The sequence below is a fragment of the Oenanthe melanoleuca genome, chromosome 2 (genome assembly GCF_029582105.1).
Source record: "Oenanthe melanoleuca isolate GR-GAL-2019-014 chromosome 2, OMel1.0, whole genome shotgun sequence".
Lineage (NCBI taxonomy): Eukaryota > Metazoa > Chordata > Aves > Passeriformes > Muscicapidae > Oenanthe > Oenanthe melanoleuca.
Genome location: NC_079335.1, coordinates 118,619,073 through 118,691,161, shown reverse-complemented (window position 1 = coordinate 118,691,161; position 72,089 = coordinate 118,619,073). Strand labels below are relative to the sequence as shown.

Genomic DNA, 72,089 nt, shown 5'->3' with positions numbered 1-72,089 from the left:
AAGAAATCCACAACATTTGAACTGTCAGACCTTTGACATTCAGCCTGTATGTCTGGAAACTGTAGAGATGAGGAAACACAGTGCTGTCCTCTTGCCAGTACTGTGAGTGCAGAATGGGCAAACAATTGCTTTCCCAGGCCTTAGCCTGGCAGGGAAACTGGGGAGACAAGCTCAAGGCACTCCTCTGATCAGGCTTCCTATCTGGCCTCAGGTACATCAGTTTTCCAATTGTAAAATGAAGATGAACATGACTCCCCACTCTTTCAAGTGTTGGGAAAAGATGTATGCATCAGAAGCTCTAGAAAGATTATATGGGTAATCTGAAAGGTTCCAAAAATGTTCAATATGGTGCCTTTTAGAAGCTTAATACTAGGTGAAAATTTAACTTATCTGAAAACATTCCGAAGACTTATTGCCAGTTGCATCTTTTAGAGAAGGAATATACCAAAAATTGAAGGAGCAATAATTAGATTTTCATTGTAATTTAACCCACTGGAGAACAGTAAATGACTTCATGGCACCAATATAATGTTATCAGAGTGACCCAAACCACAGACTCTGATCAAGCTTTTAGCAGACTAAAATTAACACTTAAACTGCCAGTTTTTAAAAGAATACTTTCTGAAACACAATCCTTTAAAACTGTTTTAATTTGGTGATTCAAAACCAGACAAGTTCAAGTCATTAGTATATCTTGAAAATCTCAGACTTGGCTTAAGAGAAGATCACCATATTTTGTTGAATCCATTCAAAGAGCTCCTTATAAACTCTCCTTCAAAAGTGTGGGGTGTGATAGTTAATGTAAGCAATTTCTACAGCATAAATCCTGGGGATAGGTTTCAGCTTAGACACAAATTCTGGTACAGTTAAAGATCTGAAAAGTGAGTACAGAATAGAAGGGCTGGCTCAGTGTTAACCTTGTGCAATTAAATCAATACTGTAATACAGACCCCCGAGCTGAGGCAGCATCACCCTCCCTGAGCAGCCCCACTTACTGCAGGAAAGGATTTAAAATAGAAATGAGGTGCAGTGGTTAACTTGGGTCTCACTTTTGGAAAGGGAGGATGTTACAGACATCAGAGAAAGATCTTATCCTTTCCTTCTAAATGCACTCAGTGAGAAAGACATCTTGTGTTAGCTGTGCCAGCTGTATTTTGACACTGTACTGGTAAAACTCTCATCTTTTTCAATTTTTTGACAAGTTCAGAAGCTCAAGAGTAGGACCAGACCTTCACATTTTATGCAGAGTGCAACAGACTGCCTTTTGGCTCTGGGATTCTAAAATTTTTTCAGCAGTTTTACAAATAATTCTGTGGTTTAGTTTATTGTGATTCAGTTACTGATCAAACAAAATTATTAGGTGGACTCGAAAGGCTTTTTACTAGATAAAACTAATAACCTTAAAAAAAACAAAAAAAAATCAAAGCCAAAATCATGCATCTTCTGTTCCTTATTTTCCATTTTTGAAAAGTATTTTTTCTTTAATGAAAAATTAACCAATTTGTTTCTGTTTAGAAAATGTCAAAAAATATTCTGACAGTTCAGGAGGTCTTTTGTTACCCCTCATTGTTGTTTTTCCTGAAGTCCTCCTGAATTTTTCTTAATCTTATCCAAAAATGTTTAATAAATTGGACAGGGGAAGATTTCTCTGACAAAGAGATTTTGCTAAATAAATCTCCCGACTTAAAGATGTGCCTATCTGTACTCAATGGTCTATTTAAAATATGTATGCATATTCAGTCCAGTCTTTAGAATTATAATCTACTTAATACCACTATTAAGCAAGAAATCACTGTCAAAACTGATCCCATTGTTGGCAGTCTTGCTGAGCAGCTCAAAGGCTGAATGGACTGTGGGGATAATTAGGCATCTGAAATGGGATAATTTCTTATCTGCAAAGCTTTGCTCAGCAGAACAAGACTAGGGAGGATGATGGAAGAAGAGCTTTTTCTTTGGTCACACGAGCCTACCATGATATTTTCCATTTCATTTCATTAAAACATAGAGATGTATTGCATGACAACCTGATAATTTAATTGTCATTATGAAACTATAACAAGATGATCCATGATTTTGAAGATTTGAATCAGAGTTCAGCTCTGATAGGAATGGAAGTCATCATACTGATTTCCAATTTGCCCTGTCAGAATTATTTTTCTAAAGGTTACTAAAAACTCAATATAATGTACTCAAATATTTTCAATATCATTACAGAAATGCAGTGATCTAATAAAACAGTATCAATAAACATTAAGGAATCATATTTTAAACCTCTGTGATTTGTTATCCCTTTTGTTAATTCCACCAGTAGACACCTATAAAATGGGTTTTGAATTCTAAAATTAAGTTTCTATTTTTGCCCAGAGATTCTCTTCTGTCTTTAATCTTATTAAAGAAAATTTGCCTGTTATTATAAGAATTAGTTTATTAAAACTCTTCGTCTCTCTGCTTACACATTCACTTCTGCTGTTTGAGCTGCTACACTCCAGTAAGTCAATGCTGAAGTAAAATCTATTTTTCTTTATAGCTGCCAAAGTGACTGGCTTTTTGTAAGAAACCAATTTCTCATTTGCAATTATATTCCGATTTATCAGAGAACATTCATACTAATTTTTTTTTATTATTGCTCATGGGGATTAATTGTCACTGCTTGAGAAATTAATTTCAATAGCTTTAGGCAAATCTCACCTATTCTAAAAATGAAGCTGAAAGTTCACAAAAATTATTTAACAATTATGTGGCTTCTTCACAATCTCAGTATGCAGCAGAAATATAGGATATTTAAGAGGATATCAAGAATACCAAGTGTTTTCTAAAAAAACACTTGCCTGTCACAAGAGTTCATGAGTTTCATAATCGTGAGACAAACCTTGGAAAGATGAAGTTGTAAAATACATTTTTGTATGTTTTACTTACCCTATGGCTTTACTTTAAGATATGTTCTTCAGATATATTTGGCACCCTTTCCTTTGCTACCATTTGGTTCCTGTGTTTATTAATTAACCACCAAGAAACTACTAGTTGTCTTAACTACTATGTATCTAAAAAACCACTACTAGAAGTATTAGGTCACCATTGCAGTGCCTATGGAAAACCCTTCCAAACCTCACACATATTTTCCTTTCCCCATTTAGTGTTAGGATGCAAGTCTGTCCCTGCTTGCTTTGTCCTGTCATGCCACGGTATTCACTAGATGGGGAGCCCAGGGGGTTGTCTAGGGAGTTCTTCCTGGCATTCCATGGAACTTGGATAAAGTGCTGAAAGATTTTTAGTCACTCCCTTCCCCAAACAAGTTCATGTAGTTTAGTTAGGATGATTGCTTCTTTGCAAGAGAGAAAGGGAGGGAGAAAGAAAGAGAGAGAGGGAGGGAGGGAGGGAGGAAGGAAGGAAGGAAGGAAGGAAGGAAGGAAGGAAGGAAGGAAGGAAGGAAGGAAGGAAGGAAGGAAGGAAGGAAGGAAGGAAGGAAGGAAGGAAGGAAGGAAGGAAGGAAGGAAGGAAGGAAGGAACTACATCTACATCTTGTAGAGCTAAGGAGTTGTTACTGGAATTCTAAATTGTTTTAGTCAAATCTGGACCTTGTGCCAGATTCTGCCTTCTCCTACAGAAGTCTGTGGTATTTTTCTTCTTAATCTTGCATTTCTTGTCGTGTGTTTTGAAGATGAGTGTGATGATCTTCCTGCTACAGGAACCCTACTTTGCTCTTAGGACAAAGCAGAACTCGTTTTAGAAAGAAAGGTGGGATAGAGACACTTCTAACTTCAGGGCTGGTGTTGGGCTGAGCTGCTAATGAGGGAGTACTTAAGAGGAAGTAGCTAGAACATTCAACCAGCACAGGTCAAGCAGATGTAATTTAAGACATCTTAAAACTTTTACATCAGTCTGTGGGAATAAAATACAAATACTAAGAGCTTGCAGCACTTTGTTTTGCTCCATTAACACTGCTAAATGGTAAAACAGTACTCTAAGAGGTAGATTCTGGCTGGTCATCTGACTTAAATTACTTGTGCTTTTCATTAAAAGGTGAGAAAAAGATACTTGTCCAAGAGAGTAGATTTTAGTGCATATATGAACATTGGAAACTGTAGTGAGGCCACTTAGCTTAGGTAAAACACAAAGCAACATACTTTCCAGTACTTAGAAAATATCTGATGTGTGTCTAAACAACTTTACAACCCTATTTAGAACAAACAGCATACAAACAATATGTTAACCCTTGCTTTTCATATGAATTAGGCTGGGAAGTCTTACAGGGATCACATAGCACATGCACTGTTAGGCATCCCTCAGCTGACTGTAATAGTATTTTATGATGTAAAATTAAACCACTATTCAAAGTCTTTAAGCAAGGATATGCAAATTATGCCAGACTGGACATTTCTGAAAATTGTTCTATATTTTTATGTTTTTTCTTGCTCCACAAAGGCATGTGTTTGAAGAGAGAGAGTATTTTTAGCTCTTATTCAGTATTTGGCAAATGCCATCACAGAGAGGGATTTAAACACCTAAAGATTGCCAGCATCCAAGGTGTAAGAAAACTGTGGAAAAGACTCTGTTTGAGGCCCAAGTATCAAGAGCAAAAGTGGAGCCATTATCTTCTGCTCAGTCTCTACATGAGAACCATAATCTATATACTTCAGGAAGCTAAATAAACACTATATTTTTTCATTCCTATTTTAGATATATTCTTATCTAATTTAACAATATATATGTAAGAGGAGTGAAAAAGAAGCCAGCCCTTGCAGTCTATGATCAGTGAACATTTTCAAAAGAAAAAGGCTTACAGTCAAACAAATAGTGTTACTGAAAAATAATTGGAGTGATTTTCCCTTAGGGGCATTGCTTTTAAACCTTATCCAGTTTACCCTGCTCTTGGCATCCTGCTGCTGACATCAAATGGACAATTTAATTGTTAGTACCTAGGTTGTCTCATGGATGTACACATCCCAGGAGAAGGTAACTACATAAAAGCAGCTTGGCAAAACCATCAAGCCATTTAAAAAGTGTCTCCAAACACTTGCTGGCTTTTGCAGTAAAATTCAGGTGCCAGTTGCCACAGCTCCCAAAGAACTTCAGAGCCTGCTTCCCACTTGGATGGCAAAGAGGGTGGCTAGCTCTTTTTTGTCACTGCTGTATTTGAAGCACACTTGCAACAAGACTTTAAAAATTATTTTAGAAGTTGTGTGAATGTGTGAATTAGTCTATACAATTGCAGAGGAACTGGCTGTAAAAGTCAGCATCCCACATTGACACAGCGTGCTCTCTGATGAGATCTATCTAATCATTGACTCTAACAGTAGAAATTTGGGGCACAAGCACCTTGGAAGGATGTGACAGTAGGCCATATTTATAAGAGGTGTAGAAAGAGTGATAATTCTAACTTCTTAAAGTGTTGTTAAGCCCACTGGGTTTGCTGCTTTTTTCTTTTTTTTTCCAAATTTGCAGCTGTCTTGTATAAATAATAGTGTTGTCTACTTTGGAGCTACATGAATGTGTGCTTTCATTTGAATTTGACCTTGAATTGCCTTGAATAAAGTGAAACTTCATGGCAATAAAATAGCAGGAGAACATTCCTTACATAACAGTGCTGGAGCACCCTGTGTCCCTCCAGAGGATTTGTAAAATGAGAACACTATTCCAGCTGCACGAGACAGTTAAAAATCTGGCACCACAGCTGTCTGAAAGAAGTTTTTTTTTCCCAATAGAAGGTGATGACCATAAAAACAATCTATTTTGCAGAAAGATCGTGAAATGTATGTTCGGACTCCAGATTTTCTGCAGCAGAAACTCACAGAATTCAGTGAAGTGGGCAGCTCTGGAAGCTGATTTAATCAGATGACTGAGCCAGATTGTTACTCCTGATCATTTCTACTGCCTATTCTGTGAATCTGGACAAGAGAACAATGAGAGTAGACACTGATAGTGCTCAAACCAATGTATTTGGATCAGTCTGAATTTTCAAGTGGCTGCTGTCTATTAAATATCACAGGAGGAGCCAATGCAAGTAATGGCTGCTACAGTGGCTAGAACACGTGATTTTCAGTTCTTTACTTCATGCCAATCACCTTCACATGTCCTGTGCAGTCAATCGTGAATATTCATGTGTATAGTCCTTGTTTGCAAGAGAAAGTCCATGGTTTTCAAACTGCTGTTGCAGAATCAGATGGTTAATGGTACTAAAATAACAGTCATGATCAAAGGGACTATGGCAGTTGTAAACTCGTGGACATCTGTGACCTTTCAGCATAGATGAAAAGCATCTCTGTGCCCTTTACAGTCCAATTCTGTGGTTGCTTCAAGGAGATCTTGACAACTGCTTTTTGCTCTGACTTTATGCAGTGTTTAGCATAACAGTACTGATCTGCCTGCTTCTGGATCAGCTACTACAAATAGCACAGTAATAAAATCTTTTAAATACATTGGTCTAAATTATCTCCTGACCTTCAACTGTGTCCTATCAGCATCAGACTACAATTCTTCACAGGATTTTTCAATGTTTACATCAATATCCAAGATGTGTCAGAGGCTGAAATAGATTTAATTGTAATAGAAGAGTAATGAAATACAGTGTTATAGTATTATATGATTCCTTCAAAGTAATCTTAATGAGTCTTGATGTCAATATGACAATGAAGTGGAGGAAATTAAAGCAGCCTGTAAACAATACAGAACCAAACAAACCAACCAAAAGCCAAAAATAAGAACCCAATGATCAGAATAAGGAAAGAAACCATCAGAACACTGAAGACTAAGAGACTTTGAATGCCATTACTTTAATTTCAGTAGGTATTTCATAGTGACTTAAAATTTTGAAATTTCCTATGATCCTCTCCTTCATTAATTCAGCTAATTACAAATAGGAGCAAATATAGGCAAAAATAGGCAAAATATAGTCATAATAATGCCAGCTAGAATATGGTTTCTGTATTGTGCTCAGAAGTGATTTGGGTTTTTTTGAGGACAGTACCAGATACAGGGGAATATTTTCAGAGGTGTATATGAAATAAACAAGGCTAGGAAAAGGAATCTATATTTTTTCTATTATTCCAGTCATACATGGAACTATGAGGCTTTTCCCCTAAATGATACACAGGAAAGAGGAAAAAGCTCCAGAATGACAAAGAATCACTCTGGTTTTTATTAGTCTGTGATTTGAGACAATTGCTGACATCAGCATCCATTTCATTTTTTCAAGCTTTGCAAAATTTAGGTGGGCCATAACTAATAACAACAGACAGGAATTCTCTAACTAACTTCAGCAATTATTTTTCTGCCTATTACTCTGTACTGTGCTGGCTTCCTCTTACCATTTGTGTAAGCACTTTTGTGCTCATTATAATCTTAGTCATGTGCTGCCAGCATTTCAATAAGTACCTCCCACAAAAATGTTTCTTTGTACTGTGTACCAAGTGCTGCATCCTGGTACACAGAAAAGGAGAGAGAATGGGGGGAGAGATAATTTAGACTTTTAAGTACCTTTTCTAGAAAAGAGGAAAAAAATCCCTGATGATTTGTGGTATAGGCCATTTAATATAAGTAAGTACAGAGAAATAGTGTGGGATTTGATGGGGTAATTTGCCAGCACTTGTAAGACAACAGTCCTAAAATTGTAATGCTTGGTGACATAAAGCCATCAGAATACAGGTCACTTTGTTTTTATATAGATATTTTCATAGAACAGTGAAAACAATTATTGCTGCACATCATAAAGCCATTCAAACCATCTTTAGCTTATAGACATCTTTTAATATGTCCCTTATGCCTTAATTAGAAAAACAGAGACCTAGCAGCAGTATTCTAAGTTAATGGGTATTCCTGAGGATAAAAATAATTGTATCTGAGAGGAAAAAACTTATGCAAAGCCAGTACCTTATTTGGATACTTGTAGGTGGGTCCAGATTCTCATTTCGATTAAGTAGCCTGGGATGTTATTTTCCTATAATCAATTATATTTGTTTGAAAGAGGCAGTCTGCTAGATAAAACTCATCTGAAATAATACAGTTGCAAGAAGACTGTTCACTTTGGGAATGGTGAAATATCAAATAATATTTCAACTGATAAAAAGTGATCAAAAATCTCACTGCTGCCCATTCTAGAGATGTGCCTGACATTATGTAGAAAAGACATCTGTATTATTTAAGTGTTGTCTTTTCTCAAGATAAACTTCCTGATTTGGTGTTGCACAGTTTTTGGTGTTACTTGCAGCTGACTATTACAAGAAACAGGGGGACTCCTCTATGAGTGTCTTTGTCTGCTAAAGGTATTTCTCATCTTTTATTTTTACTGGCCACACTTACATTGAGAAGGCTAAAATCAAAGAAATACATCAGTCAGGGTTTCTACAAAAATGTCCTGTCTTAGATGTCCATTAGTAAATGAATAAAAGCATCTCATACATAGCTGATCTCACAGTTCATCTCAGGTTTTGGCATGCAGTTGCAATCCAGGCTAGCTCTTCTCTCTAAGGCTTCATCCCACATCTGTGGTGAGGTATCAATGACCCCTCCCTGGAGTGACCACCAGTCAGGTGGAGGGAACTTTCTCCAGTGCAGTGAGATGCATAGATCTCATGTGCAGAGGGTGTCCACAGTTTGGCTAAGTGAAGAATATATGTCTGCTTGGATGAAAAAAAACTTCACACTCTGAATTGCCTGCAAACTCTCCTGCAAGAACCCATGAACCTGGCTGAGCAAAACCACAAGTACAGGTTCATGATAATCCACACAACTATTAAGGTAGCAATGCTCAAGGGATAAGGGCTGAGCAAGAGTTTAGAAAGGTCCTGAAGTTAACCTTTGTGTGACCTTGAAAAAAGTCTTTCCTAACTTCACTTTGCTTCTTGTACATTTTCTCACTTTCCATTATTGGAGATCACTGCCCAGTAGATCTTCAGCTTCAAACCAGCCACTGATGTGGTACAAATAGCTAACAATCATAATCATTCAAGTAACAATAATCTCTCTTTATCCTTTCTCTCCTCTTTCACCTTCCTCTCTTCTAAAGACATACTTTAAAGCAGGCAAAAATAAACTGAAGACAACTTGAAATGTGTGGGGCTTGAAGTGTGTTGATTTGCTGTTAATATCTTGTAGTGGTTTTAATTATTGTGCCTTCCATATCCTGTATTTTGTTATATTTTCCTTCTCTGGTAAAGTAACCTGACTCAAATTTCTGTAGAAACACAATAATCCATCAACACTTTTTTTATATTAACATGCTGATTTTCTGTGCCAGCAGTGTTTACCTTTATGCAACTCAATCTCCAAAGTAAAATCCCACTCGTTAGAAGTCTTTCAAAAGGACAAAAGCCATCTGAGGTTAAAGTCTTTGTCTTAGACAGATACTGTGTTTCTCCTAAATATCTTCACTTCATTCATTACAAATGTATTAAATAGCAAGCAACCAGAAAGCTGTGAGAAAGTGTCTTCAGCCTAGAGTCAAAATTCATATTTTATCTTTTCTGTCTGTTAAGGGACACTACTACCACGTTTCTGTGTTTTCATTTGATTTTTGCCTGGATATATTCAGCTCTCCTGCCTTCAAAGTCATCTCTGGGTAGATTTTTTGGCTGAGGCAGCCTTTGCCCATGTTTCAGGGGCTGGATCCTGAAGCCTATTGCTGAGCACAGAGCCAAACTAAGGGCTGTGCTCAGCCACTGTGGTGCTATTGGGAGAGCACAGCACCCCCTGACCAGGAATCCAGCAACAGGTTTTGTGAAAACCCTGCAAGGACCTGCAGAGCTGGGATGGGGTGGGCATGGGGCAGCAAGAGCTGAGAGAAGCTCACAGATGTGTGATACAGATGGCAGAAAGCCTGGGTAGCTAATCTGTTGGGAGTGGTTACCCAGCTTAGGAGATCCTTGTAGAAAGAAGAAAGTACAGAGGACTGTGCTGGGTCAGGGGAAATGTGTGTCTCATTTCCCAGAACCCAGAGAGGTGGCTGAGAGAGAGCAGCTGAGGTGTGGGGTGCTGTGCAAGTCTAATGAGTGACTGCCAGCTAGGCTGAGGAGAGGACACCTCTGGGGACAGGGGCAAGAGGGTTTGAGGGCATGAGAAAGGCTGGGGAGGCAGGCTTGGAGCATGGGCTGCAAAGAGGTCTGTGCCTCTGTGGGACTGATGTGAGCACTTCCAACCAGGACCTGTGGTGGAAAATTGCACCAGGCAGCCTCCACATGGATCTGCACTGATCACTCATTCTCCTCATCTCAGCTACTCCATCACTTTTGCTTTATGGAGCAATACAGGGTTTCTGTAAGCAAATAAAAAATCGAGGAATGGATAAGGTCCCTTTAGTTTTTCTACAGTAGTTTGTTATGTTTGATATCCTGACATGAAGAGCAAATGGTTTGCCACTGCAGTCATCCTGCTGGCTGGAGGTCCCCAGGTGAAAACACTTGTTTGAGTGCATGAAATGAAGCTTCAGAACTAAAACCTTTCAAGAGGTTTGCAGGCATATGGAATCTATTCAAATTTCTGTTTCCATGAGATGATCCCCTGGTACTAATGACTGAGGTCTATAATTTATTCAGCAAAATGTCCCAACTCCTTCTTCCTGGGGCTTCAGGGCTCTGGGAGTTTTTTATCTTTTTTATTCTTTTAGATTTGATAGTCCTATTTAACCTTCCTGCAAATGGGACCCCAGGGAGAGCTTTTCAGTTACACACAATTAGTTTTATGAGCAGCATTATTAAATCATCCATTGGCTGTTTGGTATTTTTAAATTTCTTTATTAATAGCAATAGAGCCTTTTGTATGAAGAACAGAGGGTGGCATTATATGAAATCATTGCAGACTCTAATAATAACTTTTCCTGCTTGTGAGTAAAACTAAGAAATGAGCTTTCTTGTCTAAAATTTTGTTCAAAATCTGCCACTCTTTTCCCCCACTCATCATTTCTTCTCTTCATGATTTTCCCTCAGAGGTATAAAATGAGGCTACATTGGATCCTGAGAGAAAAGAAAGTTCATGGAGCAGGGCCAGCCCTGGGGAGTCTTGCTAGGTTGGTGTCTCCCTGGCTGAATTTGAGAGCTGTGCTCCCCCATGGCAGGAGCAGCAGGTCAGAGATCCCAGCTCAGCCCAGCTGCTCTTGGGCTCAGAGCTGGAGAAGGGCCACGGCTGTTGCTAAATAAATTGAGGAGCTGTGGCCTGAACTGGGCAGAAGGGAGGCAGGTGCTGGAGAGGAGCCTGCTGGGGTGTGTGAGGACCATGAGACTCCAGTGGTTAGAGTGCAGGAAGGGCTGGCTGAGAGCAGGCTCCTGCCCACTCCAGACCCACAGTCTCACAAGGAAATGCTGAGAAACAGGATTAGTGGAGGACAGCCTCTTTCCCTGCTGCATTTTCAATATTCAGTTTTGTGTTATATGGAGCTCATGGCTGTAGACTTACCACCACAACCACTAGGATTTTTTTTCCTATGCAAATTTGACTAGTTTTCTTTTGCACCCATGCATGATTTTGTCTTCAGCAATATCCCATAACAACACATTCCCCAATTCCTCACTGTATGAAAAGGTACTTTTGTTTATTTTTAAACCCACTGCCTGATAACTTCATTCTTATGAGGCAGACTGAGCAGTCATTGCATATTCACTTCCCCTTGTCACTCCAGATTCCCATTGTTCTCAGGGTATTGTATTTGACAAGGCTGTATTTTAGATCTTGCACTGAGTTTAGCACAAACATAATGTTTAAGGCTCTGAAGTTGTGGAGTGGAGCTGAAAGCACTTCATCTCTGTCTGCTCTCCTGGGACTATTGTGATGCCATCCCTATTCCTGCCAGGCCACATCATTTACATTTTAAAACCTGGGGTTTAGAATGGATATGTAAATTGGCCTTTCAGTTCATACAGTAACTCCTGATGCATAGTGTTAAATTTAAATCCTAACCATAAATTTAGGATTTATGATATAGACTGTGTTCCTGTTCAGCCTATACTGAAAGGATCATAAGATTTTGATTTGAGAAAATAGAAATAAAAATTCAATTAATAAACTAATCAGGATCATTATTTCTTTCTATGAATTGTTCAGAAGCCTGCATCAGTTTTGAATGTCCTTTTCAAATGAGGATTTATCTTGTTGAATTTACATTCAATATTGTCCAACAAAAAAAGGAAAAAGAATGAGAGGCTATTCTTGTGAGAAGGCCTGGTTTCCACTTCAATGTCCACAGACTGCCCTCTTCTCAAGAGTGAGAGAATTCTGTTTCTGGTAGCAATATCAGCAAATCATTTTTGCTTAAGAACACAGTAAAAGGGGTGTGCATTCATCTTTTCAACACACAGGATTTATAAATTAAGAGAAATGTGGATAAAGACATTGCCCATTTCCTGGTATTTATAGAGCTATTATCTTTCACCTCATGAACTCTTCCTCTGCTCTTCTTAGTCTTACAAAACCAAAATAAAATTCACAAGTAATTCCAGTGAACAATATAATTTTGTTTATTTTGTTTAAAAATATATACTGTAAACTAAAAAAATAGATTATATACATATATATGTACATTGGCAAGAAATAGAAAATGGCACTTTTTGTACTGAGAATAATCACAAGTTATTTGAATATCCCATAGTGTCTGTAGATATTTATTGGCAACAAAACTGTCAAGAACAATAGTTATCACTCACACTAGACTAACATTTTCTTTACATATCTACAATTGTTCAAGGGCCTTGCCAGAGAATTTAATGGTTGGTGTCTCACACTAAGGTGTAGAATATCATTTGCTACATTCTGTTCCTGGGCATGGTGGAAAATACAACTCTTTGCTCCCTATTTTATTCCTGTCTTTTTACAGGAAATCTTCCTATCTGTGACACAAACATAATAAAACAGCATAGCTCTATATTCCTATTTAGTACAGCTGTCCATAGCTGAACAAGCTGTTGGATGATGAAAAAGCAAGATCCCTGGATTTAGATGAGAATACAGCATTGCCATCTGCAGTTCTACACAATTGCCTTTGTTATGCAGTAGGTCATTGTCAGCTGGATCACTTACTGAGCCCAGAGATGCTTTAGGAGAAGCTCTTTAGAGTCAGCTCAACACAACAAAATTGAGTTGCTCCTCTGGAGCTGCTTAGTGTTTGTTTTCCCCACAGCTTAGGTTTATAGAAAGGATTTGTAAAAACCAGTCTTTTTCATTAAAAAATTGTCTAATAAACACTTGCCAGCTTCTCCACATTTTTCTGTTCTCAGTAGGAAGAAAGATGGCTGGTGCCTCCTCCTATTTTCTTCCCTAGGCAATTCCACAGAAAACACGTAGCTTGGTCTTGGCATCCAGCCTGCTGCCTGGAGCCTGGCTTGGGGTGTAGCCCTTACTTACATGTTAAAGAAACTTCCTTTTCCTTGCCTAAACCTCTGCTTTCCAAAAAAAGCAAGTGAAACCTAAGAAACTGAACCCTTCCCCAAACCCAACTGGAGGGCTGGAACCTCCAGGGGGGAAGAATTTGCCTTTTCTCTCCAACCTTGACTGTTGTTAATTCAGAAATATGTCACTGCACAGTGTCATTAAATGGCATGAAGCCTCTGCACTGCAAGATGAATGGCTTCTAACTTCACTGAAAAAGACAGCATTTTTAGTATGACTGACAGGGTTTCCTTGCCACTGGCTACCATGACAGGTGTCTGTCCACTGGAATTGTGAAGCAACAGACACACTCATAAACTTAATTTTCTTAAGAAACACCTATTTAGAGGATAGAAGGATGGAGGAAGGTGAGGGAGTTTCCTGCCTACAACTTCAAAGGGCAATGGAACAGGCTGATACAGCTGTTTTCTACACAAAGAAATTAGGAAACCTGGAAACAGAGGGTCATTTAAGGCAAGGACCAGCGGCTGGTATTTTTACTTGTCTCCTCAAAGAAGTTGTTAATCTCATTTCACTTTGAAGAAAGCCAAGAAAGTATGTATGCAGGCTCATGGGAAAGCTGTTCTCTCTTGACAGGGTGGGAGGAAAAGAGAAAAGGTCAAGAACAGAGCATGTTTACCTAAGCCATGTGCTCCAAGCTGTGTGTTGCTGTTCAGTGCAGCTGCTTTCACTCTGAGCTGGCATTTTGTGGTTTTGAATACTAGACCACTAAATAAAATATGGGGTTTTAATACCTTTTTTTTTTTTAAATATATCCAGTGTGGGATGTTAAAGTAAACAGAATATTGCACGAGTGCACATTTCATTCATATGAGCAGAAGCTTATAGCAAAAATGGGAGTGCAATTAGCAATCAAAGCCAGCAGTCAAAGGCCCTGGAATACAGCAGAACCACAGGCAGATATCAATTTCCTTTTAAAGAAATATACTTGGAGGACCAGTTGCATAATTCTGCAAGCTAAGGAGAGCACTGACTCACTGAGTCAATATTTGCTAAATTTGCTGGGCCAAATTCAACTCTTGTTCAAGACAGAAAAAACTTTCAGAGCAGAGAAAGGGCCTGGCCATGAGAGTTACAGGCAACAGCCTCTGGTCTCTGGGCCCTTCTCTTCCTGAGACCATCACCACTGACTACCCTCTCAGGATGGATTTTCCTTCAGCCTCAAACAGTTTGGGCAGCTTGCCCTTTTTATTTTATGTTCAGTAGGCTTGTGCCATTAGGAATTGGAGCTTCTGGTATATGTTTCCACTCTTTTGACTACTATTCATAACAGAAAAATACAGGACTGAGCAAAGAAGTTACTACATGTCCTAATGAAAAACAAAGTGAACACACATTTACTAACAATAAGAAATTAAGATGTGCAAAAAAAAGGATGGAAGCACAGACTCATCTTCAGAAACAGATGTAAGCTGAGTTGCTTAGCTGTTAGAGCCAGGTTAACAAAAGAGGGGGGAAAATGAAAGAAAAAAAGTTTTAAAAGTTGACTTAGAAGGGCTTTAAGCAAGGGAGCATGGCCTGCTGGAATGCATGAAAAGCAGATAGTAAGACAACCTAGTTAAGCTGAAAGATTTGCTTTGTGATCTCCTCTGGTATTTCAGCTCTGAGGGAGCAAAAAATATATTTCCCTAAGGTTTTAAGTCGATCTGGTATATGGCCTCTTGCACCACTACAAAATCCTGTTCAGGTTTCACAGTCTGTTATGTGCAGGGTCTAAGGTAAAAGCAGAAGCTGTCTGGGAAACCTAAAAAAAAAATAATTTCAGGGAGTTTGTAGTAGTTTTTAATATTTTATATTTTAATATTTGTGTGTGTCTTTTTACCTTTAAAGATGTCTATTGATATTGATATTACACAAAAGAGTAGTACAACCTACTTTCCCACCTTTTAGGGGGCTTCACTACCTGCAGAAGGAAGGACAAGCTGGCTCTGCACTGAAGTGCAGATCACAAGAGAAATTTATATTTTCTCTACATCTCTTTTTAAAGCTGTGTGGGGAAAGAATAAAATCGATGCTGGCACCTGAAACAACAGGGAGCTTTGATAACCTGGTCCCTTTTTCTCCCCCTTTGCTGGACCAGCAATAGCAGATAGGCTCTGTGGACTGAATTCCTCATTGTCTTGCAAATCAAGGGCAAGTCCTCTGAAGCCAGGTAACTCGCACACATGCTAGTTCAGCCAAAGCCCTGATGCAGAGGACAGTCTGGTGAATAAATTTACCTATTACTGGGGCAAGTACTCCTTCCTCAGCCTCCTTCCTGAGGAACTTTGGGAAAGCATAAACAAAGGAGGAAAGAGAAAGGTTAGAGGAAAGGAGAGGGGAAGAAAAATGTCTAAATGTAGTTTTATGTTAAAATGGCAAAACCTCCCTATGTAGAAATGAGCTAAGACAACAGAGGAAGCACAGTTTCTGGACTGAAGTGCTGTTTTGTGGTACTCCTGAAAGAATTTGGCTTTGTCTTGTCAACCACAAGTGATGGCAGAATGCCAATTTTCTTTTCAACTGGTTGTCATGAGTATTTGATGTTTCTGAGTGAATGTTGATCAAAGGAGCTCAAAATGGATTTAACCTTTTAGATCTACCACTTAACTAAAAATACATTTAATATGTTTAAAAAATTACATTAAAAAATTTGGTCAGCCTGTGACTATTATTCCACCTGTATTTTCTGTACTTATAATAAGCTACTCAGTAACTGGGGGATTTTTACTGATAGCATCTAAGCAGGGCTCTCTTTAGAACATATGACTAGTTATAATTAATTGCTCCATAAATAAATTAATCTAAAAAGCACCCCACTGTCAATTTTTTTTGAGAAAACAATAGCCATGTCCCGTTTCCACTGAGGTAGAAATCAACAGATGTGGGTATGAATTGTTTCCAGCCCTTGTCCCTACAAAGTCTCCTTTCCCTATGTACTTATTAAAAAGAAACAGAGAAGGAGTACACAAATAATCAGAGGGATGAACAGTGTACATAAAGAAGGCTTCTGGAGTATTCTGCAATTTCCATTCAGCAGAATGTAGAAAAAAATTGCAGAAATATAAACTAACAAAAATACAAAAAGAGACAAAATCCTGTTGGGTTAAAGCAACAAATAGATCACAACCAAACACTTTTGAGATTTTATCTTCTGTCTCCCACTCTTTAAAATAGGTACCAGAAGCTGTTTTGGAAAAGTGCAGCACACACCTATTTTTGAGAGTGTGCAGCACACACCTATTTTTCCAGGAACTGTTGAATTCCTGTGTTGTGAGACAATTAGATTAGTTTTGTTCCAGATGACAATGAAAGAATCTTAAAGGGTTTTTTTTGTAGGCTAACCTACACCCACTGAATTAGAGTTGAGAGGTTTGAGCACCAAATATTAAATGTATTAAATATTTAGATTTTAATACTTCACTGAAAACAATGTAAACCTAGGCTCCACATGCTGAACTTATCCATGAATAGTTCTGTTTTTAAAACTGATCTCTGCCTAGAAGTCAGTGCAATCAGAAATAGCTCCTTTTAGAAAATATGCCATAGAATACAAGTCATTTTTGTTGACTTCATTAGTATAATTCCCCATTCTTTTCTTATTTACTCAAAAGCCACCAGCATGCTCTGGCAATCTGTAGTTGAGAATATAGGTCTAGACCCAACATCAACTCAGTTAAAACAAACTTCATTCTGTCATGCTCTACAAGTATCCCTGAAATACAAATGTACACAAATAAACTCTGCACAGGGGTATAGTGTCCTAAAAGATTTTCCAAAGTAATTTTGGAAATATTTTGGAACATCTACTCTTCCTCCATTTTGGAGAAGGCACTTGCTCTTAACACCTCCATGCAATTCACAAGAATCAGAGCTCCAGTTAACTCTCTCCACTGTTTTGTTACTGGGTTTTTCATTTTATCCAAGGCTGACTGCAGGTCTTGCAAGACATCCCTGTAACCATCTCCATAATGGGCAGCCCAAGTATAGAGAAAGTCATATGCAGGTTTCCACATCATCTGAAAATAAAGGGAGAAAAAAAAGGATTTAGTGGCAGAAATTTAATTACTGAGGAAAAAAAAAATAGATAAATAGTTGAAAAGTCCTAGAAAATAAAAGACAAAATAAGTGTTTAATCACTAAGCATGATGAAATGATTTATAAAAAGAGGCATGTTGATATAAAAACTCTTATGTATATCATTTCTATGAAACTCTCAAATTCTCAGAGAGGTAAATAATAGATAAATTCTTCATTCAGATCATTACCACCAAGTCAAAATATATCCTTATGTCTGAAGGAAAATACTTTTCTTTTGCAATGCATACACCTGCAACACTTTCCCTATTTGATTGTGCTTTTGATGGTCACTGCCCCATTAATCAACACCCTACTGTCCCTCTACTCAGCCTGGAAATTTTAAACATGCTTTTTACCTTTCAGAAATGTTTCCTGACAACAGCAGCAGAAATTTAATCTGGCTACTGCTGTAAAAGACAATAAAAAGGCTTAGAGAAAGAAGTCAGCATCACCAGGAGGGCTAAGGAGAATCCCAACCATTACTGGATACTGGATATGTGACAAAGGATGAGGGGAAGGTTGAAGTGCTTAGTGCCTTCCTTGCCTCAGGCTTAAATACCCAGACCAGTTTCTCTTTGAGTATCCATTCCACTGAGCTGGAAAACAAGGATGGGGAACAGAATTAAATCCCCTTGACTGATTTAGATTGGATATTAGGAAAACATTCTTCACTGAAAGGTGGGTCAGGCATTGGAACAAGCTGCTCAGGGATGTGGTTGAGTTGCCATCCCTGGAGGCTTTTAGAAGACACATAGGGACTTAGGGACATGGTTTAGTGGTGGACTTGGCAGTGTGGGTCAATGGCTGGTGCAGATAATCTCACTAGCTGATCTTAGAGGTCCTTTGCAACATTAACAATTCTATGATCATAAAATGATTTATCTGTAAAATCTATTTTTTAAAAGAAGAAGAAGGCACCCAAACACTCTAAAACAGGCAAGACAAAAATGTTTATATTTTTTTTTCAATCAGGACATAAAATTTAAAAATTTTCCCACAAGAAACAAAGGAAATTGAAAGATAGGCTACCAGTGCTTTTTTGTTTTTCAACTGCAATTTATTTGGTTTATGCCAAACAAATGGAGCAGATCCTTAGCAGGTGTAATTTGTCATTGGTCTAATGATATTAATTAAGTTATAGCAGCATGATTCAGATACCAAGCTGGACTTTTATCTTTCAAAGTGCTGAGTAAATATGCTCAGTTAACAAACAAAATAATTATTTTCCCAGCTACTGCTTTTGCAAATGTTACTTGGGCAATCAAAATTCTGGTTTCCCTCTCCTCATTGGCAATAAATGTTTTGCAAACAGCAGTTGAGTTAACAGTTGTAGGGATGATGCACAAATCCACAAAGAAACCCATGACTCTCCTAAAATGTTTTGTCATTCACTGTTTTAACAGGAATATACTTCTGCATAGTAATAAATGTATATGGACTGATGACTGCACATTTATTTATTATATACATATATATATATATATATATATATATACATGAAAGAGATCAGAAAGCTGAGATTTTTTTTAGCATATTTTCCTCTCAAAAAAACAGGTTTTGTTATTGTGAAAGATAATTCTGAAGGAAATTGGTTATTTCCTCAATATTATCTTATTATTTATAAACATAAAGCTTTACTTCCTTGATTTAAGCTTTATTTACTTGATCCCTGGAGGAACTGAGTAGGAGGAGAATTTCTTTGCTCATAGCTCTGAACTTTTCTCCACATTTTTGGGCTAAGATCTTTCAGTTTACCCAAGACTGATTCTGTCTTTTTTTTCTGTAAACATTTCCCTCAAATTCTGCTGCCATACCCAAATGGAAAGAAAACATTAAGCTTACAGCCAGTTTCTACCTTGAGTATAAGTAATAGAAAAGTTCCTGTGCTTTCAATGAATTTTCTCCTTTTAGGTCTACAGGAGAGAAAGGTATCATCATTTACCCAAATTAATGGTGCCTCCTTCAAGCAAGTCTACCTTAAGTCATAATCAAAAGGTTACAGAAGGAGAAAAGTACATTGGTGGTAGGTGGGAAGAAGGATATGAATTCTTTCTGGATTTTTTAGAAATTTTAATTTAAAAATAATTTTTTTAATGTACTACTGTAAATATTGGGTATTACAATATGTTCTAATGAAAAAAAGCAGGTAAACACTGTTGTATTTATGTTGGGACCAGAAAGTTTCTGTATTACTATTTTTAGCTTGATAGCCCAAGTAGCCAACAAGAGAAGCTGGTATTTCCTACAAAAGAAGCTGCTATCTCTTGAAATTATGTTACTGGATATGCTTTTTCTGGATCTTTCTTCCTTTTCCCACATTCCTGTTAGACTAGGATATTTAAGAATGAGGTACAGTTTTCTCTCTTCACTAGAACATGAAAAGAAAATGAATATGAAAAGATGTTATGCTTTGACTTATGCTGAAGGTCAGTCTGACATTGTAATAAGACAATGGTCTGAAATATCCTTAATACAAACCTTGGTTCCTCTATTCTATCACAACTGATTTTTTTTTAATCTAAGACAAAAAAAGAGAAATAAAGAACTAAAAGGAGAATGTAGGGATCAAAAGCTTTACAAACTGGTCATCATTGATGCATGATTAACTCAGCAATAATCTGCACACACATCCCATTAAACTAGTACTGCAAACACTGCACTGGTTCTAAGGCAGATTCTTCTCCACATCCACATACTCTAATGCAATGGGTGAACTGAACTGCATTTAAATTTCCTGAATTGTACAAAAGCAGAATGTCAGGAAAAATATTAAGTCACTGCAGCATTCTGGCCAAGTCTCAGCTGTGCATGAGTTTTCCCTCTTTGCCACTCTCTCTGCTGAGTAAATAATGATACCTACATCCTGCAAAGTGATTTGGAATTTACTGGGGAAAAACACTTCATAAACTGTGCACCAGTTGTATGTACCTCAAACTGCCTCTGTGATCATCTGCAAGATTTCTCCCACCAAGAAGAAGATGAAGTTTAAAAGCAGAAACATTTTTCAACCAAACAATCCTCCTGATGATGGGACAATCATTGGTGGGGAATGAACTAGTTAATATTTTCATATAATCCTCGATAACTAGTCAAAACTTATTAACCTCCCTCAACCTTCCTGGGTTTCAGGTTTTAAGGACAACAACTACTATCAATTGAAAATTTAGAGGTCAGAAGAAAGCACTGATATTTACTAGAAAGTATTGAAATTTAGGTTAGATTCAGGGGTCATTGAGGGTACTGAATGATCACATGAGACACCAATGCTTGTGCTTTGAACTCACACCCATGTGGACAAGCACAATTAAAATGCTCACCCAAAACCAATAAATTTTCCATTGGCCAAATATAATCCTTGAGAAATGACACAGGAATACAGCAAAATTATGATCTTTGATTGCTTGTTGAATTTTCCCTGAAAAAATAGAGTGTACTTTATTATGGGCTTTTAATTATGATGAATTTAACTGCAATATGTTTTGTCAGCAGATATTGTCACTGAAAGGCAAAGAATTTTCTGGGTGGTTTGCCACAAAAATAATGCAAAAAACTCTTGAAAACAAATGAGTAGGGTGTATGAAGTAGAACACAGGCTTGATGGAAAACCAAAACCCATTTAAAGCAAAGTAAATGTTTATTTATAAATTTTTCTAATATATAAAAATAAATAGTTATCATGCTGGAAAAAACAGTTATATGATTGTTTTATTTCTACTGTCTATTAGCAAAGGGGAAACATTCTAAAATAATGGAGACCAGCAGAGTTGTATGTTGTTCATATCAATAATTCCTTCTATAGAAACCTGGGGGCTTGTTAGCCAAACACAGAAAGCTTAATAACTAGAATAAAAGTTAGGAAATAAGACAAACTACTGCCTAACAATAAAAAGGAAAAAAACAAAGAGAATAGACCAGGGATTTGAAAGGTTGATAATTTTATGAGAAAAAAATTGGAGGGATGTGCATCCAGACTTAAGTACCCAGAAGAGAAAAAAAACCCCAAAATAACTCAAAGAGAGAAACTGGATCTCAGAAGGAGGCAGTGATTGCAAACAACAATTATGAAGACAATTTTGTTGAAAAGTGCAGAAGCATATGAGTAGACATGTAGAATTTTGATCAAATATTGATTGGGGAGGGAGAGCAGAGCATTCAAAAGGAATAAGAGGTAGTAGTACATGATTAGAGCAGAAATATCTTGATAGTTATCACCAAGCAGATGAAAATGAGACGACAGATTCCCTGAATTCAGACAGTGGAAAGGAAAATATGTCTGGCAAGGAATAAAAAGAATCAGCTACAGGGAAATAAAAAAGGAAGAAAAAATTGTCTTGAGTAGTTGTGTACTTGTGAATGGGAAATAGCAACTCCTTTGGCACTAAGAGGAGAGAGAGGGAATGCAGTCCGGATCATGTACATTACCTGCAATAATCAGCAGGTGATTGTATAGGCAGAGGGAGAGTCAAGCCTTCATGTAAGCTCCCAAGTCAGAAAGATCATTCAGCAATGCTCATAAAAAAGGGATTTTCAGAGTAAAAACCTAGAAGTCATTGGCACATAACTCTGGGGAAAGAATGGACCTACTGCATGCTTTGGTGCTAGAGAAGGGCTGGAAATAACCTGGTTGCCCAGGCAAAGGTTTGCCAGGAGCAGAGGCTGTACTCAGCTCAGCAGCATGGACAAGGGTCCCCCCCCAAGTCTTGTGGCAAATCTGACATGGCATAGATGCCATGAGTATCTCTGGTCACCTCAAATGGCACTAGAGATCTAATTGGGCACCTAAATTGCTCCTTAGATGTGAATGTACTAAAACACATCTGAGAGGACAAATTGACTTCTATACAAAGCTCAAATTTTTCATAACAAAAATGTTTTACAAAGGAAAAAAATATCATGATCTACCTGAAAAACTGTAAACTTAAAGCATGGATTTGCCACATTCATACATTAGAAGTAAAATTAATGTCAGGGCTTCCAACCTTTTCTCATTCTACTAAATGATAGCAACTGTTACACTGGCACAGAAAAGTATTAATGACAGAAGTCAACTTCCTTTCTTTGGAAATACCAAAAGCAGTAGATAGTGTGATTAGAAGTGGCTCCTGCAAGGACCATGTCTGAAATGACAGCAGAGGTGTGAGTAAGGTTAACAAGTGGACAGGACAATAAAAAGGGATTGAACCCTGAAGCCAAAGACGGGGACTGAGACCTCCACTGGAAAGTTCAGAAGAAAGAAGCCTGCAAGACAAGGAGGCAGGAAGGTGCCTGGCTGTGTCTGTGCAGAGGAGGAGAGTGTGTGCAGGGTACAGCAGACCCTTACCTCCAGAGGCACTGCTCCACTCCTGCCTTGGTGGGGCACCTCGTAAGCCTCTATCTGCTGCTTGGTGAGCCGCGCCAGCTTCTCCGCCAGCTCCCGCCAGCCTCTGCCCAGCTTGACAGCCGCAGTCAGGATGATGGTGTCCTGGGTAAGGCGTGCCACTAACCCCTGGCAATCTATCTTCAAAAGTGCCTGCAACAGTCATTTTCATTAGTGATCCTTCACCAGAAATTCCAAACATTTTAATTTAATTGTATAGCACTGCGTTTCTACGCAAGCAGGAAGACTTTTTTTTTTTACTTTTGCAAATATGTGGGGTTTTTGTTCTACAAAATGGTGTTGCCAATGCTTTCAGAGGAAAACTGCCCACAAGCTTAAGAAAAATATCAAGCTGGCATTCAGCTGCTTCAGCATTCCAGTTTCAAATGGGTCCTGCCAAGCTTACAGATCTTGAAAGAAAAACATACTTCTCCAACAAAAATATTGGGACCAAAAAAAAAAAAAATTAGTTTCTTAGAAGTATGACATGAAACTTGAAAATTAAGTTAGAGCACTATTATACTAGGGTGTGGTCCTTCATCTAGGGCTTTATATGGAAAATCACTAAGTACATTGGCCCACACCTTTTGATTTACTCCTCCCACAGAACTAATAATTTTTTGACCATTAAGGAGAAATGCAAACATGAAACCTTTCCCTCCTCCTTGCCAAATGAGGATTTAATTAACAAATTAAAATGTTTGGAGTAGAACCTTGAAATGCAGATATGTTGCATTCTCCTTTTTTTATTTGTTTGGACAAGAGCTAATAGGAAAAATAGATGTTGGGGTTTTTTTTCCTTCTCCTCAAAGTAACACCAAAATATTCCACCAAAACTGTTGAGGTTTTCAGGGAAAGATCAAGAGCAAAATACAGAAATTTTCCTTGTTTTTTAGATACTGAATTTTGCTGAAATATCAAGAATTTCTGCAGAAATCAGACATATTTGTGATTTAATTTTGAAGTATTAACCAATAAAATAATTAAAAAAAAGCAAACAATAAAACTTTGGTAGACAGAGTAGCTGACTGCAGCATATTGTACAAAATTTCCCTAAATTGGAGACAAAGTTTTTAGTTTGTGTTTACTCTAGTAAACAAAAACCCTATAAAACACACAAAAACAAGGACCTGCATTGGCACTTCCTAGCAAAAATACATAGATCTAACAACACAGGACATTGAGCAACCTGGTCTAGTGAAAAGTGTCTTGCCCATGACAGGATGGTTGGAATTAGATGATCTTTAAGGTCTCTTCCAACCCAAGCCATTCTATGATTCTATAAGCTTAATCTATTAGTGCCCCACTTTTTGCCTGTTTTGCAATAAACTTTGTTTCACTGTGTTCAGTTAAAAGTTTGGATAACTTTCACCTTTAGTTCTCCCTTTCATTATTGTAAAGAGACATGACAGACTTTGCTGTGCTTCATACTGGCTCAGCTTTATTCCACAAAGTTTGATGTGCTCTTAAGAATTTTAAGTGACCACTGCTACCAAAATGTTCTGAATCCTTTTGAAATTTCTGTCAACACTTCAAAGGGGATAGGCTAGTTATGAGAGCTCAGTTGAGGTTTACAGTCCAGGATAGTAAAAAAGCTTTAGATGAATAGCTACAACGTGAGTTTTTAAACATCCATTTTTGTAATACTTTAGTAAGTTTTTTTAGTAAGTATTACTTCTGTAATACTTTAGTTTGTTATTTTAAAATCAGAAATTTAATTATTTTCTCTCCCTTAATAGGCTGGTAAACTTTTCTGTCAGAGCCAAGCAGAGTATGAAGTGACCATTAATTTAGAATTAATTTGCACACTGATCAATAAGTAAATTAGGATTATTAATAGTGCAAGTTATTACCTGGAAGTAATTAGCATAAACTTTTGATTCACATTTGGCAGTATTTAATCACATAGAACTTGTCCAATGGCTTACAAATGAAGTCCATGAAAATACATACTGAAATACTTTCAAAATCCTTCTTAGGCCACTACAACATTGACTATTAAGTTTTAACATGTGTATAGAAAATATTGCCCTCAACATTTGGAACAGGTTGTCTCTTTTAAGTATATGAAACTAAATTAGACATGCAGCTTAGCATAAACAAATATCTAGGTATATATATATATACAGATATCAACATACTGATGTAGACATATAGATATAGATAAATATTGATGAAATCTATCTATAACTATGTAAATATAGTGGAATTCCCACAGTATAATAATGTTACTTAATACTTCGCAAGAGGAACGTGAATTTCTCAAGAAAGCAATTTACAAGACAAAACAATTTCAATCATGGCTATTTAAAAATAAAAAAGTCATCTTAGTCTACCTACTAAATGAGCACAGTTCCTGGTATATTAAAAGAAGACTGTTCAAAATTAATTTATCAAAGTATTATTTTTCATGAAAGTTTGGAGGTATTTTCCACCTATTGGTGTCTACAACTTCCAGTAACATATTCAGGGTTATAAAGATCCTGCAAGGATATAGAATCATGTTTTCTTGTTCTTACATTACTACTGAGTAGTTTCTTGGCAATATTTTCCCAATAAGTCAGTTAGTTCATGCAATACTTACAACAATGAGTTCATAAAGAAATAGTCTTTTTTTTTTGTTAGCATGGCAGTCTTGCTTCATCTTCTTCACAACATGAGCAACTCTCTCTGATTCTTTATCAACATGTGCCTCATTAAAGTCATCCAAAGACATATGTGAGTATCCCAACACCTCAGCTAAAGCTCTCCAGTCATAAACGCTCTCTGATACTGTAGACAGAACTACTGAGTAGATATAAGTCAATTTCTTGAATGGCAATGCAATTTGTTCAACAAGATTCCTGGTTGTTAGCTCACTATCAGCAGTGTCCATCGCTTGTTCTTTGGAAATCACTTTTACGTTTTTGCAATGTACAAGACCAATCTTTCTTCTGAGAACTCCCACATACCACTCTTTCATTTTAGTTTGTCCAATGGCTTTAACTTTATCCTCACCAAGCAGTGCTATTGTGTCTCCTTTAAAATATTCCAGCAAATAGTCGATCTTATTTTGACGTAACACAGTTTTCAAAGCCACTCCATAAGTATTGACACTCAAAGCTTTGTCTTGAAACTTTGGATATTTTATTGTTGGTATCAAAAGCCAAGGTGCAGACTTGATTTCTTTGCGGCTTTGTAGCCGCTTTGGCCTGTTAATAATTCCACTTAATTTTGGAGCTGGATCAGGAGTTGTAACATGGAACTCTGTTACTTGGCTACTTTTCAAGATTTTAATCTGAACAAGGAAAACAAAGAAATGCATCTCCCTGCACCCAAGCATGGAAAACAGGAATTGTTGGCGGACCATTTCACCAGTTTTCAACTCCTCCTTTTTAATATTTCTGCACTGATCTTCCATTTTTACTTGAAAATCTGGGTCACAGGATACCAAAGAAATGTTTAGATCCTGTGGTTTTTCAAGCAGAAATGTATGCTTTCCCCACAGCTGAAACACCACAGGAGGCATACTTTTCCCCCCTTTTTTTATATCACAAACTGTGAGTTTTCCTGGAATGTAGTTATGACTAAAGACTGTAAAAACTGCTGTAAAAGATGGATGAATATATTTGGGACCATAAATTCCAACTGAGACTGTTCTATGGACATAATCCCACACATTGGTTGCTGGAGGCTGAATTTTGCTTGCTTGTACAGCAATCACTGCATACATCACATGACTTAGGTCTGTTAGCTTCACTTGTATGGTATCTTGATAAATATAGCAATTCTCTATCTTCTTAAAAGGTCCTTCTTTGTTGAGACCGAAAAAACAGACAATATCACTCATAACTTGGCTGAGTGGATCATTCTTCACTTTAGCTGCAACTTTCACTTCTAGGAAAATTGCTTCACTCGTGTTGAGGTTGCTCAGTGTGAGTTCTATCAGAGGACTTACTGTGCTGGACAGCTCATTGTTGCATGACAGTGGGGGGTTAAGGATAGCCTTTAGGCCAACTTCTTGGAATTCTCCTGGTAACACATGACCCACAGGGACATGAATGTTGATATCTGAGTCAGGCAGCTGTACTGACCCCCCTTCATGATCCAGTTTACAAACGACATGAATGTCTGTAGCCTGTGTTTGTGCCCACCCCGGGCTGTGGCTCATGGCCTCTAAATCCAGGCAGGAGCGGGTGAGCTGCCGGTGGCTCAGCCAAGCCATCTTGTAGGCTTCACGGTCATGCTGAAGCCATGTCATATCAGAAGCTGCAGTGTTTTGAGGAGCTGCCTTGTGAGGATTAAATCTGTGGTTATCAACTATATCCAGGAAGTCAGAGATGCTCTTGGATCGTCCAGATCTTCTTGTTGACGTCCTTCTCAGGAGACAATCAATATCTAGCTCATCACCTGAGGAATCCAAAGAGTCCCTGTTGCTATAAATTTTAGAGAACAAATAAGGTTTTTCCTTTAAGATAGAGAGATGTTTATTATTTTCATTTCTAGTGGAAGCAGCTATGTCATGTACAAAAGGGTTGGATCCTGAAAGTTCATTCCAGAAAGGATTAGTCTTGGAAACAGTTTGGGCGTGTTTGAATACACCAGGCCAGTCAATATCCAAATCCAGTTTACTTTCATTGACATCTGTTTAAAAAAGAAAAAGAAGCATTTCCTAAAGCACAGAGACTTGAGACATTCTATTCATGTCCAACTGACAGCCTGTTAAATTAAGAGATGACTAAATTTTCCTCCTCAAATACACATAGATAATTTCTGTATTTCCCCCTCAGGTTTTTAAACAGTATCAATGTTGATTTAATTAAGAATCTTTCTTAATAGAAAGAGTGTTAAGAAATTAGCGCTGAATAACAAACTAGTGTTGAAGGATGTAAAGCATCTCCTTTGAGGAGTTGATCATTATCAACTCATATGATTATTTATTGGCATTGAGTATGATAAAGTTTCATAAGGTTCAAATAATTATAATCCATGAATCTTTGGCCTCTTACAAAATGCTGTGGATTTCTTACCTCTGTTTCTGTCTCTTTGTAAAGATTAAACAACTACAATTTCATTTTTCAAACACTGCAGACTCTACAGATAAATGCATCATTCCAGCTTCCTTTTCATGCTTGTGCATGTGCATTTAATTGATAGCAGCACTCTTACAATTTATTTCCATGTGTATGGAATTTGTTATACCAGCTTTCCATTAGAAAACAATCATTATTATAATTTATGAGACCTGTACAACATGAAGTTTTGAGAAAAGTGTTTGTATGACTACTAATTTTCTGAGATTGCATTTAAATAGACAAATATGGGTGTATACATTATATTTACATATGTTTTCTAATAAAAATACTCATTATTAACAGTAATATCTATTTTTTCTGAAGAAGAGACATCCTTACATTTTATATTAACAGTTGTTCAGAGAAACTGGTTTATAGTTGATTGTGACTCGCCCTTCTGGCAATGGAACATCTGCAACTTTTTATGCTAAGGGTTTCTAATACTTCATTTTGCCTTTTCTTTTCTACATACAGAGGCTATATCATCCCTTCTTTATACATTCTTGAAAGTCTTTCCACGGTTCCAGAAAATTCCCAGTTTGGAGGAACCAAGGTGGAATTTACCTGTTTGCCAGCTGCCTATCTACAAAGCTCTAACATTGTCTTGTCAAGAGCTTTCCAGGGGAGCTGCCAGGGGGATTGAGCTTGGGGCAGCCCCTTTTCCTCAAACACCTTGTCTTGACCAGGCTCAGCAGAGAGGGATACACTGTTCAAGCACCACTGAAAAGTTCTTTTGTCTCTGCCCAAGGGCCAAAATCTTTCCTTGTGCTGTGGTATTACAGTCAGATCAGTATTGCATATTAAAAATATATATTTATTAGTCTCAAAATAAGCATAAGTGTTTTGTTTGGGTTTTTTTTTTCCCATCCTAAAGGCATATTTCTACAGAAAAAATATGAGCAGAAAACTGTCAGAGCCTCAGTCACTAGGATAGATGCTTTCTCATGCCAAGGCAACAGCACAATTACTGGGGTGCAGCATGTCAGCAAAGAAAAAATTCCTGCTCCACAACTTACACAAGTGTCAGGCTTGCTGTTATATCTGCTACAGACAAGAAGCTAAGAGAATGCCTACCTTGGGGAGGGCAAAGTTTTCTCAGCCTCGTGGTTAAAATAGCAAGGAGATTAAATCAACTTTGCCAAGACTCCAGTTTTTAAATTGAGCTAACTTCAAAATTACTCTGCCTTCATGTTCTTGAAACCCTAAATTAATCTAGTTTGGCTAAGAACTTTCTCTTCTCCTCCCCACCTTGAGCCCCAGTAAACTTACTCTAAATAGCATTTGTTAATGTAATATTAAGGATTTCAACTCTTCCTCCCAACCTGCCTGACCCAGAGTTTTGCAGAAATAAAGACTTAGAGGCTTAGTACAGAAAATAGCAGAAGAGCCATACTGTAGCTGTCTGAAGGTGTCTGGTCATCCACATCAATCAAAGTCCCCTCTGACCGACTTCGTGGAATCTCTCCACTGCTTAGGGAATCTGTTCCACTACTGGAAGAATTTTCCTCCTGGAAGACAGGCAAGCATATAAAACATCAGCAAGTATGCCATTTCAAAAAGGAGAAACTGCTGAAGAATGATTGAGCTTTGTTCCTGTAGTGTGACATGAAAAAAAAAAAAAAAAAGTGAAGGAATAGATCAAGAGTAAATTTATGAACTCTGCCCAAGAGTGTCACACTCCTGAGTCTTACAATTGTATCTGCATCAAACCCTACAGATGCTACAGCTGCAGTACAATATGATACTTCAGCCCATAGAGAAGTTCAATAACTCACAAAATTAAGTGTCTTGCAATTGGAACTGAGACAATTATACAATAACTTCCACTCAGGTCTTGAATAAAATATTTTTAAAAATAAATAAAGATATCCTACTTCCTGTTTTCAAGTAAATTTGAGTAGAATTATTAAAGGGGAAGATCTATATCTGTTACTTTCCATGTCAATTAATAGAAGTATTTTCATCCCTTTCTGCTTTATTGCTTCTTCTTGCTGAAAGAAGATCAGGTCAGATTTCCTTTTAGTCAGTCCAAGAATGACTTAAAGTATCCTTCCTTAGAGACCACAACAGCAGCCTAAGAGAGGATATTTGGGTGTCTCTTCTTCCTTGTTCTGGCTACAAGAAGTTCTGTTTCATTTTGGTGCAGTCCCTTTGAGGCAGACAGCAGAGGGATGAGCCTCTCAAGGTACATTGCCTAATGCTGAAGAAAGCAGGAATTTCTGTGTTTCCTAAAGAAAGAGGAGTTACAGAAGTTCCAAGTGAGCACTCAGTATCCTACATGCTGAATTTACTGTATCCCAGAAACAGAAGCTAGAGGAAATAAAATATGAGATCATTTGTGCAGAAAAGTTCTTCAAGTTAATGCTAAAAACCGAGACATCACTTTCCCAGAATCCTCTCACACATCCTATATCTAGTGAGATATGAATACTGATCACCAACAGATACATGACAATATCTGCAGAAAAAAACGAGATGAACAAAGAAACAAAGAAATAAAGAAGGAGAAGGAAGAGAGAAGGAAAAAAATCCAGAAGGTTTTTAGGTCCATACATGGGATGAATATACTTCTTTGGGAATCTGAAATATTGCAGTGTAAGTAGATATCTTTTTTTCTTCATTATGTTTAAAATCAAGAAAAAAATGATCAAGCCTGTTTTTACTGTGGCTGTAAGAAAAAGGAATTTTCAGTTCCAGTCTAGTAGGTGAGTTATGGGAAAAGGAAGCAAACTTTATATCCAGGCATTATTGCACAGAAAGCTGAAGCCAGCTGTTTGTTTTCATTGCACAATGCCATGGTTTAAGATATCTCTTTTTTTCCCTGCAAATGTAAATTGGTGCTTTTTGCTCTTACCACAAGAGGTACCTTCAGCTAACAGCAGTGTGTTCAGGGGCTGTTTTGTACACAAGCAGGGTGCAAGGCTGAGGTCAGGCCAAGCTCAACAGTCACCCAGCACCTCCGAGGGCTGTACAGACTTTCAGGTTCCTTTGTTACCAGAAATCTCTTTTATTTGGCCTTTGGAGTCCTGATCTTAGCTAGCAGGCAAAGATAGCCTCCAGTGCCAATACATTCTGCCTTCTGCTACTACTAATCCACCAGAACAAAACTGTGAACTAAAATGTCTCCTTAATCCAAACAGCATTAATTCCAAGATCTGGCATTCCACATCTGTATAAAGACATCATTGTTTCTTCTGTCTCTGATAAGTGAAAATGTTTGGCAACATATACAGACTCCTTCAAAGGAAATAAATTTTGCTTTTTCTTCTGCATCTCAAAATGCTGAAAAACTGAACACATTGTATAAACACTCAAGGTTTTTCACCCTGGTTTCCACATACACACTGGTTTAATGCCAGCATAAGGTGTCCATAGTCTAAAATCTTAATAAATGCACAAAAAGTAAGTCTACATCTTACAGTACCAATGTACTTGTTGCCAGCACTAATCTCTGACTGACAATTTGCTGTTAATTCACAAGTGAATTTAAGAACAGTTCTTTAAATAGTTAAAATATCTACAATTCTTTCAGTATTTCACATTTCAGCATAAAGTGAGAGGCAGTAAAGAAAGATGAAGAAGGGCACAAGAGTGCAAATGTACAGGGGCTAAAATAGGAAACCCATGCAGAAGGGAGAGGAAAAGAGGAAGAGAGAAAGAAAAACAATCTCTTTACACAGGGGGATTATATTGAAGGAAACACGACAAAAAGATTGCATGTAGAAGTTTTTTAAACAGTAAGGACTTCTGCAAATAGAATAAACCATTTCCTAAAAGTCCCCTCTGAGAATTCCTCAAAATGTTCATCACTAGCCTGGCACAGAGATAGAAAAGGCAGACACTGAAAAGGAAAACCACTCTCAAAAATAATCCTCCACCCCCATGAAAGCATTTCTTGGTGTGACAGGATGATGAAGGATCCCTTGTGATTGAGGCACATCTTCAGGCCAGCCAAGCAGAGGATGAGAGAAGAGAAGGGGGATACATAAACATTCCTGAGTAAAAGATGACCACATTTGGCCAGCATGTCAAAGGATGTGGGAAATGCTGGGGACAAGCTGTACACACACCCCTGGGGACTGGGCAATGTTCCTCCTGCACAGGGTTACATGAGCTGACACCAGGGCTGGCTTCCACCTCTCTGCTCCAGCCTGAGTGCTGGGAATGGCTAAAGCCCCTGTTTCTTTCTATGAGACTAAGAAAATAAGAAAACCAAATGCTTGCCCTTTTTCCATGGATACATTCTGTGATAAAATAGCATCAAAATTAAACTTTTGATAGCACAAACCTATTAACTAGGAACTTATCTGAAAAGATTCTTTAGAACATGTGGAATATAGAGCCATGCTCCTCAACATTGAAAGGGAAAGTTATAAAAAGCTTCTGCTGCAAGAAGAGGGAACTATGTATAGGAAGAACCAGAGACCAAGCTTTTCATTTGCTGCAGCAACTGAATAAGAAAGATGTAAAATGACAAGTGCTTAATGGTGCAAGGAATTATCTGACTGATGGCATGTCAAGTCACAGTGGGAAGTCAGGAGGGAATGAAGAAGTGAAGAAGAGGTTGGAAAGAGATCAGCCGTGGAGGTGACCAGTGAGTTAAGCTGAGTGACTTCTGAGAGATGTGGAACTTTTATTATGAGGGCAAGCAACAGCTAGCCAGGTGCTTTCTGCTGGGGGTTGCTTGACCCATAAAAGCAGGTAACTCAGGACCCAGAGCACTGCTGGCAGCTCTGTTTCTCTGAGGAAGAAAAATACACTAGATGCCCTAGAGGAAGAAGAAAGTCTTGGGTAGAAAGTTCAGTTTCACAGAAGTCAGAAGACTTCTGTGCATTTGCTGCAGATGGCATTTTTTCTGCATAAAATGCCTCCAGAAACTTCTTCCAGTTCTTTCAAAATTCAAGTGCACCTTGGTTTGTTTTTTTTTTTTGGGTTTTTTTTTCTAGTCTCACTACCAAAAAAAAACATATTTTGCTGTGTCTAAAACTGGTAATGAAGAAAATAAGAAAAACCCAAAGGCAAACACTTTCCCACTTCCTTTGCCTTCAGAAATAAGAGAGAACACATTCCGTTGTGTTTTTTAAGTATCAACATCCCAGAGCAGAACATCAGCAATTTGTATTCCACTCCACCTTCACCCTTCTTCAAAAGCAGGTTTTGTTAAGAACAGAGCTCTCCTGTGGCCATGTCTCCCCATAGATTTCTGCATGTTCCCCACACAGATAGTGCTACCTTTATTAAAAATATTCTTGGTCTTTGTGTCCCGAGGATGAAGTTTATGTATTAGCAGTAACAGAGCAAGAAACAGACACAGGTGATGGTGATGTGTCTCATTCCTCAGGCTCATTTTTGGGTTACTTGGGGGAAAATTACTTCCTACTTATATGGGTTGTTTTGTTAGGCTTTCAAGTTTCTTTCTGAAAAAGGAGAAATACAAATGTATCACGATGTTAAATAAAATGTTCTTCATCTAACGAAATACTGAGTATACTGAATTATTTAAATTCTATTATATAGAGAGAAGAAAAGGAATTCTAAAGAGACAGCAATACACAGAAGAGGGATTATTTCAGAGGGACTGCACATCACCAACAAACTTAAACCACTGCTTACTCTAAGCTGAATAACATATTTTGGAGTAAACATGGGCTACAGTAATAAGCCATATTTTAACTGTCCCTTGGCTCTTGAGGCTTAGAAGAGCTTTATGCAGCTCAGAGTTTGATGAGAGGCTCTTGGACCCAAGTTACTAATCCTTGATTACAGAGCTGTGCTGTGGCACTGTAGGCAGTGGAAGAACAGCACAACAAATGGAACATTCATCTGAAGTGAGGAAGCCTTTGACTTATTTTAGTCTGGTGCATGTGAGACAGGCATGGAAAGCATCTTTTTCTCACATCTAACAGAGACAAAATTGGCTCTTAATGTTCAACATTGAAAGTACTCCAGCCCTAGTACTAATATTCAGCAGCAACATGAATGATTTAGTATGACCCAATACCTTGCCATTTTGACTGTAATTATAGAAAGGGATTTTCAATAGATATATCGACTAGTTTGACTTTGTTATTAAATAGTTGCCAAGTTTTGTACCTAGTTTTTCAATATTCTGAAAATTTATCACCCTGTGGGATCAGCAGAGCCTTCCACACTGAGCCCAGGGCTTAGACTTTCTTCAGACCCCACATTTGTCTGCACAGCTGCTTGGAACTGACACAGTCACTGCTCATAATACTTCACCCAAGCTGGAGCTAAAGGGTAGAGCTGGTACTCTCAGCACAACAAAAATGGGAATTGAAGTGGGTCATCCTCTCAGTAGATTTCCACTGTTTTCCAGGTGGGTCTTTACAGCTTCTGCTCAGGTCTGCACAACCCAGAACTGTCTGCTTTTCAGCCTGTTTGGGGAACACTATGCAAATAAAAATAGCTATACCATAGACCTCCCTCCACAAGGCAAGTACCCTTTGTATCCTTCCTTCCCTTCCACACATCTACACTTCTAAAACTTCTTGTTACAAGAATAAGTGATGGAGTGTTTATTTTCAATTATAAACTTCACATCTGGGAATATTGCTTTCCAAAAGCCTCAGGAATGTGTAGCTAAGTTTTGATGTTGTCTTTTAGATTTTACCACCACTCTGAAATACTCCACTTAGGAGTATTCACTTAGGCCTCAGGAAAAAAGAAATTGTTGCCTTCTACTTACTTTACTTCTTCAAGAACAGGATATGGCAAGTAAAGATCTCACTAACAAATTAATTAAAGGATCCATCTTTGCACTATGAAATTGCAATATTTCTTTTTTTCATGAACAGAGAAAGCATTGCAAGCTTATTAGCTTAATTCTTCTATGGGTGTCCTTACACCTGTAAAACCAATAGTTAAAAATCACACTGGATTCACACTTAGTGTGTATACTTGTGCATGCTCTGGAAGCACAGTTAACTTCTTCACTTTTAGAGGTTCAATGAAACAACTTCTGGTTCACAGAGATTGCAATACTTCAAGTATTGTAATATTGTACTACTGACTGAAGCCAACAGCTCTTCCTTCAAAGTGGATATTGAAAGTACTCTGTCAGGAACACCTTTAATTTAGAAGTTTCATTACAAAATTTCCATTTCTAGGTGCCACAAGTGGCACCATAATTAATGCATTAAACATTCCAGAGAAAGGCAAAGCCTGTATCTACCACATTCTGTCTGTGAGCTAGAGCTCTGCTGCTTTTCCTTAAGTACTTTTAATGTTTGCTGGAATGACACAGAAACCTCAGCTATCAACATTTTTAATTAACCTAGAGAAGTGGGAGCTACCAGGATTTTCAAAATCTCTGTTAGTTATTTATATCCCTGTGAACTATAGCTGTGATCACAGGTTTTTAAGTACATGATACCTCCAGAGTACTCTATATTTCATTACCCTGATTTCTTCTTCTCTTTCCACTAAGTTAGACTTTTTCTCACATCCTGCTGCTTGCAGGAATGACACTGGGTCTCTAACTGAGCAGCTTGCCTGTCAGTGACAAGAGGAGATAAAGGCTGAGACATCTGCCCACAAGCATGGCTTAGAGAGGGCTCCCAACCCTGCACAGCATTTATCATGTCCTTCCCTGGAAAAGGCTCATGTCTGAGTCACCACAAGCCACCTTTGAGCAGGATAGACATGAGCTGGGGTCTTTGAGGACAGGCAGCAGTGGTGGGGGACAGAAGTAGTGGTAGCACAAACTGAAATCCTTTGTATGCCTGAGTCACTGGGGCATGGCCAAAAAGAGGGAAAAAAAAGATTCCTCTGTCCCAAAGACTTGATTCTGGCAACACTATTCTAGCTTTTCCAGTTAAATATAGAAAATAGCCCAGTTACTATCCAGCCAGAAAGCAAGCAAAGGATCCACTTTCCAGACAATCAAACCCACGTCAAGTAGTGAAGTAGTTCTTCAGTTTTTCCACAGAAATGGGCAATCAGGCACTTCTGAGTTACATGTTTCATAGAAATAATTACTTTTAAATTAAAGGGCTGAGCACAGGCAGGGAAGAAATCCCCCTTGACTTTCAACATTTAAACATCTCATCTGACCCAGTGATGTGATAAAAAAAATCCTACAAGAGCTGCGCTCTCTTCACAGCGTCAGGGCAGAGCAGAATACATCAAGGAAACCACCCACAGAGAAAGATCAGTGTTTTAGTTTCTTACAGCTCTTAATGCTTTTGAAATCATTATTGTAATTAATATTAGCAACAGACTCTGAGCACCCAAATCATCTGGATATGTTGCAAATATGTAGGAGGGTTTTTCTGCTATTTCAGTCTAAGAATGATATGACAAAGTGACATGGCTGACACTGTGTCAGGATCCAGTCTTGAACATCCAACTGTGGAAGTAAATTGCCTGTCAGTGTGCTGCCTGGATAGCAACACTTCATTTGGGATAGGTGTAGATGAAAGATGCATGAACAAAAGAGGCAATGAGAGCCTTGCAGGAAATTGAACCTGAAATCCAGGCATTTAAAAGGTGCCTTTAGGCTTTTGGTGCCCTGGTTTCAGCAAATTGAGGTGAGTGCCCAGGGAAGGATACAGGGGGACACCACAATGTGCTGTGCATTTGATGAGATGAGGCACTAGAAAAGCTCCTTTCCATGAACATGACAGAATTCTGCCTCAACACAAAGGAAAAGCATGTCAGAAAGTCTGTACTGTCAGGAGGACCTTTCCACACAGAACCACTTTGCTTTGATATAACTTGGAGTGGGGACAAAAAACCCCAACACACATACCAACCAAAAAATGAATGATCACAGTAGCACACATGAAGAATTTGCTTTGCAAGGTTTCAGCTATTTCAGGCAAGCTTTCAAAATACATAAACTAGCAAAAAAAGGTATCCCAATTGTTTAGGGCAAGAATGGCATGGTGAAGAGGGAGGAAATATGTCAAACACTTGTTCCATTTCTCTTGGGAAATATAAAGAAAGATAAATAGTGAGAGGGCAGAAACAATGGAAAATGTGTGGCACATGATCAGCTCAACATGGAAAAAAGAATAATAAAACAGGCAACTACTTGTTTGGGAAAAATAATTATATTAAATATAGTAGAAGACAGTAAATCCATTTGGCAAGGATTCCTCTGTTTATAATTAGAGGTTAGTTCAGAGAGTTAATAACTGCAAGCATAATCATTCTTCAATGCATCCACAAATTACATTTTGCTCTACTTGACTGACCACATAACAGACACAGGGAACATGCACCAGCACAAATAGTATGTTTGATGGATTGCAATAATACTCACAAGGAAGGACTGTTACCTATTTTTTGTGTATTGATCTGTTTTGACTGAAGGACTTGTTTAATAATCCTAATACTGTATGAAGATGGCAAAAAGAGCATCAGAGAAGGAGTTTTAATCACAGAGACAGCTTCCAAGATACACTGCAGAAAGTCAACTTTTCCTTTGTTGCTTTTTATGGCAATTACAGTTCCCAAAGTTTGGTTGGATCTTTTCTCCAGAAGTGAGACATCATTGCATTTAAAACATTTGTGCCTGTGTTGTTAATAATAGTCTGAGCTGTCCATTAAGTTACACCTGCCAATATTTTAAAGTTATTTTTGACAATGTAATTTTGAAGGAAAGAAGGGAGGGGAGTTCATAAAAATGCATTTTGTTCTCTAAAAGCCAAAAACAGCACCTCTCATTATACTGCAGACTCTCCCTTTACATAACAATCACTCATGCTCTTGACAAGAAAAGGCCCAACTATTTCTATCAGCTAGGATATGTGTTTAAATTAATAGTTTCTCTACTAATGAAGGATATTTGAACCTCTGAACTGTTCTCTCACCTACTATTCCTTAATAGTAGTGTTTACTGAATACTTTCACTGAAATAATATGACTGCCAGATTGAATATAAAATGGTAAAGATCCAGCAACAAAAATGAAGTCAAAGAAAGATAAACTGCCATGCAATATCAGGTCCCACTTAATGATCCATCTCTATTTACAGAAGACTGCAAATTTCAGAGGAAAAGGGAAGAAGTCCTAACTATGAAAATGAGGAACTGCTACTTCCAGTATTGCTGGTAGTTTTAGAACCAAAATGACAGAGATTCGATTTGGAAAAAAGTAAATTGAATACAGTGTTTGTTGTCCCTGAGGGTCTTCTTATAAAGGAGCAACCAAGTTCAGGAAGATTTGAGGCAAGAAGTTTCCAATAAATTGTATGCCTTTATGTGTCTAAATTTAGTTTTTAAATCTAGCTGCTTTACAGGCTCATTCATTGAACTGTCTATTCCTACCTGTTTAGAGGAGGGCATCTATACTTCTGGTTGTTAATGTTTGGTGCAATAAGCAGAATAACATCCACTTTTATGCAGCAGTTATGGTCATTCTTCAACAAATTTCTCTTTACAGAAGTGAAAGCAAGATGTGTAAGAGATAATTGTTCCAGGTCTCTTCTTTCTCCCATCCCTATAATCTTTAACCACATTCCTTCTCTTCACTGCACCACAGTATCCAACAGTGTTTTCAGCAGCCATTCTCCTGGTGATGCACACCATTAGTCTAGATGCAGTACCTCATGGAAAGCCAGTTTTCCATCCAGGAAAACCACACAATTATATTGCAACTGATAGTGTAAACCACTGGAGGCATCTTAAGGCTGTGCATTCTCTGGTCCTGGCTCCCTGAACAACTCAGACACAGAAGCCATTCCTGAGGTTCTCCCCAGAGAGCTGGCTGATCTCCAAAATCAATCAGTGAAAAGTTTGTACAACAAATGGGATGCCACATCAGCCCAGGCATTCCTGTGCTGACTTTTATCTCACATTGTCTCTATTTCCCCCAAAAGCAACAGCAGAACTCCAACTTGCTTTTCCTGACATCCCTGTCCATCAGGTGCTACAGGCACCCCACCTTCCCACTGGTTCCTGCTCTTCCTTCTGAGCCAACATCACTGAGAGCAAAATTTCATAAAGCAGCTGGGAGAGTTGTAATTGCTCAGGAATAGTGTGAACTGGCACTATACACTGATGGGTGCCTAATGATGCAAGAAATCTATCCCACACAGCTCTGTAACAGCTTTCCATACCATTTGCCATGAAGAAAGCTTAATGTTAATAATAACTTAATGTTAATAATAACTTAATGTTATTTCTTCTCTGCATTTAATATGGCAGTGTGGAAAGATAAAGAAGGCATAAAGCTGTTGCTTCCCTCTTTCTTATTTCCTTCCCTATCTCCACACAGGTTCACTGCCTATGACACTGTTAGAGATCTTGAGGGAATGAGCATAGGACAGAAAATGAGGACATCAGTGGCTCAAGGTGTATGACAGGAAAAACTCTCCACTCCAGTCACATGTCAAAAGGTTAAAAAAAAAAAAAATCAAACCAACCCTTAAATTATCATAATTTTTTTCATCCTTTTGAATAACAAAAATAGTCAATTCAGTTGCAGAAAAATTTTCATTTGTCCCAAAAACTCCCGCTAAAATACTAAAATAAAAGCAATGGCTGAAGAGATGTAGCCACAAATTGCTTAAAAAGTTGGACTGAAGGCAAACTTATCAAATTCCCAAAGCGAGTCTCTCAGACACCCCTGCAGAAAATCTTCAGGACAATAATTCAGAAATTATATTGATTATACTCCATCAATTCAAAATATCTGCCTAGATTTTATTTCAATTTTTCTGTCTCAGCAAGCTTTACTGTTTTCCACCCACAGTTGAAGTTATTGCTTTTCCAGCAGAAGTGAAAGGCTGTAGATCAGTAACTCTCAGATATAAACACAGAATTTATACAGTATATTATGCCCAGCTTCTCCCTTGGCCCATCCCCCCTTCCAATTAAAAAAACAAGCAAACAAAAAACCAAAAAAAAACAAAAACAAAAAAAAACACAAACAGAAAACCTAAACCAAAACAAACCCACAACTCCAACCCTTCTTCCATTTTTCCAAGAAATTTTACAAGCAGAAAATTAATTTTCACCAAGAAAAATGGTGAAAGAACTGGCAACTCTTAAGCCTTCTGACAATCTCAGTTCAATCCTTTTTTTTTGCCTCACCACTCACAGACACTGAGCATGCTTGCCTTTCAATTTTATACAGACCAAGTAAGTTCAATATTTTATACTATTTATTCTTTGAAAAATTGAAGCTCTTGGGTGGCATTTATCATCTAAACCCACCTCTGTATCCATGTGATGCTCCACTCACTAGAAAGAATAATCATATGGTATACAAAGTGAAACTGCTCTATAGACTATTGTCAGACTGCAGAAATTACAAAAACTTGATTTGAGACCACCAGGATATTTAAACATCATGCAAAACCACATTAGTTTTGCAACTACTACTTGGAAATGAAATCTTCATGTGGGGTCTGGAGTTGTTTTTTTTGACTGGTTGTTTTTTGCAAGCCTGGCTTGCAGGAGGGGAGGATAATCTCTCCTTGCTGGAGGAAACTACCAATAGTGTCCCATACTACTACTGCAGGTTGAAAGGAACAGATATCCCCCTCAAATATCCCTAAACAGCCCAGGATACAAAGTCCCTACAGGTGCCATTTCCTTTGGGATCTACATTTCTGGAAAGCTAGACTTTTTCTAGCTGGCCTGTTTCAATCTGATCAGTTCTGCTTCAGACAGAAATGAACCAAATACAATGTTAAAAGTGAAATAAAATAAAATCCAGACCTCACTTACAATAGCTTTTTAGTGCTTTTAGTGCTAGTTAGGAACCTGAAGGCACCTGCCATGTGTTAGCTCAGAGATTTCAGCCTGTTCAGGGACACCTTCCAAATGCCAGTCCTAAAGAAAAGCTTTTTCTGATCTCACCTTCAGAAGTTTACTGTCCTTGCCCCATTTGTACCACAACGTGGGAGGAAGAATTCACAGCCCTTCCATAAGGTCACTGACTTTGATGATCAAAGCATTCCCTTACCCATCTCACCTCCTTGGCAGCTGCTCTTGAGTTTTACACCTTTAACTAGCTCCTACACCTCAAGATAATAAGATTCAAAATGTGTATTTTGTTATGTGAAATACTGCAGAGTATATATGTAAAAATCCACTGTTTAGTTTTTCCTAACCAAATTTGCTATTTTGTGTTGGATTTATTTTTTTTTTTTTCCCTAGAAATCAACGTTTACAATACATTTACAGTGCAGTTGAAAGACTGTTTAGGTCAATCAGCTCACTCCTACCATTGCACATATATCCTTATTATCACTGTCAGTGGTTCCTTGATTAAAGTATACAAGTGTCATGATGTCCTAAATATCATAAACATCCTTTTAACATTTAGCTTACAAATAGCAAATCAAACACACACCTTGATGTGCACCTTGATGCATGACACCAAGCAACTTTGCTTAAGGCATTTTTCCTTGGCTCTAATGAGACAGGAGACTCCTGTTATTTGTTTTATCTCTATCCTACAGACACATGTAATCCTGATTGTGCAATTTATTGAACGTGTTTTTCAGCCTCCCTCTAATGGAAATTATTCATCTATATTTCAGGTCACTGGTGACAAGCAGATATTTGCAGAACACAAGATCCTCCAACAAAGTATTGTCTAATACAGAAAGGGAAAGGACAGCATGAAGTATGACAATAGATACTCAAATTAAATGTATTCTGCTTCCAAACTTCATCTAAACTTTAATTTGGCAAATATTCTTGGAGGTGCATGGTCCAAAGGTTGGCCAGCATGAAGTTAGTTTAGGTCAGCTCCTGACAGATCAACACCAGAACCTGTATAGGTTCCTCCATCTGTAAAAAGTAGAAATATGTTCAGCTTTGCTCAAAACTTGAAACATTGTGATCTAAACACCTTCTATAATGTAGTGGCTTTCTGTTAGCTATTACACAGCTATGGCGTCCACCAGAAGTGAAAAGTATCACAGAAGGTGATTAACGAAAACATAAGAAGATATTTGCATAACATGGTTCAAGTTCTAATCTTCAGAACTTCAGGAGATTTCACTGCACACCAAGAAGTGATGTTATGCCCCAAAAACCTTGATAAATGTAACTAAAGAGTTTGCTCTGTTGTGAAAAGTGATTTAGATCTTATTTTACAGTGCAGATTCGTCTCAAATTGCTGATTTTAACAATATTTTAAAATGGTAAGTCACTGTCTATCATCATCATTCAGTATGTTGAATCACTAGCATCCACGTAGGTAACTTCATTTTAAAGATCTTCAGAGATTAGTATTTAAAAAACCTGAGGCTTAACCCATAATCCATAAGTGACTGGTAGAGATGTGATTTGCCACCTAGGAAACATTTAGGTTTTTCAGCCTCACAGACTTATCTGTGCCAAGACACAGTTTTTGGCACCACAAGCATAAAAATCTGGCAAACCCTATGGTTGATAGTTTCAGAATCAATAAATTTTATTTATTAATAGATTTCAAAGCCAAAAAAAAAACCAAACAAAAAACAAGAACAAAACCAAAAATCATCTTTTCTCTTCCTATGAAGAATCAAGGCCATTTTAACAAGCTGCTATTGTGGACAAATTATGTGATTGTAACAATTTTTATGGAACTGAAAATGTTAAAAAAAAATTAAAAAAATAAAAAAAATTCTAATTCTGAGCCTCAAAGATTTTGTTTCTATCCTGCTGGGACTCAAATCAGGGTTTTCTTTTACTTTTTCATTGATATTCTGGTAGAACTAACTGGAATAGCATCCCTCTGGTAAGGATGGGATTGTCTGTTCTTGATGGGATTGGCTGTTCTGTCCAAAAAAAGCAGAGCGTCATACCAGCAAACTGATTGTTTAATGCACAAGATAAGGAAGGGTATGGATGGGGCTGGGGGGAAATGGAGATAGAAAAATTTACTTATCATCAAGTCATAGAATAGTTTGGATTGGAAGGTTATTTGAAGGTAAAATTGAAGGTTAACTAGTCCAAACTCCAAACCAAGCTGGGAAGACTAAACCACAAAGATACTGATAACCATATTCCAATGTCTTCCACCCCTACTGTAAGAATTGTGTAAACATGTGCTAACTCCTTGAAAATCCATCTCCAAACAACTTGTGCCAGACCACTCAGAAAATCAGTGAATGAGAACAGGACTCAAAAGTGCCACGGGAAGAGAACTGTCACTAAGACTAAAGGAATGAAAATAATTGTAGAAATATCACAAGAGCCCTTCTTTCGAGTGCTCACACCCTGGAAAGGCAATTACCTGAAGCAAGGCAGGTATTTATAATACCTCCTGGCAGCCTTTGACTCTGATATGTTTGTCTTCCCTTTCCATCTATGAGCAGAAATCAGATACAAGTAAACTGTAGCTATGTATAACATGTAGCAGAAAATTACTGATGCACACACACACATTACAGTGTTTCTCTCTCCCACATCTTAATTTTCCTGTTGAAAAGATTTAATAGTAGCCAAACTTAGAAGTCTGATTTTACTTATTGAGAAAAAAAAATTGCAGTGGTGGAAAATGCAACTTCCATTAAGTTCAGACTCCCAAAACATTGTCCTTCTGTTTCTGCTGTCATTTATTACATGAGATGAGGAAGTGTCTAGGGAAGTTCTTACTTGTGTGGGGAGCACGTGAGTAGTGCACACAATGCCTTTTGCTGTGTGTTTTGTGACTACAGTACAATTACTGATTAAAACAAACCAGGGAATTCCAAGGTGCAAAGGACTCTCCCACTTATTTTCCTGATTAATAGCACTTCTATTCTCTGACATGTTAGCATCCACTGCTCAGTGCAAGGAAAAAAAAGGAAAAAAATAGAAGGAAAAAAATAGAAGGAAAAAAAATAGAAGGAGAAGGAGAAGGAGAAGGAGAAGGAGAAGGAGAAGGAGAAGGAGAAGGAGAAGGAGAAGGAGAAGGAGAAGGAGAAGGAGAAGGAGAAGAAGAGAAGAGAAGAGAAGAGAAGAGAAGAGAAGAGAAGAGAAGAGAAGAGAAGAGAAGAGAAGAGAAGAGAAGAGAAGAGAAGAGAAGAGAAGAGAAGAGAAGAGAAGAGAAGAGAAGAGAAGAGGAAAAGAAAAGAAAAAAAGAAAAGAAAAGAAAAGAAAAGAAAAGAAAAGAAAAGAAAAGAAAAGAAAAGAAAAGAAAAGAAGAAAAGAAAAGAAAAGAAAAGAAAAGAAAAGAAAAGAAAAGAAAAGAAAAGAAAAGAAAAGAAAAGAAAAGAAAAGAAAAGAAAAGAAAAGAAAAGAAAAGAAAAGAAAAGAAAAGAAAAGAAAAGAAAAGAAAAGAAAAGAAAAGAGGAGTCCCTGAGCAGAACAATCTGTCATTACTCATGTCTGAGACACTATAATTTCACACAGAGCAACAGGTAACAATTAGTGCTACAGGCATTAGGGCAGTCCTATGAATAAAAAGTCCTATTTCTTGTCTCTCTGCAGTTCCCCACCCCTCCCACCTTTACAAAGATCCTGCTAAAGCTGATCAGAAAGTGGATCAGATCCTGCTAAAGTGGTTCAGAATGAACCCAAGAAGGTTATCATCACATCAGAGCCTTTTCTCCAGGGCTCAGAGGTCTTTTGTGAGATCATGTATGAATATAAACAAACCACTTCAAAGTCTCATCAGTTGTCCCTCTTCCAAATTATTTCAGACAATGTCATTTCCTTTTAATCACGCAGCTTAGTGCATGTAGAAAAACAGTTTATTTTCAATGTAAATACGTATCCAAACTTTGGTCCCATTTAGGATCATGGGACAGAAATTAGGCTCTAGGATTTGCTACTGATGTGTCACGAGCTTTACATTCACTCTTGAAACTTTTGTGATTTTTTACAGACATAGGCTCAGGTGAGAGCTTGAACAACTCCTTGTCAAGTTATTACATGAATGTTTTGTGATACAGCTTATTCACCAGGGGAAAGGAGCTGCTTCCTTTGGCATGATCACAGGATGGCTGGCACAATGGACAAGCAAGGATGTTGGCAGTTATTAGTAGGTAAAGATGAAACCTTAAATAATATCATTATATCTAACTAGAGGTCAGTGCAGATTAAAGTATAAACCAACATGCTTTAGAATCATTTGAATCAATGTAAATACTTGTGAACCCCCATTTAATGCAGGGAAGTATTATATGCCTCCATGGAGAGAGAGACAGATTAAAGAATTAGTTCAGAGCAAGCCTGGAATGGAAGAAGGGTCAAGCCTCCCAAGTCTTCAAAGTATTAGAAAAGAAATGAGATCATGTGGCATTGTGCTTGAGGCTATGCCTGGGCTTGGGGATGCCATCTGACTGGTGGCTGGCTGTCTGGCTGCTCCAGAAAACAGCAGTCCTGCATCTCCTTTGCATCCACACTGGTGCTTATCTGGTCCCAGCAGGAGCTGGTCCAGGCACAATGACTCAGTGTCCTCCTGTGCTGGCCTGCAGGAAACAATGGCTGGGTTTGAAGGGACTGCCCCATCCTGCAGCACACAGCCATTACCAAGCTTAAATGGAGCTCAGGGAGTTGCCCAAAGTAAAGTGGCAGCTTTCAACCTCACAGGTGTGCAGCAAAGAGCACTAAGGTTTGTAAGTACTTTGAGTGTCCAGTGAAGGCAGACTTCCTCCAATAGTTCAAAAAGATCCTTTCCCAATTGAGGGAGCTGAAGAAAATTGCAACATAGTCTATTCTTTACATTTTGGACTCAAATAATTGTCATCTAAAGTCTTTTATAAATACACTCCCCAAACATAAGGCCTCAATTATTCTCTTCTGGGCTGTGGGATTCCAGAGCATGTCAGCCTGCAGAGTCACTCACACAGCAAGGGAAAAGCACCATATGATACAGTTTTCAGCTAAATACTCAGCCATCCTCTCCTTGATCAGACTGGCTTACAAGGTGAAGTTCAGCTGTACAAGAAAAAGACTCCTTCTCTTACAGTAATTAATCAGTATGTGCCTCCTGTAAAATTTCATGTACCTCCAAACCTAAAAACTTGCTCATCACCAAAAGGACACCAAACCAGAGCTCAAAACCTAAAAACTTCCCACGAGCTATACAATTGTTTCTGATGCTTTCAGTGTTTTCAAAGCCCTGATTCATCTCACCCCTGCTCCTTGGTAGGAATGTACTGCAGTGACTCCACATATCAAAGTACACAAATAGGCACTTTGAGGAAATTCTGGAGGGTGGAAAGGGAAAGTCAGTGGAGAGTGATTTGTTCACAAACCAAAATTACTGAGATTGTTAACACTAGAGCAGACTATGAAGAACTACTGGAAAGCCTAATAAATCAGACAGCATGAGATCAGGTTTGTTGTAGATAAGAAGAGGTGGTCTCAAAGCAGCAATTTGAAATTATTCATAAACGTTGATTTCTAATCTAGCTGTGATTTCTTAGGAAAAGCTTAAGCATAACCTTCAGCAGTTTAAAAAGGATGTGCAGAAATGCAAATGGGATATTCATCTGTACTGAGAAGCAGATAAAAAGATGATAAAATATTGCAGGGCTAATTGAAGTACATGTTTTCCATTAGTATATGATATCACCTTTACTCTGGAATTCAGTTTCTGAAAAAAACCCACTTATTTTCTCCTGAAATGACAAACTTGAAGGAGATGAACTGAAAATTCTTCCAGAAAGAGGGCAAGAGATGAGAAGAAAAGGCTTCCACAGAAGCTAAAAAGATCTAAGGTAAAATTAGACTAAATGTTTGGGGATAGCAACAGTATATGGGACACCAGGAAAGGATGATATTCAAGTACCTTTTTTTATATTTCCAAATCATGTTTTATTTCCCATTGTGGGATCTTTGAAGTAAATTACAATTCTATGTGGTAAGAGAAGTGATAGAAGAGCCTATAGTTCCAGACAGAATTATGCTTATTGTTTTATAAATTTTATTGCAAGTATGCACCATGTTTGTGGTGTAGAAATATGATGAACTACAGCTGTCACTACTTCAGAGTTCAGCTCTTCAGACAGGAGGACATCCTCTAGAGATCATCAGATTAGATTGACTAATTGGCTGCTCTGTCCAAAAAAATCCAGTCTTTTGACTTTTACAGCAGTGTGATTTATATTTTTGCACTGTATCATATTTTGTTGTTTTTTCCACATATTTGTATCCATATTTCGTGGATGGACTTCCCTGCAGGGACTTGTGCCAAAGTTTACAGTAGTGTGAACACATGTAATTTCTCAAGGATCTTATCTATTTTGAAAAATAGAGAGGAATAGCATCCAAATTCAGAGACAGTGAGCATCAAAGTGTTTTTTTTCCCTTGGATACCATTCATAGATATCTCTCATAGATAGTCCACCAAACACAAATATTCCTGGGCCAAAGGGGGAAATCTCTACAAAAAAAAGGGTTACAAAAAAACAATAAATAACAAAGAAGTGTGTAATAACAAAGAAGTGTGTAACTGAACCCAACTAGCCATTCTCATAATAACAGGAGAAAGACAAGGAAGCAAGACAGCACAAGAACTTAAACCAAATATTTAAATGCTAAATAAACCTTCTACTACAACTCATTGCTGTGGCAAATCCAAAGAAGGACAAGAGAGTTGATGAAGGGTGTACAACACAAGTATTTTGGGGAACAGCTGAGGGAGCTGAGGTTGTTTAGGCTGGAGAAAAGGAGGCTGTAGTGAGGTGTGGGTGAGTCTGTTTTCCCAGCTAACAAAAAAACAACACAAAAGGAAATGGCCTCAAGTTGTGCCAGGGAAGGTTTAGATTGGATATTATGAAAAAATTCTTCACCGAAAGGGTTCTCAAGCCTTGGAACAGGCTGTCCAGAGAAGTGGTGGAGTCACCATCCCTGGAGGAATTTAAAGGATGTGTAGGTGTGGCTCTCAGGGGCATGGTTGAGTGGCCGACGTGGCAGTGATGGGGTAATGGTCAGACTTTATGTTCCCAGGGGTCTTTCCCAACCTAAACAATTCTTTGATTCTATGACTATGTAATTAGCCTGTTGAACACACTCCCACAGGATATTGTACTATGTAGTTTGGTGAATACAAGTGCAGGTGTTCCTTGTTTTGAATGTACCCAAGGCAAGCTCCATTCTCTGATTCTGACACGTCACTAACCAGCTTGAACTTGTGCTGTTAATCTCCTTGTGTATGTCCCACCCACCACAGACACCGTGGGACTGCTTCAGTGCATTAGCTCAGTGTCAGAGCCTTTTATACTAACTACTGTCAAAGGCATGGTTTTGGGCCAGGGAAAGTGTTCCTAGTGTGGCAATTTGCATCTCCCAAGGTCTACCTAGTACAAATAATTCCTTTACTTCTTCTCTCCTTATATCACTTACTCAGGAGGACACCTATTTCCCTTTCATAATAATGCCAGTCAAAAACTATTCCCAAGATGTCAAAATTTTGATCTTCTTGAAGAAAAAAGATGTGTTAGTTGAGTGGTAATAACAGGTAGGGAAAGAACAAGAACTGATTCTTTTTTTGTTTTTCACTTAAATCTTTCTATTTTTAAACAGACTGGCCAGCTCTGCTTGTTATTTTTTAGCCACAAAGGGAGTTGGTTCAAGGTATGTCAGCATGATAGGTCTTGCCTCCATTTAGGCTGGAGCTATTACCTTTCAAGGATTCTTTTAATCGAGAATGAAAATTTTATTGTTCATTAGTATATGTGCTCTTTAAACTCTCTTTTTCTGACTTTTAATGGCTGCCTTGTTTGCAGGGAGGATTGTTAGGGGGTGTTCACCATTCTGATCTCACAAAGCCGGAGGCCAACCCAGCAGCTTCATGTGTGGACTGTTTTAGTTCATACAGTGCTTCAATAAAACCTGACCAACCAATCAAAAAAAAACAAACCTCACAGAGGTGTATGATACACACAGATCTACAGCAGCTCATTTCACAGAAGTAAAAAGAGAAGGTGAGCTTAAGACTGATTAAAAATTTTAGGAAGTTCACCATTATTTATGCTCTCAGCAAAGGCAATCACCAGCCCTTAGCAAGTGCCTTTCTCCACACATCCCAAATCACCCTCGGGTACCATATCATGCAATTCAAAATGTACATAAGTTCTGCACCTTCTCCAGTAGCACCTGGAATTAGCAATGGCCAAAAGATAGTATTGGACTGATGCAATAGTACTAGGCAAAAACTACTCTGATATTTCAGATCCTCCAATACATTTTAAATATAATCAGCAAAAGATACTTGAAAGAAAAAAAGGTAACTCACCATTCTGGAAACTAAGAGCTTTTCCCTAGATCCAAGTTATGTTTTTGTTCAAGACATCAGTGGTGTTGGAGGAGCACTCATTCCTGCTCTGGCTTTGGAGCAGTGGCGTGCTCAGGGTTCAGGTGGTGCTGGAGCACACCTGGCGAGCCTCCCTCTCCGAGTGCTGAGCAATGCCTGCTGGAATGTGCAGTCTGGCAGGAACCTGGCACTGCTTGCTCAAACAGACAGGCCTGAACCACGGGACTACATTACCCATAATTGCCTTGAGCTGGTTTATGATTACACCTGAAACCAGGGGAGGTGGTGTGGAAGTTTCACCTTAGGGGAGAGAGAGACGCGCAGAGCAGCAGGAGGAGGCATGTGCTCCTTGTGTGCCCCTGGAACAGGCTGAGCATTTTCTGCTCTCACAGACCATGTTGCAGATATGCTGAATTGCTGGGAGGGGTTCAGAGTGGCCTTCTGATTAAGGTCAGGTTAGAAATAATTAGGTTTACTGGCAGTGAATTCTGTGACTGAAATTGCTCGAACCTGTACGACCGGTTTAGGCATCTCCCTGTATGTGAGAGAACCAGACAACTGGATATAAGGAAGCAAGAGAAGGAGGGGTGGCAGTGGCCTAGCATATCTACAGAGAAGGGAATACATTGACATTTGGCAGGGTAAGGAGGAAAATCTTCTTTTTTAGCCCCATGGCCTTTAGGAAATAGCAAATTTTCCCATATGTTATATTGCAGGTGGGTTTTTCCCAGAGATTCAAGAAATTTGTAGAATAAACTTTAGAAGGACAAAGGTTACAAGAACAGACAGATAAGAAAAACGTGCCAGGAATGTCACAGGGACTTGGAGAAGGGATGATTTGCCTATCCTGCTTTTATTTGCTACCTGTGGTTTTATGACACTTAGGGCTTACAACTGAAACTCCCCATTTCATGGAAAGAGCTTTCACAGGCTTGCTAAACCTGCATCCAAAAAGTTAAAGTATAACTTAGACATGATTAAAAAAAAAAACTGAGAAAGGCAGAATCTTGCTTGTTTATGAATAGTGTCAATTGGTGGGCAATTTCTACCAAATAAGCAAACTGCCAAAATCAATGGTTATGTTTGATCTTACAGAAAAGTGGGGTGAAACTCAGCAAATAGTTTCATCCTGAAAAAAATGAAGTTTAAATGGCCAAGTATTTCAACTAATTGTTCAATCCATTACAGCACCATATAGAGAACTGACACTTTCTCTCCCAATCCAAAAAACAGCCTTTTCCACCTCACCATATGTGATGAAGATGAAAAAAGGGATGCTCCATCTCCAAATGATTTAAGCAACCAGATGGATTTTTGAGAGAGCTTTAGCCTATTGTCAGAAGCAGGATGTTAGAATAATATAGCATGGTTATTCACTTTGTGCTAAATCTTCCAGTTACAGAAAAATTAGGTGATTTCTACTACCACTGCTTCTCTAAAGGCAAAATTTGGAAAATCAAGATCCAAAAATATAGGAAAATAGAAAATGTAAGACAGATAAGCCCTTTCAGACACCAGGAGGAGAAGAGAAAAATTTCCAGTGACATTTAGTGGCTTATCCAGAACTATTAACAAAGCAAGTATTTAATTTTTGTTATATGTTTCATTTTTCTGAGTTCTTTGAGTTTTCTCGAGGCAAGTATTGTCTATTATATGTGTAATTTGTCTAATACTAATGACAATGACAATCCAAACCAGTTGAAACTCACTGTCATATTAATATAATCTAATAATAAATTAAGATTTTGGTGACCTGAACTCAAAATTTCAATCCCTTCTCTGTTATCTCAGATTAATCTTTAAAATTTCTGTTTAGGTAAGGTACCTTTCCTAGCCTTCATTTCCCTGAATGGACCATTACTTCATAAAAGAAATGTTGGTTAAAAATAGAAGCATTTTCAGAGCCAGAGGTTTTTAACAATCCATTCTTCTGAACAAAGAGTAATTTAAAAAATATTAGTGGCATTTTACCTTAAGCAGAAAAACTTCAAGTTTAGGCTGATGATTTTTAACATCTCTTTTTATAGGGACGCAACAAAACTCAATTAAAATAGTATCTCTCCCAGCTGTTTCTCAGGTAGAAAATGAGTTTAGAACCCATAAAGCTGCAGCTGGGACCCTGCTGACTCAACATAATGCATCTATAGGATTTGAGTTGATCTCTGGGTCTCATAAAACTATAGAATCATAAAATGCTTTGGGCTGGACATCTTGCACAAGATCAGGTTGCTCCAAGTCCCAACCAACCTGCCCTTGAACACTTCCAGGGATTGGGCATCCACCAGTTCTCTGGGCAGCTTGTTCCAGTGCTTCACCAACCCCTCAGTATGGAATCTCTTCCTAATATCTAATCTAAACTTACTCTCTTTCAATCTAAAGCCATTTTCTCTTATCCTATCCTTACATGCTCTTTTTAAAAGTCCCTCTTCAGCTTTCTTGTAGCATCCCTTTAGGCACTGGAAAGCTCCTAACTACAAAAGGGCCCAAGTATTAACATAGTCTGCCTGGGTTTTCCCTGCAAGGATGACCATTTATTAGCTCCCACATATTCATTAAAGTCTGCCACTTCCATCTTGTTGCATAATAAAGTTTACCTTGAAGGCATCTAAACCAGATATTTAAAAGCACTGCATAGTCTGCTACCACTCCAGAAACAGTTCTGAGCAGTCAGCTTTCATTTCCAGGCTCCTCAGAAACCCAGACTCTGCAACAGCTTTTTTTTGAACATCATTTGATGAGACACTACAGTTTTCTGCAGTTTGACTTGTTTTCAGAGCAAAGACTTTCAGAAAGAGATTTAGATTCTTAGGCCTTAGGAATGCTAAATAATATGTGGACAGTTAATAAGCACTTTCTTGGGTTTAATTAACTGCACTGGTTGTACATGCATGCTGTACACACAGACAAAACCAATGGCAGATGCTGACAGGTTCACCTATCAATTTCTGTTGTTGTTTTGTTGGGGTTTTTTTTGTTTTGTTTTGTTGGGTTTTTGGGGTTTTTATGTTGTTTTGGTTTTGGGTTTTGTTGGGTTTTTTTGTTCTGTTTGTTTTTTTTAAGTTTTACCCACTTCTCAGACATATTTCTGTCATTGAAATCAGTGGAATTTTGGGACTGGAAGAGGGATGAATGAGGATAATTCCAAGATTATCCTGGGAAGTCTGGAAGCTGGGAGATGTATATGGATCAAATCCAGACATGGTGGTCAGTCCTTCCAGCCCAGAAAAAGTGCAGCAATAGCAGCAGGGCTGGTCTCCAGCAGCTGCCAACTGCAGGGCAGAATCAGCACCACAGGATATTTAACTTCACTTTGCAGGTGGGTGAATGCCACCAGGCCACATCCTTTAGCTTTTGCAACCTTATTGCAGTGGTGGCAGCATCCTGGAAAGTTTGGGAGCATAAACAACCACATGCTGGCTTGGACATAACATGGATGGGAAGTGGCAGCCATGCCTTCTTGTCTGATTACAGCATGTGCTTTTCCCTTCACTGATTCTGCATTTAAATGACTGCATGTTTTGATGGCTAAAGCTAGCAGTGACTGTAGGGTCAAAGGGCACACTTAGGTTCTGTGTGTAACCATCTTCTGTTTGCTTGCAGCAGATGGAATAGCTGGGGCAGAAGGTAGTGTATGCTCTTGGACCTGAGTGTGTTTGCTGCAGCTCTTATCAGAAGAATGGGAAACACCAAGGCCTCGCTGCACATTGTGTATTCTTCTCATCCTATTTAATTTAGTTCCTCCTAAAGCTCATGAGAAAGCAAATACAAACTCCTTGCCCATCAAGACATTAGAAGAGGGGCACCATTAACCCTAGGCTACGTGACAGTTACCTCTATAATTATTTCCAGCACAAATTAGCTGTGGTCACTACACTGTGATTTATGATTGCATCTGGGAGAGGAGAAAAAGGTTCAATGTCAGGACATGCTGGATGTAAAGAATCCACTCAGACATGGTCAAATATATTATTCTTTCCCTGTCCCTTCCCGCAAATGGTAGAAAAACTTCTCTGGCAGAAAATATTCAGGCCAAAGATATTTACACATGAGGTAGCAGCTTGGACATTCCTCCCAATAAGATAACAATTAATAACCAAGAGAAGTGTGGGGGGGTGAAAACTGGTTTTATGACAGGTCTATGCTAGAAAATGCTTAAGAATATAGTAATGCTGGCAAAAGCAGTTCTGGCTGTTTTTACTGATTCCAGGCCTCTGAGTATATTCCATACCAGCAAAAGCACTCCTGCCAGTTCTGTATCACATTAGGGCTCTTGCCAGTATCAAACACTGCCAAAAATCACATTCTTAAGAGATATGACTTATACTAACACACGTATCTAAAACTAAGCAGGCTTTACAAACTCTAATGGATACTCCACCCAGGCAGGCAAACCCACTTTTCCCTGATAAATAGTGAGCCAAAGGAGTCAGGAAAACTTCACCTGGTTTCTGAAGGGCAGAATACAGTTCTGGGCAATGTTCAACATCAGAAAAACAGCTCTCAAAGTATGTTGTATTCCCAGCAGGCTGTCTCTTATATTTTAGTCAAGGTGATGATTCAGTTGTTAAAAATCTGTGACACAATTTAATGAATACAGAGAATTTGAAGCAAGTGTACCATAGTATGGGAAGCTACAGCCAAAGCTCAAATGTGTACTGAAACTGCTGAAGGCAGCAGCAGACCAAACTGAAACAACACTGTCCAGCAATGAAATTTGTAAGGAAGATGCTATATTCAGCAGCAAAAGCTATATCTGTACTTCTGTACTTACTAGATCTGCTTGCACTCTGAGAGAAAAAAAAAATTTAATCATTTCTTCATGGAAATCTGGACCAAGAACTGCAATGTTGGTTTGTTTTCTATGGGGTGTTTGGCTTTGTTTATTGGTTTTGGGTTTTTTAGAGGGGGGGTTTTGTTTGTTAGATTGGTTGTTTTTGTTTTTGTTTGTTTTTTTTTTAAGTGCTCCCAGCTCTACAGAATACAGAATTGTCCTGACTTTCATATATCAATAGCTCGAGGAAAAATCATTGTTTTCCTCTATTATTTATCTTAATGAAGGAATGAGTATACCATCTCTTAATGTTGATGGAACATTAAATTATATTAAAAGGAGAATATACTAAAACTTTAAAAAGGATCATTCAATCAATGATAAATTAGCTGACAAACTGGACTGAAGAATATCACAGCAGGAACATTCCTGAATGGTGAGCATATTGTTGCCAAAAGGGACTTGGAGGAAGAGCTCTGAAAGTGGTAGAGAAAGATCTCTTTCTCTCTTGAAATAACAAGTGGGTTGGAACTTGTGCCCTAGGGAAAGATTCACAAGATATCTTTTGTACCATGAAAACATTTGTTTCCTCTCTGTAACTAAAGCTGTTTAGTTTGCTTAGTTGCTAGATTACTTTATGCAAAGTGTGTTCATTAAACAAAGTTGTTGTTTTTTTTGTTTATACCATCTTCATTCTGTCACTAGCCAACCTCCCTCCCACAGCCAAATCTGTTGCACTCTGCAGGGAAGGTTCACTTAGTCCATTCTTACAGAGAAAAGGTACAAAGAGACCTCAAAGGAAGGCAAACAAGTTTGGCTTGAGCTTACATTTCCTACCACTTTCAGCCAGTGAAACAAAGGCAAAGACCCCCATGGCCCAAGCAGTGTTTTGCAGAGAGCAGTCCTTGAAGTGATGCCTCCAAATCCAGATCCAAAGCAGAAGCAGCAGCAGAGAGCAGGGCCACATGGCACTTCCTCCTGCAGAGTTAGACTGGGCAAAACAATAACACCTTTCAGGCTGGGAAAACCCTACTTTGGTCCTAGTTCCTCATTAAATCACACTTCATTTATATTGCATGTCACTAAGGAAAATATTCTATGTGACAGTAAATAAAAATCTGATGGCAGAAGAACAGGGTTAGGGTCAAAAAGATCATGACTTAAACAGCAATAAGCAGTGAGGCAAGAAAAATATGCTCTATCTCAGATTTTATTGTATTTTACTTCTAGAAATTATTAGACACTGTACTCAGCCACACTCGGGTAGAATACAGCTGATTACTGGGGAAGGAGAAAATAAGATTTTTCTTGTTACTTTTTGCCTGATTTCCTCAGGAAATAGGGTCAACATGCTCATACCATTTCTATATAAGGCTCTAATTGATCCTCACCACTACTTTGTGAATTCATGAGCCAGTTCAGCCTAATGCAGGCACAGAATTCTCAGTCTGGGTAGAACACTAGGTTTCATGAAAAGGCTCATCCAAGTGAAAAAGAAAGCTGAAGATACCTGTGGAGGAAAGGTACCTCTATTATTAGACTTCAGAGACTCACAGAAAATTACAAATGAAAGAGGGATGAAATCAAAGCACAACATCCAGAGAAGGTTTCCTTTTTTAACAGGGAAAAATCCAGTTCAAAACAGAAATCCAAAAGAAATTTGAATCCCAAAGCTGCCCTTGCTCATAGGAATACACAGACATCAAGAGCCAGAATCTGATCTCATTGCAGATCCCAAGCAGCTCTGCTGAATTAAGTAGTAGGTGGCTGGCTTTGACTGTATATGTTGTCAACATGGACCTGTTTTTCAGCAATGAGTATGTTAAGAACTTGAAAATCTGGCCATGGGTGCCTCACTCTGGGAGTCAGGAGACACCAGATGCCCTTGAAAGACAAGGCTTTGTCTAGGTGACTGTATGGAAAGCAGCTGCTTCTGAAAATCAGATTTAAGACATCGGGGTAAGACCTGAAAAATGCCTTGCAGCACTATTAAAAGCTTAAAACTGATTTTCTTCATGTTAGATAGGGGTTGAAAACTCACATAAATAATAATAGTTTCATATTCTTTGTGCCATTTAAAGTTGAAATTAAGTACTTACTAGATTGGGTTTCTCCTTTTTGTTTCAGCTTAATAAAAATGCAGTTTTGGAAATGCTCAAAGGCATTAAATTTTTTGGGTTATACCTTCTTACCAACTTGAACATTTGTTTCCTAAATATTTATCAGTCACATCATAATTATAATTTTTGCCTGTAAATCAGCTATTCATCCCTTTAAAATAAATTTTACCTCCACTAATATAGGAGCTAATAAGCCCTGAAAATCTAAAAACTACAAATTCATTCTTTTTCTTTTTCATTGTAAATGAGAGTTACATTCTGGGTTTTATTCCTCCACTTGAGAATCTTTTGTCAGTTTAGTAGAAAAACATTTCTCCTAAGTTGCTTTAGCCTGTATTAATAATAAACCCAAATGCAATTGTTTCTATGAATGATTTATCATAAAATGAATTGTTTTTATGAAATTGTTTCTATGTGGTCTAAAGAGCAGAAAAATAAGAAGTCAGCTGAGAAGTTGTGAGCGGAGCTAAAAGCTGATTTCTTGTCCCTTCCCACAATTACCTGCCCTCCTTAATTCAACAGCATGGTGCTGCTCACTGTGACATATCTTTGAAATGTGATCTGTCAGAATAACCCAGATGACTGCACATATCTGCAATACCTGAAACCATACTCTAAGGTTACAACATTTTTCACCTATCATATCCGGAGCTTTGTGTCTAATACCTTTAGTATTCATTAGTCATATTTACTGTGTGTTCTGGTAGATAAAGAAGTATAAAGGTTACCTTTCCAATGTTGCCTACAACTAGATAGGAGTTAGGCTTTCAATGATGTAGTAAAAAAAATTATCTTTACAACCATCATAGAATTGCATGAGATGCCTGGATTGATCACGTTTTATTCATCAGTTACTTACACGTCATTTCTGAGATTAAAAGGGTACTGAGTTTGGTTGAATTTTCCTTAGATAATTTGATCATATTGATTTTTACAGTGACTCTAATCAGTTAAGTTCTACTATGCCTTTGTCCCATATTTTTGGTACAGGATTGTGCATCTGAGCTCTTACTTGTTGTGTGTTCATTTCCTGGGAGAAATCACTCTGTTTCTCACCATCAGGTGCATCAAGCAAAACAAACCTTTTTATAACAAAGAAAAAAAAAAAAAACACTGCTGATAAAGAAGCTGCTCAACTATGTATTCACTCAGGTGTTCAGTCAGGTTTTTGAGTCAGCAAAACACAAATTAATCTTATGTTAATGCATATTTAACCATGTATTTTGGTGTTTTGTTCTTTAGGAACAGTATTATCATACTTACATTGCATATGTATGTTTTTTCCTGAGCCAGTATCTGAGCTCTGGAGTATGTATCTCCCAGCTTCACAAGCAATCAGCACTACACCATCCTGATAATTCTGGCTCAATTTTAATAACAGAAATGCAATTTTCAAAAAGTTCTAGAAACACCCACCTGACCTGAAAAAAGCTACTTCTGTAACTGGAACTTTTCTTCTTTAACAAGGACTTTCTCATGCACTGTGAGTACATCACAGTTACTCCTAACTCAGTGACCCCACTCCTTTCAGAAAAGGACTGGCATTGTCACCTTTGCAACCTAAAAGCAGGACCTGGCTTTAATTTCTCCAAAGGCTAATCTGAAGCTCACATAAAGGCCCAGAGACAGCGTTTAATGTTGCCTAACAAAAGGGAAGATAATTTCTGGCTCCCTTAGGAGTAATAGGGCAGGAACCCAAGAGCATTTCAGTTGAACAGTAACTCTGAGACCCGTCCAGCTCTGGACAGAGCTGCTGTTACCTCTGTGCCCATGGTGCTTAAAAGAGAACCTCTCACTCAGTAATGCCTCCAGTTGCCTTTGATTGCCATAATGACAGTAATTAATGCCTGCACCACCAGAGCAGTGTGTGCTGGCCCAGCAGCCCTCCACCCACAGCTGGCACCAGCCATTTCCTCAGCACATGAGGCAGGGGCTGCTCAGCACTCCCTGCCTGCACTGACACTTTCTGCACTGAAGCTGCTGGCATGGGAGTAATGGGAATGCAGGAAGACAATATTCTGACTTCATCTTCCAGTAACATCGTATTTCTCTTTGTTTCCCTTCTCAGGCTTTCAAAGGTTCGGACTAAAAATGATTTTCCAGCTTAGAGAAAACCTACAAGGTGCACTAAACAGTGGGATTTAAGTACAGCATATGCTGAGAATGCAGTTATTAAAAAAAAGTAATTATGCCAGATCTGCCAGTAATCAGGACAACTCTGCTTAAGTGAAGGGAATAATTCCAGTCTGCATTTGCTGAGGATCTGATCCCTACCACAGCTGTTAAACATGGAACATCAGCACTCTTAGGTGCCTGTTAACAGAAAGATGTGGAAATAGAAGCATATTTGGTTTAGAGGTCTTTAGGGGACCTGTTCTGGAAGGCAGGTCTCTGCAAATCGCTGAATATTTTGAGCACTGACTAGCTCGAGGGAGTGCTCAAAAATCTTGCAAGGTTTGTTCCTCTTGCCTTCATTTTGAATGCAATGATTTATCTTTGTTGACACCTACAGGAGCAGATAAGATCAAATAATGAACTGCTTTAAACTTCTCTAAATGACATGGGTGGTTTCAGTAAACATTTTCCATCAAAATAACACAACCAATGCTTAACCTGGCATCTTCCAGTGTCACAAACAATTCTTTCTGGTTTTTAAATCTAGTGCAGTGAGGAAGCTGTGATTATTCAGAGGCAATGAAATTGCAGTTCTGCTGATTGTGGTGTTAACAGCTGCAGCTCTGAGGACTTCAGACAACTTTTGAGTTTCGATCAGCAGTGGTGCTGCCTTGTGGCTGGAAGTTCAGGTAGGAATAAAAGGGAATAAAAAGGGTAGTAAAACTGCCTCAAAGTGGTAATAAAAAATAACAGTTGCATTTCAGTAAATGAATGCACCAAAGTTAATCAAAGATAGTTTAGAGTAGCTGGATCACAGAGAATCTATGAGGATTCCCTTTGCAGGCATTTCTTGCTGAAGATCAGCTTCAAAGAGATACATAAATTGGACAGTGATGCTGCCATACTTCAGCAAAACATGCAGACTACAGTAATGCAGATGCAAAAACACTTAAGAAATGCTCATAAATACTTGCACATGTAAAACCCTACATTTTTGCTTTTATATTACTAACTACTCATTTCACTTGGTTAGTTTACTGGCATTTTGGACTTAATTTCTAAATATAAAAATACTTTTTTGGAATAGGGGATTATTACCTCACTTTATTAACAGTGGACAAGTTTAATCATAGCAAAATAAGGTTCAAATATTAATCATTTAAATATGAAGGACAAGAACAACTAAAAGGGAGTACTCTTCCTGATGAGTGCCTTGAAATGGATTCTTCAACAACATCTGCAAGCTGTGATATTTTTTTTCCCCTCATAAACATGTAAAATCATATACAAGTTCAGTCATGACTGTTAAATTGTGGATCAAAGACACAGTTGGTTATGATGAGAGTATTTAAATACGCCCACAATGAGCGTTCATTACCAGTGCCACCAGGCCTGGTTGCTGCCTTTGCTGCTTTTGAGCACAGGCACCATAGCTGTTGGGTTGAACAAATATACATATTTGTGATCTGGCATTAACAATCCTGCTGTGAGCTCACACTGTCTTGCAGCAGGTACAGCCTGTCGAGCCTCACACACTGAGAGGTTGAGCTTTGTGTGTGAACCCAGGATCCTGTTCCTTGGTAGCCTGGGCCATGCATTGCCTTCACTCTGGGTCCTTTACCAGTGTTTATTTGCTGGCCAGCTGCATGTAGAGCATTTAATTTCAGAATAGAATAATTGCATGCTGGACTGCCTCTTGTGACACGACTTTTCCAGGACTCATTTCTCTGGTCAAAACAGCTCTGCATGGTACCAGCCCCTCCAACTCAGGGCTCAATCTCACTTCCCCCTTTCCTTTACCCAGACCCTTCCTCACACACTGAATTGGACACATTGTGACAAGAAAAACACTAATAAAGTTATAAAATCTGCCAATGAAAGCTGCATTTAAAGCCATTCACCCAAAGCATGACTGTTTCTATTAAGTTTATAGGAATGACCAGATCTTCTCTAATTGGTGCCTCTTCTGTTCAAAGTTTGACCCAGTGCTGGACATTGGGAAATGTATTTATGAGCCAAGGAAAAATGTCATAAATACTTAGATGAACTTGTGTGTCTAGTTTTGTCAGACACACTTTCCTTAGAACTTTCCTCTTCCTTGGAATCTCAGGCATTTTCAAAAATTCCTAACTTGACAACTTTTTGGTGGATTTGCCCTTGACAAATCATTCCTGCCAAAATGTCTGTGGCAGTTCAGAAATTACACCCTTCACAGACTTTTATCCTTGCTTTTTTGCCAAAGATTCTGTAGCTGGAGCTCCTCTAGCATAACATATCAAGTGACTGCTCCTCATTGCATACATAATCTGAAATTGTACTTTGAAAAACCTCCTACTGCAAGCCCATTCTGCCATTTGAATTACAAGGTGCTAAGCTTTGCTGGATATCTTACTTCTAGATTTCAGGAGTGGTGACAAGAAAGATTCTGTCTTCTTTTGCTGCAACTTATATTGGAAGGATCTCCTACCTTTGGAATTTTCCATGTAACTAAGTATGAAAGAAGGTGATTTTTAAAACTCACAACACTTTGCAAACAGTTCAAGCAATCATTTTAAATTCTTTCTTTGCATGTGTCCAAGTTTTCCTATTGTGACTTGTTCTGGTCAGCACAGAAATTAAAATCATTTCTCCTCCACACATATGCTATCCTTTTGGTCAAATTCCTTATATCATCATCACAGCTTTTTTCTATTTGGTCTGCAAAATAACATCTTGTTTGTGTAATTTGAATTAAATTTTAGAGTTTGCTATACCTCCATAGGTTTGTCACATATAATAATGCTATTATTACAGTCTGAAGCTATGCCAAATTCCAAGCATGGGCATTACCAAACAGAGCCTTTGCCATCTTTGTTTTGCTACCTGTGTCACCAAACTCTCAGTAGTATTGGAATCCCTCCAGAAGTTTCCATGACAAGTGTTGAGTCTCAGGGGTGAATAAAATATTGGAATTTTATCACTACAACTTCTCTATACTGAGTAATCTTGAAGACTTCTTGCCATTATCCATTTGTGCTCCAATAAAGTCAGTTGCTTTTTCTTGGGAAAGTTACTCTGTCATCTACCATAACTGGATATCCTTTACAAGATCTTAAGATCCATGATTTCTGTTGTCTAATAATGAGCAACGGGAACTGCACATTTGTTTTTTACCCTTTTCCAGTAATTCTAAAGTACCAGGATCACATCTGCTTACAAAAAGCAGTTGAAAAAAGTTGCACTTAACTTCTGAGAGACAGGCATGTCTTCAGGTTATTCAATACAGTGACCTTGCAATGAAAATCTTTGTCTCACAAGATTGATACAATTTAGAATTTTGCTGCGATTTGCCTTTTTCATTCTTCACTGAATAATGAAAATTTATCAAGTCACTGGTATTCCTTGTGGTAGTTTAAAAAGTAAGACCTTTGGTGCCTCAAATATTTTTTTCTGATTAGGGAACCCTTGCAAAGTAAATGTATTTAATCAGAAGTCATTCTCTACTAAAAGCTGCATGACCACAGAAATGGGGCATATGGTCTCAGACTTTGCAATAAAATACCTGAAAATATTGAAATTACAGTGAGAAGAGAAAGGGTTTTATTTCCCTGAGCTGCATGGAAGGAAAGGCTTTAGTGATCTCTGATGAAAAGTTTCAACTGCTTTCCTGAGACCAAGTACTATTTTTATTTGTTTTCAGGTGCTGATAAGTACAAGCCATTACTGCACCAAGAAAAAAAGTTTACATTTGATTAAAAATATAATTCCATTTTTTAATTAAAGAATTTAAAATACATTCAATTTTAAATACATTTAATTTTATCTTCAGAAAAACATTGTGTTTTCTCATTATTTTGTTCAATCTCTACTTGTTGCATTTCTAAAAATATATAGACCTCCTGATAAATTAACTTTCTAGCTGAACTTGGATTTATTTGTTAACTGTGGTTTACAGAGTAATCTGAAATTCAGCAGGATGTTGAAGGGAAAGTCAGAAAGTTAGGCTTTTACTTGAGGGCAAAAAAACCCAGTTAGACACATTTACAGATAACCTTTTTTTTTTTCTTGAAAAAAGATTCTTGCAACTTCACAAAAAATTTTCCAAGATAAATAATGTAATTAAGCAGACATTTTGACTAAAAATTTTGATTTCTTCTATTTAAGAATCATCCTAAAATCACAACAGATTTTGGGAAAGTGATGCAGATTTTTCAACCACAGTCTAACCTCACCACAAGATCCACTCTCAAGAAGTGACTCACGCAATGTTCCCAAACAATATCAGCCAAACTTTCAGTAAGTGCCAGGCTGGTGTAAATACCACTTTCCTTTATATTGGATTTTTGAAAAGTAGAAAACCATGAAAAGAGCTATGTCTAGTAAAAAAACAAAACAAAACCAAGCCCTTTACTGTTTATTTACCTTAGGACATATCCTGCCAAAAGCTTCAGGTTCATTTTCACAATGAACAGCAATATTACCATAAGAAAAATATGTCTCTGTGGCCCTAAACATCAGTAAAACATCAATGAATCAGAGAGATAGAAGTGACATAAAAATACGCTGCCAAATCATAATTTCAGATTTTTTGTTTGTTTAACCCTTTGTTAGATATAAAACGCTATTTAATATATTAGAGGACTAAGAAAAATATTTCCATTAAATAAACAGTTATAAACTATCCTTTCTTCATTCCATCACCAGGAACCCAGCAGCTCTATAAAGTGAAAAAGCCAGGTTGAAATAGAAAATCTATTACATCCATAGAGTATGAAAGGTGTATTTTTCTCCATGTCCCTTTCCTTCCCCTTCTGAATTTTTTAAAGTGTCCTTTTTTCAGTCAATATCATGAAGACCAGCAGTAGTCCACCTAAAAAAAAAAAAATCTTTACATTGTTCTATGAATTCTGAAGTTAATAGAGGTTTAGATTTTGATTTTGCATATTTGGATGCCACTGTCATGTTTAGTAACAAATAAAATTCTCACGTCAACATGCATAACAACTTTATGTATGCCTTATAACATTCATAATACTAGCAACTTTCTTGTTGTTACTTTCTCTATGAAGACTTTATTTCAATTATTCATTGGTCAGTGGTACTGATATTACTAATTTACTGTCTGAGAATAAAGGCTTTAAGTGATATATTTTACTTGAAAATTTTGCATTTATTGATGTGTGCATTTACATGCTTTTCTGATACCATATTTAAAGGGGGGGGAAAAGTGTTTAAATTCAATTTCTACAGTAAGGTACATTATTTTGAAAAATGGTCTCTCTTGTATAACAGATATCACACGGAAAGGTGAACAAAAAATGTGATGAAGTGGTTTTTATCCACACCACATTATGTTCAGATGATTTGAATCAAGAGATTCTTGAATGTGATCTGTATATAAACATTTGAAAGCAGAGTGAACAGACAATTTGAAAACAAATAATACTCTAACATATTTTACAAACATTTCCACTGACAAACCACCCATGAGTCATATTTTTAAAGCTTTGCAATAAAAAAAAGTGCTATAACAGGGCTCTATTCCACACGCACACACAGAAATGGTTGGAAACTCACATTAGTTTGATAGTGGAATAATTCTATTCCAGAATCTATTCTTTTGCCAACTTCCTTTTTTTTTTTTTTTTTTTTTTTTTTTTCCCTATGGAAACAGCAGAGCTTTCCCCATGAAATACAAGGCTGGAAACACAATGTACTCAATCACCAGAAAAGCATGTACATTTTCACAGAGCCTCCTTGTAACGGGATAATGCAATTAGAAATAAAAGCATATTTTTCTTTTATTGATATTTCAGTCAGTGAACTCATAAATGAAAATTTTATGCTTGTCATTGTATGTATAAGACATACTCTTGAAGAAGAAAACAGAAGTAAAAGAGAAGTTTATAAAGCATATTCTAACAAACTTAGAATTTCCCAACCCTTGTGAAGTTTTGATTTTTGTTTACATAGAATAAAATTGTAATCCATCTCTGCCTCACATATTCCAAGGTATTTGCAGACACAAGGTTCAGCAAGCAGATGTAAATCAGGTGTGTTTGTGCCTCCCAGAATTTGCTCCAGGATCTTTCTAAGAGTGTAGCAGAGAGATGCTGCATTCTGCAATTGTTTGCAGGTGATGACCTTCAGAGCATCCAGCAGTCCTGGCACCCTGCCACCTCTGATAAACCCTGCAATTTGCTGCACAGGTCTGTGCTACTGAGATTCTGTCAGAAATAGTGCCAACAGGCAAGAAGGAGTCCAGAAAGTGAGGAAAATATTCTATCAAAATATTTGCCTGGCATTTCTGCAGGAGCCTACATGGAGCTGTAAGATAGGCCTGGGGCAGGTCCATCCAAGTGTAATCTGTTTCAGAGAAATGATGTGGAATGTTTTATCTGGGAGGGCAAAACAGATACCTCAACAGTTCATTCTAACTTTACGACCCATGAAAAATGAAGGATCCCATAAACTTCAGAAAAGTATTTGAGACAAAGAAATGGCCAAGCCTATGAAGAAAATTTATAGAGCCAAGACCTGTTTAATACACTACAGCAACAGAAAGCAGGCCAGGGATGGTTTGTAGCACTGTGCTAACACAGCTGAAGAGCTTGAGAGACAGGGATGAAAGAATTTTTAATGGAATCAAAGATGTAAAAAGGCTTCTTGGGACCATGTGATAACTGAGATTCATCAAGAAAAGACTTGTTACAGACTTCTCTTGATGACACAATTTTCATTTTTCATGCAATTATTAATAATAAGGGAGCCTTTAATTTTATTTTTTTCCTCCTATTTAAAAAAGACCAAACAACCCATTTTAAATCCCATTTGGCTGCAGAGAATAGTACTCAGCCCTAACAAATACTTGAAGGCTGATTTTTTTTGCACCAGTATTGTGCTGAACATAATTTATCACTAGGTCCCATACATATCATTCCTTACCAAACAAGGTGAACACAGTAGGCACATAGGAAGGTTTTTCATGGAAGTCATGAGATTGCCATGGGCAAAGAGGTGTGGTCCAGAGGCTTGTGGCTGAAGCAACCTCACTAGCTTCAGGAGCCAAGGATGACAGGGGCTGGGGCTCCATTGCCATGACACCTTCTTCTCATGGAATGGAGATGATCTGTGGGTTTTTTAATGATGTCACCCAATTATCCAAGTGAGACATTGCTAGATGTCTTTGAATTAGCAGAGTTGATGCATCCTTTTGCTTCTTTTTCTCTCATTGTCTTTGATGTTCAGACTGCACATGTTGTCTTAAGGGAGAAAGAAAACCTTTCTTCTTGTTCCAGGGCAGCTTTTCTGTGTTTTCTTTTCATAATACTGACTGAAGATAAAACTCACAGGTTCACACTTGATCACTGCCAGATACACTACAAAAAGCTGCAAGTGTCTTTTCAGGAAGCCTACAAATACTTGAGGGTTGGTTACCTGTTTCTGTTCTGCACCTGCTGTCTTGTGTAATAATAATTATACTCCAGAAGAAAGCCACAGAGAACAGGAAGAGAATGAGGACACTTTGGGGGTTTCCTGAAATGTTCCTCACTGGAGGACTTGTAACAGGAATTAAGGGGATTTGAGACCTATTAATCCCATGGGTCATTAAGATCTGGAAAGAAAGCACCTTCTGGAACAGAGGTAAAAATTCTTCAGAATCATGTAGCTGTGAACCAAAACCAGCTTAGCTGCACTGTTTCCTAACTTCTGAGCCCTTGATTTTGGAACACAAATTTTCAATGGAGCAGAGAATGGCAGAGCAACAAGCACACAAACCATCTCTCTGTGGTCTTAATTAGGTAAAGGCAACACAGTTTTAATAAGGTATTTGCCAAGCCTCTGTGGGATGTGAATTGTAGCACCTTTTCCTTCTGCTAATGACCCTTGAGAGGAAATTATCATTTTTCAGGTTTCAAGTAAATGCTCAGAAAAATAGTTAAGATGGCTTTAATGCATGTTTGGTTCTTGGGTATTTTGTCTATCTCCACCATTCTGGGTTGAATAGAGATTTCTAGTGCAGTGCAGGACAAGTGACTGTTATCAATCTTCAAGTTTCCCATGGAAAATTACCACTCTTAGCACGAAAATAGGTCTTTTGTATGTATTTCAGCAGTCAGTAGGGATGGCTCTTGGCCATTGGTAGTCAACAGCCACAGTTCTGGAATCTGTGTTTTGAAATACTGGTTAAATTAAACAGAACTGCAAAGCTTTGCAGTGTCTCTCATCATTAATTGCAGTTAAAAAATATTTTTAAATTAAAAGTAAGTGTTCTATTGTGCTTTGTGGGGACAGTTTGTCACTCAGAAATAGGAAATATTGGTCTTGAGAGCTGATGGTAGCAAGTTAGATATACAATTAAAATGTTCTGTTTTCAGTATGGTTAAAACTTGGAAACTTACAGAAAAACTATTCCACTTCTAGTCTTCTTTTGCAGTTTTTCATCCTGCTATCTCCTTTTTTTCTTCCAGAGGTCCCAGTGCCAAAATGGTGCAGTCACCAGCTGAAGCTGCTAAAGGTTTTGAAGGCTGATCTCTCACTGAAGTGTAATATTACTGTTTTCCATAAGGATGATTCTGCATTGATCTCTTTATTGTTTAGAATCAGCCCATGGATGAAAGTAAACTTACTATAAACCCACTTTGATTAAGATTCTTAGTTTCTTTTTCAAGACCTCATCAAAGGAAGTAATATACAAAAGGGGTTTTAAAAAAGAAATTAAATTCCAGGTTACTTTTGTCATTGGAGTGCAAAACAATGCAGAGTGGCTTTACCTTGGAGAGAAGATTTTGGTGCTCAGGCTCCCCAACATGCCAAGGAAGAGCAGCTACTCCCACTCACCTGTCTGGCTACTCAGCCTGCACCATGGGGCAAGAAGAAAAGTGTATTAGAGTCATGAGAATACATATTAGTAATAGTTTACAGTCATGGTGTCTGTCAATGCAAGGTGCAATTCAGTCTGTCCCTCCAAAACACAAACCAGACACGAAATGAAAGTGAAAGAGGTCCCAGTCATTTTTACACTGCAGTGCACATTGTTTCTTGAGTGATTTTTAACCCTAGAAACAGCAAAAAAAAAGAGACTACAGATTCTCTGCATATTAAGCTTTGTGCTCTGGCATATGATCAGTATATTGGCATCTCATACAAAAAAAATGGACTGACCTTCTAAACAGCTCATAAGAATGCTGTAAAAATTCTTCTAGTTTTATGTCTAAGCTTCTGCATTTGCAAAACCCTGAATTCAGCATTTGTGTTTACTGTTTCTTATGTTTAATTTGAATTTAAGAAATAAAAATTGCAAAGTCAGTTTTTCTTTGTTGGTAACAGAGTCAAACTCTTACAATATGAAAAACTGCGTGTCCCAAGGAAGCTTTGGGATGGGGATGTTTTGAAAACTTGATCTTTTATCAAATGACATATCCAATTCTCATAAAAGATTAGGAAAAACTGGGTATAGATTTCTCAGTTCATTTGGAGAAAAATGTTCAATTCAAATACACGAGTGGCAACCTTCAATAAAGAATGCTTGAACAGTGATTGTGCCCTACAGCATGCATCTATTTGGAAGAATAAAAAGCACTCCTACATTTCCAGGGACCATATGTAGGTGAACAGTCCTTTAACACACTATGTGCTTTCAATTCTCAGCTAAAGCAGTGGAAAATGAATGAAGGTTCAAACATTTATACATCTAACTTTTTTTTTTTCAAGAGGATAGGAGTCTTTTTATTTTTTTTTTTTTCCTTTTGTCTAAAGGGATTTCAGCAATTTCTTCTAGCAGTATATTACATAGCATATTATTCATTGTGTGGAGGGCACTAGCCTGGAATCTGACACCTTACTTTGCTACAGATTTTCAATATGACCTTGAAGAAGTCAGATTCTTTTAATTTTTTTAAAAAATGAAACTAAAACCTTTTGAATGCCAGACCTTATTCTCACTCTTCTATTTTCAGTACTGTCTTTTGGCACGTAAAGTAGAGATAAAAAGACTTTTCCACCTTACAGATCATAACAAAAATAAAATTTTAAAAATTAATGAAGTCAGATACTGAAGACCTTTTCTAATAAGGCTGTTAATGAAGCACTATAGATGTAGTCTGCATATTTGTTCTTGCTGGGAAAAAATGGTGAAATTATACAAACTATAATTACAGACTTGTCAGTCTCTGTCTTTGAAAGCAAGACACTGCCAGTAAATTAAGATACTTAGAACTTAATATATGATAACCACTAAAAAACTAGACTACTTTTAATTGTCATGACAAGCCTCTTTAATAAGAAAATTTTGAGAGATCTAAAATGCAATATAGGTCATTGTAAGTGGAAGATTGAGAACATGCATGCAGACATAAAAGAGTTCATATAGCTCCCTGTTATCATAGTCCCAACAGAACAAAGTATTTTCTGCCAGACAGGCTATGGAAAACAGACATTTCACATGTGTGCAACTGGAATTGATTTTCCTCTGGAATTAATACATATATGGAAAAGTAAGAACTATGCACAGACTTTCACATATTTACACGTGAATATAGAAAAGTACACATAGGTATGTGCATCCAATTTATACAGAGTGAGAATAGCTAATAAAAAATCCCCAAAAACAATATTTAAAAATGACAGGAGAATTAAAAAATGTAATTTCACAGTTCTGGGAAAATGAGGTATGGCTTATTATTTTGAGGGTTTGAGTTTGACACTAATGACTCTGTAATAGCAATAACATCAGTAGTTCTCTGTGTCTTGGAATATTGCCTAGGACGAAATAATTATGGAATCCACAGTTTGTGGCAGCCTTTTCCCATTTTTATATAGCATGGATTTAGAGCCTATGTAGTGAAAGAACATACACATGCACAAACATATGACATAGGTATGTATGAAGTATTTAGCAAGGGGAAGATGTTGTGCAGTAGATCCCAAATTTCATAGATGTGATCCATAATGGAGATTGTTCATTGCCCAAAAACCTCATGCCAAATGATAAAATAAGGAATCCCTGAAGAGTAAAAATAAAGATTTCTGATTCTACAAAGACAGCATACATTCTCTCACATTTAAATGAAGCACTTCAGCACTTCACCAGCATATGAGAAAATAAAATCTTGGTCTATTAATTAAAGTCTCTAATACAGCAAACTCTGATGCATCTTTTTAACAAACAGTATTTATGCATTTCGTAAGTCTGGTTTCATAAACTGCAACCTGTAATGGCAAGCACAAATTTATTGAACAGACACAGATGAAAAATAATATCTAGAACAATCAACAGAATAAAACCAGTAGCAGAATGACCTATTATGATGTGAAAATTCAGATTATATCAGCTTCATGATTAGTCATTACAGTTTAAAATACATACTCATGAATGAAGAATAATATCCCTCAACTTTGAAGTATAGCTCCAATGAGGGAAAAAAAACAACCCAGTATTTATATTTAGACTGTAAGTAATATTTCTTCCAGTGTAGCAAAGAGAACTTCCTCTAATAAGTTTGGATGTAGAAAATAAATATCTAAAAAAATCTTGCTTAAATTTAGAACTCCTGTATGGTTTTTCCAGGGATGGAAACTACTATGGAAAGGTACAAAGTGGAAGGATGTAGGGCAGCAAAAGTAATCAAGAAAAGACACCATGACAATTTATTTGAGAACATGGGAAAACTAAAGCTATAGGTGATGCAGAGAAAATGGAACCTGTAGTGAGAGGAAGAATGTAAAAGACATTTCAGGTTTTTCTCAATGGGAAAAATGAGACAAGGAAGGATGAAAACCACCAAAATACAGAGAAACACAGGGGCTAGGGAGAAGCCACCTCAGACTCAACTTTTCTACATACTTCACATCTTATTTCATATTTGATGCTTTTTTACTGTCTCATATTTTCCATTAATTATAATTTTAGTTTGTGTCAGACTGTGCCTTTTTCATCTGTTGACTCAAAGGAGAGATCCGTTTACCTCTGATTTCAACCTTTCTAACCTTTCAGCCTCTCTAACCAGAAGAAATATGTTAATTACGTGAAACTTGAAATATTGAAAAGGTCACAAAAACGTCACAAAAGAGTGAGATGTAAATTTTACATCTTGGGACAAATGCCTATGCATATGTCAATCTATTTGGATTCACTCCAATGCCAAGCTTATTTCAGGTGTGCACTTTCCAGACTTCCACATCACACTTCACCTCAGTTCTGCAGCTTTTTTCTGGTCATTGCTACTTGCAGCTTCCTTTGCATCAGCCTTTTCCTAGGCTACACAGCAGGCTGTGCAATAGGGAAGGAGCCACAGCATAAAGATGCTGGAGAGGATGAAAATGAAACCTAGAAATGTTCCCCTGCAAGTGGGTCACCAGAACAGAGCCCCCCATGTCGTGCTGTGTGGGAAGGCAGGGATGGAGATGAAGGCACCTGTCTACCACCCAGGATGTGAGGCTTAGGCTTGGCAGGTCTGCCCTGCCCTGTCAGTGCCAAGAGCTCTCTCTTTCCTTGGCTCCTGGATCCATTTTAAGTCAGATGGGGAGTGCCACCTGCTGGGTGACCTTCTGAAACTGAGTCATGGGTTTAACATTAAGATAATTGTAGCACGAATTTATACAAGCAAAAGCTCAGCAAGGGCCTAAAATTAAAGAATTGACTAATCAGACTCAGTGAGAAGGACAAATTGGTTCTTAAGTAGCTCCCCTACAGTTTCATGGCCAGCTTGCTGACACTTTTAGTAATCCTTTTCCTGCATGCTGGTCAAAAATCTGTAGGGCTTGCCCTATTTTAAGTGTAATAAGGCTTTTCAAAAGGCAGCATACAAACCCTGCCTGCTAAATCTCTTATAGATCTTAGAGTTTGGCTCCAAGGTGTGATACCACTGTCTCCTTAAATAAAGGAAAAAGAACTGCCCATCAGCTCTTGACAAGGTCTTTAACATACACATATCAAACTCAATAACAAAATATTCTGAGTCCTGCTAGAGATCGTGAAGGAATTTTCCACAGTTCACTCAGTTTAACAGTGAACAATCAGTGCATGAGATGGCTTAAACTCTTCTGAGCAGTGTGTTTTATGCACACACCTCTGGCTCATCCTGACTCCAGGATTCTTAAAGTGGGGAGACTTACAGCACAGACCAAGAAAGGCAGAATTCAGTCTTGGCTGGGGACATCACAAAAGACCAATTTTATAAATTGCTGCAAGTTTTCCTATCTATTTAGTCTTTTAAGTATGCCTCCAAAATCTGGCCTGAGGAAGTTTAGGAAATAATTTAATGTCTAGAAAATGTTGCAAGTGGTGTATAGAAGATGCATTTCTGTTATTTTCCCTGTAATGGGAGGTGCTCTAAATTAAGATGAAGGTATGAAAATATGACACTCTATAACCAGATTTGGACAGTTGGAGACATCAGGTACAGCATAACTTCTACCTAAGAATAACTATGATTTCCAAACAAAAGCATTATGCTTGATTAGTTGTTGAAGTTCACATTGCACATGAAACCTCAACTGTTATCTGCTGATATTCGGGGGGAAAGGTCAAACCAAAATGCCAAAAAATATGAATACTGAAAAGAAAAATGGAGAGCTGAAGACAGAGCTGAAATAAAAGTGTAGAAAAATCCCAGATAGTTCATGCCTGATGATAGATCTGAATAGGCTAGTGAAGCACAGCAAAGTCTGCAGTGAATGCTTTGGCTGTTGCCAAAATACACATTAGAAATGGGGAGGTAATCACTTAATTAAATTAACAGCAGTGCCACCATTTCCCAATCTGAATACCTCCTGACAAGAGAAAATGGTCTAAAACATGGCAAAGTACTCCTGAGAGAGCTGAATGGAGTTATTTAATCAACTTCTGTCTGAGGCACAGGACACAGCAGCAAATGTGACTCTAGCAAAGGGTAAAGCAATAGGAAAATCACACATGCTGGCATTAGTTTAGGTTTTAAGATGATGGTCAGTGCTCAAACATAATAAAGATTTTGGTTCTGTGGCCAAATAAAAGGAAAGAGACTGTCCTGTGAGAGGATTTCAAAGGAACTACCTACAAAATAATGGAGTGTAATTGAGAAGGGGGGGCCAAGCTGCTCATAACAATGTGGTGATTTGGGGATGAGAGACAA

General features: G+C 37.9%; 1 protein-coding gene across 1 annotated transcript; it reads right to left on the bottom strand.

The window, feature by feature from the left end:
• Nucleotides 1-12,422: 12,422 nt before the first annotated feature.
• On the bottom strand, nt 12,423-49,092 carry MACC1 (MET transcriptional regulator MACC1). The gene is made up of 5 exons (XM_056485424.1): nt 48,973-49,092; nt 29,231-29,345; nt 25,368-27,406; nt 22,748-22,936; nt 12,423-17,366 (listed from the first exon to the last, which is right to left on the bottom strand). Exons 1-5 carry the CDS (start codon nt 48,973-48,975, stop codon nt 17,154-17,156), a joined length of 2,559 nt encoding a protein of 852 aa, XP_056341399.1. The 5' UTR covers nt 48,976-49,092; the 3' UTR covers nt 12,423-17,153.
• Between the last annotated feature and the right edge of the window lie 22,997 nt (nt 49,093-72,089).

Bases quoted from the DNA above. Each gene is read 5' to 3' on its own strand.
- MACC1 (XM_056485424.1), bottom strand. The intron at 27,407-29,230 runs GTATGGCTCTTC...TTTTTTAAACAG, and splicing joins GACACCTTCAGACAGCTACA to ATGTCAATGAAAGTAAACTG. The intron at 22,937-25,367 runs GTAAGTATTGCA...TGACTGTTGCAG, and splicing joins TTCTTTATGAACTCATTGTT to GCACTTTTGAAGATAGATTG.